Genomic DNA, 71,263 nt, shown 5'->3' with positions numbered 1-71,263 from the left:
GGGTCGTGCTAAACTACTTGGAATGCATAGCAGAGTCCCACATGATGAATAACTGTTAATAAAAACAGCATTATTATTATTAATATTGATATTAATATAATTATTACTATTACTTAAATACTTAAAATTATTATTCTCATTCTTACCATAGTTGCCAATAGCACCTGTGTGGTTTGCCTCCCTTACCTCTTTTCAGCCTTCCTGAATCTGGAATTTCCCCACAGCCTCTCTCTATCTTTAATAGCATTGACTTTTTCTTTTCTTTCTTTCTTTTTTTTTTTTTTAAGAATATACCTCCCCCTTTACGAAATACATTTCTCATTCTATATTTGTCTGACATTTCCTTGTGATTAGGATGAGATTAGGCATTCTCAGCCAGAATTTGCGTGTGTGATGTTGTGTCCTTCTTGGGGCGTTGCTTTTGGTTGGGGGGGGGGGTCCATGTCCATCTATCCACCACTGGTGATACAATTTTGCCCAATTACTCCTCTGTATAATTACTGTTTTTGTCCTTCCTCCCTTGTAATAAATGAGCATTTTTTAAAAAAGATTTTATTTAGTTATTTGACAGAGATCACAAGTAGGCAGAGAGACAAGCAGAGAGAAGGGGGGGGGGAAGCAGGCTCCCCACTGAGCAGAGAGCCCGATGTGGGCCTCGATCCCAGGACCCTGAGATCATGACCTGAGCCAAAGGCAGAGGCTTAACCCACTGAGCCACCCAGGCGCCCCATAAATAAGCATTCTTTGGGAAGACACTTTAAGGCCATGTCCTACTCCTCACCAAAACCCCCTCTGAGGTTTAGCATCCATTGATGGTTCTTACCCCGGAGGTCTTTACAAAAGAGGGTTGCCCGTGATGATTTTCTGAGTCCAACACTCTCAGCTTTGACCAGTCAGCCCTTGGGCTTCTTCCGTAACCAGGATTTCTCCCCCAGCTCTCTTTCCTCTCATCTCATTTATTTTCTCCCTCCATCCCTCCCTATCTATCATCTATTGTCTGTCTATCATCAGTATGCACTCATGAATTTCTTTTTTAATGGTTTATAACTCATCACTGTACCTAATATTTTGGTGCTTAAATTATTCCAAATTTGGCTAGTGAGAGTTTCTTTAATTTTCCTGGGACACACCCATTTTTTAAAAGCACTTCCTTCCTTGCTGGCATAGGATATTTCAGACTCATGTTGTATATATCCTGCTCCACTTCTGGGTCTTTATGCAAAGAAAACAAAAACACTAACTTGAAAAGATATCTGCACCCCTCGCCATGTTCATTGCTGCATTAAGTATACTACCAAAGATATGGAAACAACCCAAGTGTCCACTGATGGTTGAATGAGTAAAGAAAATGTGTAAATTAATTTGCATTTAAAATGTTTCCATGTTTTTTTATTGTTAGCATATAGGAATGCCGTTGAATTTGTGTTGTCGATCTTTTATCTTGAGACCTTACTGAACTCTCTTGTCGGTTGTAGGAGTACTTTATTTTTGTTTTGTTTTGTTTTTTAAGATTTGTTTAGTTATTTATTTGACAGACAGGGATCACAAGTAGGCAGAGAGGCAGGCGGGGGCGGGGGGAGCAGGCTCCCTGCTGAGCAGAGAGCCCGATGCAGGGCTCCATCTCAGGACCCTGGGATCATGCCTGAGCAGAAGGCAGAGGCTTAACCCACTGAGCCACCCAGGTACCCCTGGAGTTTAAAACTACAAAATCATTTTCCTTAATTGTTATAGGGCTCTTTGAATAATCTGTTTCATATTGGGTTAGCGATGGTAGGTTGTGATCGTTGAGGAACTGGTTCATTTCCCCTAAATGGCTAAATTTATGTTTTTGGAACTGTCTGTCATAGTCCCTTATTATCCCTCTGTTGTCAGTGGGGCCTGATGACCTTATAAGTGTGCTGTTCAGTTTCCAGCTGCCTAGAGAGTTTGTGGCTATCTTTGTTAGTTATTTCCAGTTTGAGTGCACTGTGGTCAGAGAACATACTACACTGTATGATTTCCACTTTGCGAAATTTGTTTGTTTTATGGCCCAGGATATGGTTAATCTTGATATGTGTTCCAGGAATGTTTGAAAAGAGAGTGCATGTTGCTGTTGTCGGGTGGAGTGTTCCGTAAGCATCAGTTAGGTGTTGCTGGTCCGTGGAGGTGGCGCGTCCTGCTCTGTCCTTGCTGATTTTCTGTCTGGTTGTTCTTCTAGCTGTTGAGAGTAGTGACGAACCCTCAAACCACAATTGTGGGTGTATCAATTGCTCAATTCAGTTCTCTCAGTTTTTCTCCACTAGTTTTCAGCTTTGTTGTTTGGTGTGTACACATTTAAGTTTGCTGCGTCTTCTCGCTCTTTTATCAGTATAAAAGGTCCCTCTCTGTCCCTGGTAAATTTATCTAAAGTCCATTTTATCTGATGGTAATACAGCCATTGTGGCTTTCTTTTGAATAACGTGCGTGGTGGATCTTTTCCCATTCTTTTATTTTCAAGAGGACATTTTATTGTATTTGAAATGAGTTTCTTGTTGGTATGATATAGTTGGCTCGTTTAAAAAATACAGTCTTGAAACCAGAGAGGGAGACACACCATAAGAGACTCTTGATCTCAGGAAACAAACTGAGGGTTGCTGGAGGGGAAGGGGGTGAGAGGGATGGGATGGCTGGGGGATGGACATGGGGGAGGGTATGTGCTATGAATTGTGTAAGGCTGATGACTCACAGACCTATACCCTTGAAACAAATAATACATTACATGTTAATAAAAAATAAAAAATATATTCTTGGGGCACCTGGATGGCTCAGTGGGTAGAGCTTCTGACTCTTGATTGTGACTCAGGTCATGAGATCAAGCTTTGTGTCCCTGCTCAGCGGGGAGTCTGCTTCTCCCTCTCCTTTTGCCCCCCCCCAAAATAAACAAAATCTTTTAAAAATACATAGTCTTCATTGTAAATTAAGACTCTCCCCAGTTTGCCCTTTTAGAAACAGTGTTGACCCAGATATCTGTATAGCTAATTCTTTGAGCATGGTTATGATAATTTCATTAGGAATAATAATAAAATTAATAAATAATAAAAGTAGAACCACAAGGTCAAAGATATACATATTTTAAAGCATTTGATCTGTACTGCCAAACTATCTTTAAAGAAGATTTTTACTAATTCATAACCTAGGGGAAAGGGTCTTCACCTGGGCTGTCCAGCTGGTCCTCAGAGTAGCCCCTCTTCTGGGGAGAGGATCTGGGATCCAGTCTTCAGTGGAGTGGGTGAGTCCTTGTTGTGTATGTGAGTGTGTGACTCTGTGTGCGTGGTGTGTATGTGTGTGTGTGTGTGTGTGTTCCCATCAGACTTGGGGCTGGTGCCAGGTGTGCTCACTTTGGAACCCACAAAGCCATCAGTGGGTGTTTCCCAGGTCCCAGAGCAGCATTTCCTGCCACTGATATTTCCTGGGGGTCCAGGTCCCCTCTTGCCCTGTCACCCTCCGTTTCTCTTTTCTCCTCCCCAGAGAAGCAACACCAGCCCCAGGTGGCAGCCCAGAACCTGGCCCCAGTGGAGCACACGGACTCCTTGACTTTGAAATGTATCTCCCCAAGGGTATGATGATCCGGTGGTTTTGAATGTTGAGCTGATTCTGGAGGGGGATGGACCAACGATCTCTGTGGATGGCAGGGCCCTCAACATTCCCACAGTCACGTCCAAGAACCTCTAGCACCTACCACTGGGAGACCAGGACCCTCCTGGGGTCCCGGCTCAGTGGAGTCTTTGTGGTGGGTGTGGCCTGCAAGTATGGCTTCCCCCGCCCCATTACAGACCCACCTCTGAGATCACCGGTATCTCCCTCCCAACCATCCACTGGCTCAGCTGGTATTTATAGCTAAGAACGGGGGCTGTGTAGAGCAGGGCCTCTACAGACTGACTGGATTCAAATCTGGGGTCTTCTCTTTTTTTGTGACCTTGGGCAAATTACTCACGTTACTGTGCCTCAGTTTCCTCATCTGAAAAGTGGGAATCACAATAGTATTACCTCCGTGGGTCTTTGTGAGGATTAGAGTTAGTTCACTTAAGAACTCAGAGCACTGCCTGACATGTATGTACTGTGCTCTCGCAAGTTCATTCACCATGGTTTTTTATTTTTATTTTTATTTTTGAAGGCTTGGGGAGGCAGGGAAAGGGAGAGAGAGAACCTCAAGTCAGCTCTGCGCTCAGCTCAGAGCCTGACATGGAGCTCAATCTCATGACCCAGAGATCATGACCTGAGCCAAAGTCAAGAGTCCAACACTCAACCGACTGAGCTACCCAGGCGCTCCCACCATGTATTTATTTAATAGGCACTTACTGAACCTGTATTATGTACCCAATTAAGGACTTGCAGACTCATCCTACCTGAGGTCCAAGGTCAGATGGAGACCACAGGACTTCAATCTCCCAGCAATTCCAGACCTTAGAACACTAATATTTGAAGAACTGAGAGGACTTTAAGATATTCATTCTACAAAAAATAAAACCGAGGTTAAGAAAGAGGAAGGGCTCAACCAAGAGCTCATAGTGGTGGGAGTAAAGACAGGAACTCGAACCCAGCTTTTTCCCCCTCTCTGTCCCTCCTCTTGAAAAACATGAGCTCCACTGGATGCTGAAGGTTACTCTATAGACAGTACAGCGGACGTAGCAGACAAGCATCCCTGTCCTCTTGGAGCTGAAGTTCCACAGGGGCAGTGAGGGACACAGATGCAACAGTGGTGGTGGGGCTGCTGCAAGAGCTGGTTCATTCATGCATTCATGCATTCATTCATTCATTGGAGAAACCCTCAGGTTGTGCAATGTGAGTCCCCTTCAACATGTGGAGCTTCCAGCCCTGAACCAAATGCACAATCTCTTGGTGGGGGATGGTGGTCCTTACTCTTCATAGTCTTCCCAATCAGGATGTTTTTCTTGTGGTCCAGATGGCCCTGACACTCCCACTATGGCCTCACCAGACCCAGATTTTGTGATTGGTTCCAACTTCACCCTAGTCTGCTTGGCTGACTCCCAGCCCCCTTAGTCAGTACATGTGGAACATCAGTGGGGTCTCCAGGCCTGATGGCTAGACCCTCTTTATCCCCAGTCTCTCCAGGGCACACTCATAGGTCTATACCTGCAAGGCCTCAAACTCCATTTCCAGCTTACACAGCAGTGCGGATGCCAACATCACTGTCTTAAGTATTGCTATGGTCTGAGTGTTTGTGTCCCCTGCAAATTCCGATGTTGAAATCCTAACCCCCATAGTGATGGTGTTGGGAGGGGGGGGCCTTTGGGAGGTGATGAGGTCATCAGGATGGAGCCTCATGAATGCGATAAGTGCTTTTTATGAAAGAGGCTCCAGAGAGATCCCTAACCCCTTCCACCATGTGAGGACACAGTGAGAACCAGGAAGAAGGCCCTCTCTAGAACCGGGCCATGCTGGCACCCTCCGGTACCATGAGATACCAATTTCTGTTGCTTGGAAGCTACCTAGTCTGTGTTTTCTTATAGCAGCTCAAATGGACTAAGACAAGTATGATGCTAGGTTTGACGGTTGCTGGTTAAAAGTGAAATCCCCAAAATTAAAAATAGAGAAAGAAATCAAGAGAAAAATCATTCCCTGCCCCAGGACTTTATTGGTGAATTTGTTGCATTTTCTTTTTAGGATTCTTTTTTTTTTTTAAAGATTTTATTTACTTGACAGAGAGAGAGAGAGAGAGAGATCACAAGTAGGCAGAGAGGCAGGCAGAGGGAGAGGGGGAAGCATGTTCCCCGCTGAGCAGAGAGCCTGATGCGGGGCTCGACCCCAGGACCCTGATATCATGACTTGAGCCGAAGGCAGAGGCCCAACCCACTAAGCCACCCAGGCGTCCCTCTTTTTAGGATTCTTTTCTTGGCTGTACCACTTCTCTATACATTCAACAAGATTTTTCTAACCCATGTTATGCAAAATAAGTTTTTATATTGTTAAACGGGCAAACAGACTCTTACTTGTAGGGGTTGCCTTTAAAAAGTATTGTATGCTACCTCTTCATATTTTAAATAAGTTTCACAATAATTATAGAAAACGTAAAGTATACAGATGAGCAGGAAGGAGGAAAAAAAACTTGTCTACAGTTTAGCTTCCCAGAGACAATGATGTGGCTTCTCTAATTCCCTCATTTAGTAACTACTTTAAATATATATATCTTAAAACACAAATAGTACCATTCTTTTACCTGTTTTTAAACTTTAATCTTCTAATCTTTTATATCCTTCTATGTTAATATAGAACCACATTAAATCCTACAGTTAGACTCTTTCTTTATTGAACACACACTGTATGTTCAGTGTCAAAAAACTAGACCATGAAGATATTTTTTAAAAGGAAAAGAAAAGAAAGCCCCTATAATTCCAGAGATGACCACTACTAATATTTTGGTATATCCTCTTACAGATGCATTCTATAACGTGCCTATTTATTATAAATTAATAAAGACCATGTGTGCATTTTCTCTTACACAAGGGGAATGTACTATGCATACTGTTGTGCAACCAGCTTTTTTAGTTTAACCGAATTTCATGAATACTGATTTAGAACAGCACACATCGATCTACAGTGTAGCTTTTAATGACCACATGTATTTGCCTTAGGGATGTGGGGTAGCCAACTTGGCCGGTGTCCTGTGACAGAGCGTATAGGCCCCTCCTATGGGCTTTGTCTGGTCTTTCTCTATTCATGTGACAAAATGTACTAAATACCCAGTTTTGAAAGGGCCATTCTGGTCCTAAGACTCAAGGCTATTCTGCTTTACCTCCAATTTTATGTTTATTCAGTGTTTTCAAATTTCCAGAAATACTCACCTCTAAGTGTCATACCACTTTGATCTCTTAAAGATATGTTTACATTTTGTATCAACTATACTTCAGTAAAAAATGTAAAAAAAAAAGTCCATAATTACATAAAATCTAGAAGAAATCATGTCAGGTTCTAGGCCTCTGTCTTCTTAGTGGCGTGCGGTTGACAGACATATACCGGGGAGGATTAGAACTTACCAGAAAGAGGGGCACCTGGGTGGCTCAGTGGGTTAAAGCCTCTGCCTTCGGCTCAGGTCATGATCCCAGAGTCCTGGGATGGAGCCCGACATCAGCTCTCTGCTCGGTCGGGAGCCTGCTTCTCCCTCTCCCTCTGCCTGTTTCTCTGCCTACTTGTGATCTCTGTCTGTCAAATAAATAAATAAAATCTTTTAAAAAAATAAAAGATAAAAAGAACTTACTAGAAAGAGGTTTCTCTTATTTCTAGATCAGGAGTTTCCTGTTCACCCTGTGGGTTTATTGGGAAAGAGTTGGGGCATCTCAGACTTCTTTCAGGGTCAGCTGGTCTTGGAGTCTCTCTCTTTAGAAGGGAGGGGCCCTTATTCCTAGCTAGGATTGGGGAAGGTAGCCAAGATTGTGATGGGCAGATTGGAGATGCAGAGTCCAGAGACTAGAGGCTGGCACAGTTTCTCAGGTGAGTTTCACAGGCCATGTCGTCAAGGTGAGGCAGTGGGATAGAGAGAAAGAGCCAAAGAATAGAGTTAATTAAAACATGGAACCCACAGGATTTGGTGACTGATGGGGTGTTAGAGGTGAGTTATGGTAGGGAGGGCATCCAGGAGGTTGTCCAGATGTTTGCATTTTGGAGAGAAGGAAAGAAATTGGAGGGAGAGGGGGCTGCTGACCCTGACTGAGGAATCGGCTGTCTCTCCCACACCTGGAGGAGGCTGAAGCATTTCTGAATTGTGGGAGTCAGACAGAAAGCTCCTTCTGTGTGTAGGGCTGACCAGGTTTCATTTTGTTTCTCTTTTTCTTTTTCTTTTTCCTTTTCCTTTTCCTTTCCTTCTTTCCCTCTCTTTCTGCAGTGAGAGCAAGGATTTTATTAATAAATGATACTGATTAATTAGTCCCTATATGAAAAAAACGATTTGCATCTCTACCTCACTGCACACAAAATTTTCAATTCCAGATATACGTCTAAGTGTGAAAGATCAAACAGGTAGCAACTTCTTTCTAGACATGTCTCCTGAAGCAAGGGAAGCAAAAGCAAAAATAAACTTTTGGGACTTCATCAAAGTGTTGTGTAACGTTTCTTACTTCTGGCCAATAATTTCCTTTAAGGCTTCTTATTTTTCGGGGAGGTGGAGATGTCGTCCACATTGTAACAGGCTTCAAGACCCTGCCCGGAGGTGCCAAATCCTTCCCAAGCCCAGAAGAGAAACTGAATTGCAGTGATTAGCTATTTCAGCAGATTTGGGGTTATTTGCATAGTTAAATAGAGGATTGCAATCATTCTCCGATCACTTTGGTTTTAAAAAAAAGCATTAGAGGTTTTCATGATGTGGAGGACTTACCATGTGGGCTAATAGACTACCTCCATAACCTTTATTCCACCAATTAAGACTTTTTGGATGAAGATACCGCCTTCCATACCGTGGGTTGCCCCATAGAAACCATGGCTTGTGTGGCTCAGTTCTGAAGTAGAATTACATTTAAAAATTCATGGTCCAAATAGGAATTCCAGGCTTCAGTCCCCTTTCTCAAAGGACATAAAGGAGTATGAACATGGTCCTTGGCACCTTTGGCCAATGTCCTCACGTCATCCGTTTGTCTCTAACATCCCACCATTCCTGGGAGACTCTTGATTTCCCACGACAGAGCTCTCCCTCTCCCTCACCCATGCTTCCCTGTGCCCACCACCTCCCCCAGATGGACTTTTCATGGCTGGCTTAATTATGGAAGACTGGGAACTCTTTTCTTCTCTGTTGTTGGATAGGAGCCAGGTAACTTACAAAATTGTTGATGCATGATCTTAAGGTGAACTTAAAGCATCCTGTAGGCAACAGGCTATAAGGAAGATCTGAAGCATTTTGCTATCTAATTGGTGGTGCCCCAGGTTCTAGAGGTCACAACTCAGACTCAGTGTGGTGGGGTGCAGATTGTTATGGTGAAGAAGGGGGTAAGACTGGGAGGGTGCTGCTGAGTTATCCTGGTGGCCAGGGGAGAATATATCTCAGCTAGAGACGCTTCTGGGAAAGTATGGTGTAGTGGTCCTACTGGTGCAGGTTGATGTGTGCGTGTGTGAGTGTGTATATGTGTGTGTGTGTGTGTGTGTGTGTATGTGTGTAGAGGTTCTCAGTTATGGATTTTCTCCATCTTGTCTTTGAGATGTTGGGATTGTATCACCTGGGCCCTTGTATAAGAGATCCTTTCCCTTCTCATTTATACTTCTCCTGCGTTTCCTGCACCATGGGTCCAATAAGTCAATGATACAAAATTGAGTTTCCCAGGGGCTCCAAGAGGACTCAGCTCTATGACCCTGGAGAAAAACTTCACTTTCCGCTCTGAGACTCAGTTTATCTACACAGAAGGGAACTAGACAGAAATCTCTTTTTAAGTGGAGTAATAATGTGAAGTAGATTCCTTCTCAAAGTGAGTTTTACAAGTTTTACTATCCTTTAAGACAAAGGACAAAAGCCCTATAAAGTCTTAAGTTTCTAAAAGATCAGGGTTCTAATCCCAAGGTAAGCAATTCAAATATTTCCAGTGGTGACAGAACAGGGTACCATATAGGAAGCATTCAGCTGCAAAAACCATAATTGTTACTTTACAAGGTGCCCCAGGCTTATTTCATGGTTCAATGAAATCCTTCTGTCCATTCCCACCCTGAGTTTATTGAATATCGTCCCCAGAATTCTACCTCATAGCCTCAAGATGGCTGCCTCAGCTCTAGATGTCCGGCCCTCGCACCACATCACAGTGATAAGCAGACTAGAAGTGCACACCCCGATCTGTGAATATGTTACAAATCTGTGGATATGTTGCTTTACATGGCAAGAGGAACTTTGCAGATGTAATTAGGGTTACATACAAGATAGGCAGGAAGCCTGGATTATCCAGCCGGGCCCCGTCAAACAACACTGTCCTTCAAAGCAGAGAACTTGTTCCAGCTGGGAGCGGTAGAGAGACAGGGCAGGAAGAGAAGCCAGAGAGATTCCAGGCATGAGAGAGATTTGTCCTGTGCGGCCCTCCAATGCAGAGCCTTCGTGCTAGGACTGGTGGGAGACCTCAGGAGCCAAGGGTGGCCCGTAGCTGGGTCACCAGCAAGGGAACGGGGACCTCAGTTTTAGCTCCAAGAAACTGGGTTCTGCTAATACCCTGAGTGACCTCGTGAGTGGATTCTTCCCACTCACAAGGGGCCCAGCCAGGAACACCTTGATGTCAGCGGTAAAACTTGCAGAACCAGCCTGGACTTCTGACCCGCAGAACTGTGACATAATGAATTTATGTTGTTTTAAACAGCCGAGTTTGTGGTGACTTGTTATGATCTGTTATGGCAGCAATAGGGAACTCATGCAGTTACTTATTTATTTATCTGATAGTGAGCACAAGCAGGGGAGGGGCAGAGGAAGAAGCAGACTCCCCGCTGAGCAAGGTGCACATGGGGCTCCATCTCAGGACCCTGAGATCATGACCTGAGCCCAGGCAGACGCTTCACTGACTGAGCCCCCCACCCCCGCCCCGCCCCGACTGGTGGCCCACACAGTATTTAGATACAGGAAGCAGGGAATGGCTCTTTGGGACCCTGCCTCCGTTTTTTCCGAAGTGAATAAATTCCCAGGAGCCTCTAGACACAGGCTTGATTCACCTCGTTACTTCCTTCTAGCTGTTGCTTGAGGCCCGGTGAGTCTCCCAGGGTTGTCCTCCGTCCGGCACGTCTGTCCAGCACGCTGACCCCTTGCCCTGAGCCCTCATATCAGCAGCACTTTCTAACGTCGTACGTGATTTGGTTAATCACATGTCCTGCCCATTGTCTGTTCCCTCTGCCTCTGCCCATCCTTGCATAAAAGGTGATTTGTTTCGTCTAAGCACTTAAAACAGTACCTGGCATATAGTAGGGCCAGATAAATCTTTGCTGAGTGAACTGGGCGGGGCGGGGGCAGCGATAGGGAGGCAGTGTGGGTTGGGAGGGCGGTCCCTCGAGGCCATGCCTGGAAGACATAGCCTTGAGCCTTGAGCAGGAGGCTGGCAGGTGACGGTGTGGGGGCGGGAGGGCCCTGGGTTTATTTTCACCTGTCAGAAACAAAGTGAGTGTTGTACAATAGGGAGGAGCCCAGGAAGTTCCTCTTTCTTGTCGAGGCAGGAGAACACAGACCCTGCCCTGGGGAGGGTGGGGAGGGGAATTTGGAAGAGAAAACCCCCCTCCTGTGTGAAGGGGCAGATTTGGGCAGTCCACCCCAGTGGCGGCTCTCTCCTCTTGGGTGGAGCGGAGGTGAGGGAGAGGTGAGAACCTTGGGATGGGAGCGGGACTGAGCAGAGGAATCAGGTGGGAAGCCTCAGCTGAGTGGGTGGATAGTCAGAAGACCCAGAAATCCCGGGAAGGGCAGGATGGATAGACGGAGGCCTTGGATGCAAGGTGCGCCCGGCACAGGGAGCCACGGACTATGGGAGTGTGGTGGGCTGATGTGGCCACAGGTGTTGATCCATCTGGGTGTACAGAGGAAATGAGGCTGGGGTTAGCCAGAAGCCACATTAGGACCTTGGAAGGCAGGACAGATGGAGGTTAAGAGCCAGGGAGACCAGAATCTATGGCCCGACAGGCCCTGTGACCGCAGGCGAGCCATCTCCCTTCCCTGAGCTTTGGTGTTCTTAACTACAAGATGGAGTTGATACCCCCTAACCTACTTGACTTTTCATTTGTCTTTTTTAAATAAAGATTTTATTTATGAGAGAGAGAGAGAGCGTGCATATGAGTAGGGGGAGGAGGGGCAGAGGCCAAGGGAGAAGCAGGCTCCCTGCTGAGCAGGGAGCCCCACCCAGGGCTGGATCCCCGGACCCTGGGATTGTGACCTGGGCGGAAGGCAGACGCTTCACCTCCTGAGTCACCCAGGCGCCTGACTTCATTTTTTCCGTAGCCTGTATCACTTCTTGATGTTCCACATAACTTACCTGTTTATCATGCTCATTGTTTATTGTCTCTCTCCGCCCTGGAACTGGGTTTTCTGTCCATTTCATCCGGAGCACCTAGAGCAGACACAGGAGGTGCTCAGGACATGTGTGTTGAGTGACTGAGTGAGCGCACACTTCCTCCCCAGAGCTGCTATCACCACAGTCACAACACCTAGTGGAGAGTCACACGTACTGTACTGAACGTACTGAATGCTTACTCTGTGCTGGGCACTTTCCCAGCATCAAATCAGCTCATTCTCACCGACGTCTTGTTTGTCCGGTTCTGCAGATGGGACCAGGAAGCTCACGGGCTTTCACGTTCCCGCCCAGTCTCAGCTGGGGCGTGAACTCCGCCACCGCCTCCCAGTCACAGCCCCAGACCTTCGGAAGGGCCAAAGCCATCCTCACCCTGTGTTAGAGCCGAGGAGAGCAGTCACGAGGGGGCGGAGTGACATGCCCAGGGCCACGCGGCTGGCGGGTGGAGGGACCAGGATCCGCTTCCCTGCGGTTCGGCTCCAGAGCCAGTTTGCTCGGCTGCATGCGTCCCTGGAGTGGACACTTGGTGACTGCTTGTGGCATGAAGGAGACCCAGGCAGGCAGCAAGCTGAGGTAGCTGGGGGACCGAACTCTCCTCCTCCTGATGCCAAGGTGCCTCTCTTGGCCCTCGGTAATCATTTTAGAGTCTTCTCAGCTTTACCTGGAACCACCCACCTCTCACTTCCTCTATTCTGGCGCCTGAACTTCCTTCTGGGCCTCAGACTCTGCAGTCTCCTGCATGCTGCCCACTCTGCCCACTGGGCTCTCACCTGACTCACTCCTGCATCTTCCAGGTCTCCGGCTCCATGTCCTCTCCTCCAGGAAGTCCTCCCTGACCTCCAGCTGGGCCAGGTGCTTCCTCTGGGCTCCTCCAGCCCAGCCCTGTGCCTGCTGGCTTGGCACTGACTGGGGACAGTTCTGTGAGCTCGTGCTGGCAGGGCTAGGGATGTCTTGGTCGTTACTGTGTCCCCAACTACTCAGCACAGGGATCAGCACAGAAGAGGAGCCCAGGGAATATTTGTTAATGAGTGATAGAGTGAATGGATACATGGTTTGATGGTTGTTAATAATTGTTCTCTAACTGGTTGATTCCATTCGATCTTCTTGGTCTAGGTGCTCCTAGACCAAGACCAAGGACCAAGACCAAGACCAAAGACCAACAGCTTGTCTTGCCCATAGAGAATTAAAAAAAAAAAAGCAACTCTCCTATATTGAATCTTTATTGCGTCCGCAGGTCTCAGCTCAGATATCTACTCCTCCAGGAAGCCCTCCGTGCCCCTTCTCCCCAGGTGGGGTCAGGCACCCCCTGGGGTTCTCCCAACCCAGCTCCGTCTGCACTTCTTGCTTTTTCTTTATGACCAGTATCATTTCAGCTTGCTTAATATTTCCAGGCTGCTCATGGTGACCTTGGCACCGAGCCTGATTTTATTAAGCTGTCAACAGGAGCCACCATTATTAGTTTGTTATTATTACTATTGATTATCATTATCTCGGTTCCTGGTCTCCTTAACTCTAATGTTCTCCAATTGTCCCTCCCTGGCACCCCCTCTCCCTGGATTGCTCCTGCATCCCGGCAAAGAGATGGGGACGGGGGCTTAGGAGAAGGGTGACATTGTTCTCAAGGGGACTCAGGGCCAAAAGTCAGGGATTTCTTTCTCCTTTTCCACCTTGGTGGAAACCCAGGATTTCTGGGGTTCATGTTCTCTGTGTGGACAGAGGAAGGAAAGAGAGCCCTGGGGTGGGGGGGGTGGGTCCAAAGTTCCTCCCCGCGGCCACCACCCCTGTCTGTCCCGGGAGCCACTGTCATCGCAGTGAGGTTGCCGCAGGGCAGAGGGGAAGCAGAGGATGCTGGAGGTGTGCAGGTGGAGTGAAGACAGCGCCTGCGTGTGCAAGCCGGGGCACACGGGGCAGGTGCCGGGACCCATGGGGCTCGCTGACTTATGGGGCCACCACTGGGTGGGAATCCTGCTTGCAGGTGAGTGCACTGCTCCCTTCAGAGGGGCCTGGGGACGGTGTGTTTGTGTGTGTGTGTGTGTGTGTGTGTGTGTGTGTGTGCGCGCGCGCGCGCTTGCACCTGCACAAAAGAGACACAGAACTAGAAATACACACACGCGCACACACACACACACACAGAAATATAGATAAATACAAAAGAGATTGGCAAAGGTAGAAAGAGACCAGAGATAATGACATACAGACAGGAAGAGTTGGAGTCAGAACCGCAGAACCAGAGACCTAGAGAGAACTAGGGGGACAGAGAGGCAGAATGTGAATATGACAGCAGAAATTGTAGCAGAGGGAAGAACAGGGAGGGACATATAGGAGAGAAGGAGACAGAGGACAGACAGAGACAGCAAGACCAGTGTACAAATACACAGAGAAATAGATTCAGGGGAGTTGTAGAGACAGACCCAGAGAGAGAGGTAGGGAAAGAGCTGGAACATGACCCTCAGGAGAAGACAGGCAGAGGGAGGATACGCTGGCCCCGAGTGGCCAGGTCACACCTCAGTCAGGACGGGAGTGGACGTGACACTGATGCTTAGACTCTTGGAGGCAAAAGGAAGAAACTATAGACTATTTTGATAAGGGATAAGTAAAGCATGTTGGAGGCAAAGAAATGATTTTGCAGTATGTGGTGTGCAGAACTCAGCCCTGCTTTGCTGTGTGGCCCTGAGATGGGCCCTTCCCCCTGGCTGACCTGGCGGGCTGCGGGGGCTCCGGAGTCTCCTGAGGGGCTGGGAGTTCGGTTCCTCCTGTGCACAGAAGGCAGAAGGCAGGACCCTGTGGGGAGGAGGCTGTGGGGGAAGGGGCTGGCTGTCTGCAGAGGGAGGTGTATCTCAGATGGGTGAGAAGACCCACTGTTCATGCTTTCTCTCATAATATTTCTTTTATCCTTACAATAGTTATACTGTTGTAATAGTGGAAACTATTATTACTCCATTTTACAGATGGGGAAACAGACTCACAGAGGGGACATGACTTGCAAAAAAAAAAAAAAGACAAAGCTGGGATTCACAGGCAGGCAGGCAGGCTTTGAGCCTGTGGACTTAACCTCTAGCAATATTACAGGCAGAAAATACAAACATGGAAATGATTATAATAATAGTGACTGAGCACTTACTCTGAACTGTTTCAAGCATGTCCATCTGATAGCTCATCAAACCTCCCAACAACCTGATGCACTAAGTTCTATTCTCCCCATTTTGCTGTTGAAGAAATTGGGGCTCACAAAGAGAGAGCCTCTTGCCCATGATCATAGACCTAGTAGTTTTTTCCATATATCTTAAGGGCCCATGCCCTTAACCACTGACTGAGGAGGGAATGGGGCAGGCCTCAGGCCAGCCTGGGGTCCAGGGAGGGCTGGAGAGAGAAACCTGGCTGCTGGCCTCCGTGAATTGGGCTGAGGGGAGGGGTGGGGGTCAAGGTCAAGGTCAGCCGCACAGGAGCACGGCAGTCCGGAGGGGGTGGTGTGGGGGGGTCCCCACTCAGGTCACGGTCTCTTCAAGCGTGAATGTAGATTGGCCAACTGGAAAACCAACTCTTGCTATCTGGTTCCCTTTTCCTCCCGGAGGGAGGGAAATCTCTCCCTGAGGGCAAGTCTGCAGAAGTACAGAAGGTTAATCCCTGCCCCCCCCCCGCCCCCACCTGATAATAGAAGTTCCTGTTTATCCTGGATAAGCTCTGTGCCCGTCCCTGGACTGACGGGAAGAATGATGCAGTGGTAGAACAGCCTTTAGGTGCTGGCAGGCCAGGTTCAAGTTTGCCACTTAACTGTAATGGTCTCGGAAAGTGACTCCACCTCTCTGAGCATCTCTTTCACTCTTGCGGAATGAAGAGACGGGTCACGGATTTCCTGCACAGTGAGCGTCATTGGAGCACAGGGACCCTCAGGGGGCCCCATTACAGTGTGCTGGTGTTCATTACCACAACACACAACCCCGGGCTGCAGGTGACATTATGTCCATTCTGCAGCTAGACAAGTTGAGACTCAAGAAGATTAAAAACACGCCACAAGTCACATGGTCAGTCAGTAGTGGCTAGGAGTCAGGCCTCTAGGGGTGAAATGCCATGTCCATGGTCTTCCTCTACAAAGACCATAACTGGACACTCTCAATACACCTTCTCTGAATGTCTCTTCTCTTTTCCCCACCAGCCTCGCTTTTGACCATGTGGAGTCTGCCAGCTGCAGCCCAGTTCACCACCAATGCCAACCCACTGACCATCACCCAAGGTGAGAAGGACGTTGTTCCATCTATGTCCTGGACACCCTGGGCACCCCAGACTCAATGGCAGATTCAGAGATGTGGGCAGAGAAAACAAGGCTATCATTCTGATCCCTGTCTTCATACCTAAAGCAACCATCAGTATTCCGTGCCCCAAATCCCAACAGGACAAATCTGATTGGCCCAGCCAACCAGATGGTCTGGCAATACCCGGTCAGATCCGTTGTACTCGGGGCAGGGGTGGAGGGGTGGACTGTGCCTGGCATGGTTGTGGGTGGGAAAGGTTGGCTAAGGAGTGGGCAGTGGGATCTGGCTGGCATCCCAGTTACAAGCGTGGTTCTCCTTACAGCTGCTATTAATGGACCCATTGTCATATCCCAGATCCTTCTGCTTTATTCGTACAATCCCCTTTAATGAGGTTCAGAGAGGGGAAGTAAGTTGCCCGTGATCACACTTAAAATGAGCAGTAGATCTAGAATCTGAGTCTAGGCCTTGACCTCATTCGTCTTTTGGCAATTCCAGTCCAGTCTCTCTGGGTTCCTCTGTGGCTACGTTTTGTCTGGTCCTCCTCTGTCTGTGCCTCTGCCTCTGCCTCCTCTCTCTTTCTCCCTGTGCAGAACTGCTGTCCAGGCCCACCATTTTGATCAGCCAGGCCGTTGCCATAGAAGAGAGAGAAGAGGTGACCCTCTCCTGCGACACCAAGGACGCCAACGTTACCATCCGCTGGTTCTCCAATGATCTCCCCATCGTGTTCCATGAGCGCATGCTGCTGTCCACAGATGGCAAGACCCTCACCATCCTGCCCGTGCAGCGGGAGGACTCCGCGCCTTACAAATGCCAAACTCGGGGTTTCCACCAGGCCCAGAGCAGTGATCCTGTCCTCCTGACTGTGAACTGTGAGTCCCTTTCCATTCTCCCCAGCCCTCACGGACACCCCCTATCTTGGTGATTTCATTCAGTCTCACAGCTCCAGATACTATCACATGTGGACTTGTCTACCCTTGAACTCCAGACGTGTAACTAACTGATGTCTCTGCTTGGACTCTACTGTGAATATGCAGGTTAAGAGATCTAAAACTAAGTTCCTTACCCTTCAGATGTTTGCTACAAAGTCTTGCCTGGGTAGGGACAAGGAAAGAGCATTTGCCGGCACGCTACAATCCTGCTTCACCCAGGGATCAGGCTGACATTTCATTTCCATTAGACTCTGGCACCTCCTTTGTAACTGACCCAGAGCTTGGGTGGAGAGAAGAGAAATAGTAATATTTATTGATTCCTGAGGTCTAAGAGAGCCATTGCTGATGAGATCACTCCTGCTACGATCGTTCTTGTCCTTCCAGATGGTCCTGACCCATTCGAGATCAAGGTGGATTCTGGCGTATCCAGCAGGGGAGTGGTTGAGGTGACAGAGGGCTCCACTGTGACCTTCTCTGTGGAAACACAGTCTCACCCACCTCCTGACTATTCCTGGTTTTTCCACAATAATTCCACCCCATCTTCCACCGAGAGAACGGTCACCATCCAGGCTGTGTCCATGGAACATGAAGGCATGTACAGGTGCCTGGTGTCCAACAGTGCCACCCACCTGCTCCGCCTGGGTGCTCTTCAAGTCCGAGTGCTTGGTGAGTCTCTTTTTCCTGTTCCTCTCCTTTGCTCCTCTGAGAAGCAGAGCTACACCAATATCCCAGAGGTTGGGGTGGAGCCAGAAGAGTGGGGATTTCCTGCGCGGCTGGTGGCAGAACGGGGCTCTAACCACGGGGAAGGACCTGGCTCTGGGCTCGGCCCATCTTCCACAAGACCCTGTTGGCTGTCTGTGGGTTGTGTCCATTCTTCAATTCTCTGAAAGTCACTGTGGGGGCTGATTCTCTATACATAACAAACATGCAGTAGTCACACATCTCAGCACACAAATAATGACCACATATGCACAGCACACTCACATACATGCACAAAACACTCAAGACACATGTAATTCACACACAGTGAGTACACACAACACTACCAATATACAACATACATGCAAAGCACACACAGCATGCACGCAACAGGGGCGCCCGGGTGGCTCAGTGGGTTAAGCCACTGCCTTCGGCTCAGGTCATGATCCCAGGATCCTGGGATCGAGTTCCACATTGGGCTTTCTGCTCAGCAGGGAGCCTGCTTCTCCAACCCCCGCCCCCCGCGCTTCTGCCTGCCTCTCTGCCTACTTGTGATCGCTGTCAAATAAATAAAATCTTTAAAAACAAACAAAAAAAAACCCAACATGCATGCAACAGATACATGTAACACACAGTACATATCACAGCATAGACCGTCACATGCTCACACTGTACATACCAACCCCCAACACATACAAGCAATAAACTCGCACATACACACAACCCATCTGCTACGCACAGGATATACTTACATAAAACACAGACGTCCATACGTCACACGGAACACATACACAACCAACAATACCGCAAACACAACACGCTCTCATGTGAATCATGTGTACGCACAATATAGAACATACACACAGACATTACACTCAGTGTCTTCACATACAACGCAGGAAATACACCACATACTGTACATTCAGTGCCCTCAGCACATGTACACAACTGACACACATTACACACACTCCATCTATACATAAGACACACACAACATAGTTATACACAAAGCATATAGAACACCATACAATTCACATGCATTAACACACACAATACCACACACAACATACACTCCCATGCAGAAAATATATACACACACAACACACTCACAGAGTGAATATACAATACCTCATAGTCACAAAACATACATACACAACACACACATACAACAGACACAAACTTACACACAACATGTCCATATACCACACACCATACACACAAAACCCATAACATACTTACATCGTTGTCACATAGCACACACTCGTACCTCCCGTATAATGCAGTCATAGGCAAAGAACACACACATACACACACACCCCACCCACAACACATACACACACATCCCTGGAAAGCCCTATGGCGTGTGCCTGGAAGGGTCCCTGGCCCCCACCCTGTGTCTCTCTGTGTTTCCAGAAATGCTGCCCAAGCCTCACATTGTGTCCTCAAGCCTGACTCCCGTGGAAAATGCCAGCTCCGTGACGCTGACCTGCCAGACCTCCCGCAAGGTGACTGCAGTCCTGTGGTTCCTGAGGGGCCAGGCCCTCCGGCCGAGCGAGCACCTGATGCTGTCGGCTGGCAACTGGAGCCTGGTCATCCACAGCCTCCAGCGAGACGACACGGGCCCCTATGAGTGCGAGGTGTGGAGCCGGGGCAGCCAGGCGCGAAGCGAGCCCCTCACGCTCACCATCGGCTGTGAGTCACCCAGACTGGACCTCGTCCTCCTCGCTCCCTCCCTCCCTCCCTTTTGGTTGTTCCTTCTAGCCATTCCTTCCACAATTATTGAATCCCTGCTCTGTGCCAGCTATGTCTGGGCACAGGCGGGGCACCTGTCCTTGTGGGCTTACATCCTAGTGGGAAGACACGCCCTGAACAGCTAAGCGAGGGAGAGGCAGGTGAGCAGAACCACGAGGCAGCAAGAGAGCCAGGGGAAGCTGGGAGGGGAGGGTGTTGCAGTCTTAGTCAGGTGGGGCAGTCAGGGGAGGCATCCCTGAGGAGGTGGTGCTCAAACAGAACCCTGCCGGCAGCTAAGGGAAGACAGCGCAGGGGGAGGGAGCAGCATGCGAGATGGGCAGTGTGCAGTGGGGGAAGGAACCCAAGGAGGCCAAGGCAACCGGACAGGAGAATTAGGGGGAGGACAGAACCCTGCAGGGCCCCGTGAGCCATGGCGAGGCCTTGGAAGCAACAAGAGGCTGTGAGCGGAGGGAGGAGAGGTTCAGACTTAGGTTTTCACAGGGTATCCTGGGCCCTTGTCTATGGGGTGGAAGCAGTGGAGAGGGAGGAGGTTGAGAAGATGTTGTGTTTGTTTGGGTCCTTGGAGAGACAGACCCCAAGGTAGGATTAAAGGGGTGACCCATGCAAGGATTTTAGTAGGAGGAATGCTCCCATACAGAAACATAGGGAGGGGGTCTTGGTCCACCCTGAGCAGGCAGGGGAGGGGGAGGGAGAGAAGGTTGGATGGAAGCATGGAGAACACCATGCAGTCTGAGGTCATTAAGTCTTGACATCATCCAGGCTGTCAGGGAGCCCCGTATCTCCCAGGAAGGGGCTTGCCTCAGTTTCCCCAACACGCTCGTACAGGTCAGGTGCAGCCGTGGGAGGGCCGGCAGTGGATTTCAGGGGCTGGGCACTTGGCTATTGAAACTCAGGCTGTCAGAAGTCTGCAAGGCGCCTTCTCAGGGTGGCCACAGTCGTCCGTCAGGGGAATGAGAAGGGGTCGGACCATGGGACCATGGATGCCTTTTGAATCTAGAACTCAGGATTTGCTGCTGTTGACACAAGTGAAAGAGAAAGGCACTGACTGCAAGGTTTTTTGCCTGAGCTACTCAAACGGTATAGTGGCCACGAGCTGAAGCGGAGAAGAGGCACCTGAAGGGAGAGAAAGTAGGGTCTGCATGTATATGTGTTACATGTATACACTCCGCATGTATACGTGTTAGGTACCGGGGCACGTGGAGGTGGGGCTTACATACACTGCTGCTCCCTTCCCCCTTCCCACTTCAGTCATGAAGCCCAAAACTGCTCTTCTGTTTTCCCTCTCTGCTGAGCAAATGTGGGGTGCTTGCTGAGTAACAGCCGAGACTGTTGGAGCTCCCAGCCTACCTGGGGTGGGGAGGTCGATAATCAGGCCAAGAAAAATAGTGTCAAGAGGACTGCCATGGGACGACAGGATTTGGGGAACCCAAGGAGGCCCCACTGGTCTGGGGCATGTGGGTAGGCTCATGGTGAGAGGTGGTGTCCACCATGAGATCCAGAGGACGAGTAAGTCGCTACGTGGAGCAGACTCCTGGAAGAGCATTCCAGAGAAGGAAGAGAATGTGTGAAGGCTCTGAAGTTAAGAGGAAATATGATAAAGATGGAACATCCGAGAAGGATCTTATTTCTGAATTGAGAGGGGAGAGGTGTGGAGAGGGGAGAGGTAGGGCCAGAGGGGTCTGGATTGTGAATGAGCCAGTCAGCCATGGCCTTTGTCCTGAGGGCACTGGGGAGCCATGGAGGGTTCTAAGCAGGGAAGGGATAGTGTCAAGTTTGTACTTAGGGAGCCCTCTGGCTGCTGTGTGGAGGATTTGTCACCAGGATGGGAAGACCCTGAGGGATCCTGGTGGCCATGGGGTTCGGATGAGGAGAATATCCCAAGTATACCTAGGAGGGGATGAGGACAGGATTATCCTCCTTTTCCGGAGTGTCCCAGCTAGAAACTCTTCACATCCTTCTTTCCAGTACTTCACATTAACTTAAGTAAGACAAAGACTCAACTCTTAGTTTGCATGAGAAACTCAACGGCCATTTCATTTGTTTCCTTCACGTGCATGGGAGGAGAGCCAAGTGCCAATGATCTCCTTCCGGCTTCAGGAAGGAACTCCGCAGGAATCTCTACTTTGGAGAATAGAAGGATGGAAATTTAAATATTGCAACAGGGCCATTTGCTCGTCAGTAAGAAAGTCCACCAGAATGATAAAGTTTTTGCAAGTGTGGGGCTATGCTCACGGGACACAGCAACAATCCGGGAAGCCTGGATGCATTGCGAGGCTCCTTGGTGAGAGCTCGCTTTTGCAAGAGCAGGGGGTTTGTTTTTTATTTTGATGTTTTGCATTGGGTTTCTCCCTTCCATGTTGTAGACCACAGGCTGCCTGCTTGGCGGCTAAGGAGGGAAAGGGAACGTCTTGCTGAGACTCCTTTCAACGGCAGTTAGAAGAGACTTCGTTCTCCAGGCTACAGCCTAGAATTCTGTTAGAATCGAGAAGCGGGGGTGAGGGGAGGGGTCCAGCTTCCAGCGCGGAAGCAGAGTGGGCAGAACGGGAAAACTCCCCAGCGGTGATGTTTGGCTTTGCACACAGATGGCCCAGATCGAGTGGACATCACCAGCAGGGCGGCGTCTGGGGTGGTCGGCACTATCCAGGCAGAGCTCAACTCCAGCCTGACCCTGCAGTGTCAGGCAGAGTCCCAGCCGGGCGCTAAGTTTCACTGGACCCTTGAGCACTCCACCGCTGTGTATGTGGGGGAGCAGCTAATCATCGAGGCCCTGACCTGGGAATACGAGGGCATCTACAACTGCACGGCCTCCAACCCGGTGACCCACCTGGCCCGCTCTGCCTCTGTCCTGGTCAGAGTGGCAGGTGAGTGCGTCCATGCTCCCCTCCCCCCCATGCCATCTTCTAGTGTAACAACAGGTGTACTGCATGGGCCAGGTTCCCAATCTGGAGCTGCCAAATCCCAGCCTTTAATGCTCGGGAGCCAGAACCTCTCCTTCCCAGCTGTGGGCCCTGGAAAACCCTCCAGGCTGCGCTGAGCCTCGGTTTTCTTACCTGGAAATGGGGGTTGTGAGGCGTTATCTTCCAGAGTTGTTAGAAGGACAAGTCAGGGAGATAGCCAATGAGTGAAAGAGTGAACTGGTAGGAATTATGTATATTTTATTTTTTAAAAAGACTTTATTTATTTGACAGAGAGAGAGATCACAAGTAGGCATAGAGCAGGCAGAGAGAGGAGAAGCAGGCTCCCCACCAAGCAGAGAGCCCAATGTGGGGCTCGATCCCAGGACCCTGAGATCATGACCTGAGCCGAAGGCAGAGGCTCAACCCACTGAGCCACTCAGGCACCCCCAAAATTATATATATTTTAAAGATTCTATTTGTTGGAGAGAGAGAGAGAGAGAGAGAGAGAGAGAGAGAGAAAATGAGCAAGCAGGGGGTGGGGCAAAGGGAGAGGGAGAAGCTGACTTCCCGCTGAGCAGGGAGCCTGACGTGGGGCTCAATCCCAGCCGAAGGCAGATGCTTAACCAACTGAGGCCCCCCCCATGCCCCTAATCATAGGAATTGTATTAATTAATTGTATTAGTCACAGCTGGGTGTGACTAGCAGCGAGTACCTGTATTTTTATCTTGAGTTCTTGAGAGGGCAACACAGTGTCAAAGTTTTGTATCCCAGCTCTAATGCTTATTGGCTGTGTGACCTTGGGCATGCTGCTTAACCTCTCTGAACCTCTGATTCCTTGTGGGTAAAATAAACATAACAACTATGCTTATACCAGAGGGTCATTCAAAATTAACCAACATTGGTAAGGTTTTTATGGCAGTGCCTGGCATATTGTGTTTGTTAAAGAAGTAAAATTATTCTTTATTGAGCCTAAGCCACATGCCTGAAACAAGCCTTTCCATATACAGTATCAGCAAGCCTTTCGTGGGTGCCCCCTGCCAGCCAGCTCTGAGGTAGGCCTGCTGGCACCTCCATTGTGTAGGAGAGCCTGAGACCCATCCTAGGGTTTGAAGCCAGGCTGGCTGCCTCAGGAGTCAGGTTCTCAGTTGTCACCGAGAGGAGGACCCTATGCACCTTCCCCAAACTACCTTACTGAACCTTCAAAATAACCCTCTGGTCTTGTGAAGACCCTTTGATGAACGGAGAAACTGAGGCTCAGAGGAGGAAGCAGTGAGTATGGTTGATGGTCACGGGGCTGTTGCAGGATTTGAACGAGGTCACGTAGGAAGGGCTCTTGGAGCCTAGAGCCTGGTGGATGACAGCATCTCTCACCATCGTCATATCATGTACAGCCTCTTACCGAGTACGGACTGTGTCAGGCGCGGCGCTCTTACTCCTACGTGGGAGCTCCCTTAATCCCCTCGAAGCCTAGAGGGTTATGAATGGCTATGCTTGTTTGACACAGAAAGAAAGGCTTAGAGAGTGAAACTAAGACCCCCCGATTCCCCCTGGAGGCCCCCTCCTGCCCCGCCAAAGCAGAGAGCCCCTTCCTCTCCCCCTGATCCTCATGGCTGCCTTCCTAATCCCTGTGGCTGGACGTCACCCCTTGGGGAAGGCTTTTGGGCAGAAGCTGGATGGGCAAACACAGGCCCACATTAATGATTACAGCTGCCATTTATTAATCAATCACCTGTGGTGTGCCCAGCATCCACAGTCATGACCTCATTTCATCTTTGCATCATTACTGTGCCTCATCACTTTGCAGATGAGGAAACGGGACTCAGAAGGGGATGTCACTTGCCCATGGTCCCAGGGCCCCAGAGAGTCAAAGGTGACTCAGGTATGAAAAAGGAGGGGGAAAAGGGGGGAAAGCCAGCTTTCTGGTTTTCAAAACCCTTTCCTGTGAAAGCTGTATTTGACCCATTATCCCAAGCAGTATTGTCATCCCACCAACATTTACTGATCACTTTTCATGGGTCTAAATATTGTCCTATCTGGGGCATGTTGAACATTCCATATTTTGAACATGAATACTCTTCTATTGAGTCTTTTTACCAAACACTGACGCTATTATCCCTGTTCTGCAGAGGAGACAGCTGAAGCACAGAGAGGTTAAGTAGCATGGTCAAGGTCACACAGCTGAGATGTGAATAGGCCATTTGACTCCAGAAATGATGCTATTAATACCACAAAATGCTGCCTCCCAGTGACTGGAAAACACCTATTTATCAAGTGACAGTAGAGACAAAGCCACAGCTTGGGAATGAGGACAAGGGCAGGCAAGAGGGTGTGTCAGACCAGGGTCCTGATTCTTTCTCCTTGCCCAGGTCCCAGGTCTTCCCTGTCTGCAAGAGTCATTGCTGGCATTGCCCTTGGGATCCTGACTCTCATTACCCTATCCGCAGGGCTGGGCTATTTCCTCTGCAACAGAAACGCCAGACGGTAATGCTGGGAATGAATGGGTTAGGGAACTCAGCCTGCCGGCCCCAGTGTTGCTGACCATGGTGCTGAGCTGTGTCTGTAGCAACTGGGGAACTCAGGGGGGTTGGGACATTGCCCAAGGATGGATGTGGGGTATGGGTAGGGCCTGTGAAGATGGCAAGGACTGGAGGCAAAAGAATGAGGGATTTGGGGTTTTAGGTTCTCAAGCAAAAAAGTGGAGGACCCCATCCAGGAGGGAGCAACACCCACCTCTGCAGAGGGGCCCTGTGCAGTGTCCTGTTCCAGTAAGTGACTTCATCGTTGATGCCCAGGGCAGCAGCGGGGTCTGGGGAAGGGGCTGGTACCAGGAGTCTGGGCCTCTGCTCCCAGCTTTGCCACTAGTGATCACGGATGAGATTGGAGCCAAGAACCCTTAGGAGTTCTCCCCTGTTCCAACAGCCACAGCAAAAAAATAGGATATTCTCTCCTTCCTCACTTTCAGAAAACTTTCCCAGTTGATTGCTGTAGGCAGAGAGAATCAGTCACAACATTCATCCCTGCTGAACCCAGAGTCAGCCTTATAACCCACCTCAGCACGGTGCTTCACGCGCCCTCTACTGATGCTTGGGGGCTGACTAAAAGCAAAATGAAACATCTTTGACATCTCTGGGCTGGGATTTCGGAAAGATGCCCTCCCCCCTGAAATGGAAGAGACTGTCCAATCCAGCTCAGTTTCACAGAGAGGAGATCCACGCCCAGGAAGGAGAAAGGATAAACCCATGCTCCAGAGGCCCACTAGGGCTAGGTCTTAGATTTCCATCCTTGGCCACCTCATCAAAGAGCCTTATCTAACCCAGAATTAGATTTCCTGGTCAAGTTCACTGGAGCTGTGCTGGGGAGTCCTGGGGAAGATGGAAGGAAGGTTTCTGCCACTACCTTTCTGGGGATAGGAGTGACCTGGAGAAACAACCCCTTCCCTCACATCTCTTCCCATCTCCAGCCCCAGGCTGGCATTCCCTTTCTCTAGACTGGCCGAGGCCCATGTATGCCAATTTACCTGAACCTGAAGGACAGGTTGGAGTAAAAAAGGTGAGCAGTGCTCCAGAGGGACCCTCCCTGGTCCTTCCCCAGGCCAGCAGGGCTGTTCCAGTCCCACCTCTTGGGTTGGGGAGTGAGGTGTGTTCTCCTGATACCTAGGGCTGGCTTAAGTCTTTCTGCATCTCCTCCCCTGCCTTCTCTGGGGATCCCAAGGTCTTCCCTGGCTTCCCATCTCTTCTTGTCTTCTTGCCCTTCACTATGGCAATGCCTAGCCTGAGCTCCTTTGAGAATCAGGAGGGATGTACCTGCCTCTGAGGCCAAAGCTGTTTCTGAGAATTTCTGGGACTGATCCCCATCCCAAGCCCTTGACCTCTTCACTACTTTCTTTTCCCCCAGGTACTACCCCCAGAACCCCCAGAGCAGTTTTATGAGGTAATGTGGGCTCTGCTGAGTTTGATTTTAAAAAGCTGCCGCAGAAATACGATCTGAGAATTTGTGTTTGACAAGTCTGAGAAACCACCCTGTAGAATCTTCATTGTGCATCGCAAGGCCAGGGATGGAGAGAAAATGGCCCGAAGCCTCGGACGCAGCTGGGCCAGATTCTAGGTCTCTGGCTCCTACTGGGTTCCTTTTCCCTCCAGGGCTCTGAATTGGATTGCAGACAAGGTGGCACTAGCTAGCAGGCGCTGGGGTGCGAAGAAGTTTGGGAGTAGAGGTTGCAAAGGGAGCCAGGTGAAAAGACAGAGTTCTAGATCTAGATCAGGGGCAGGGCCCTGGGTCCTAAACTTACATCCACTTCTGATTCTTTGTAAGGACTTGGTGAAAACTATTCCTCTCTGGGGTCACTGAAGAATGCAGGCTGGCACTTTCTAACCACTGTGATTTTTAAGGCAGTCTGTGCCCGTGGTCCCTAACTGATCTCTCCATTCCCCTGCAGAAGGATCTACCATCAGCACCCTCCAGGAACTATTCTCACAGCCCCAGAAAACCCCTGCCTAAAGTTGCTGTGGATCCATCGGTCCCCACTCTACCAAAAGGAAACATAGAGTCAAACTATGAGGTAATTTTATGCCACCCTGAATCTTCGGACAGGTGGACAGCGGTCACCATCCTGCCTCTTCCTCCTTGCTGAAAAGAAACTAGGTCATTTCTACCAGTTACCTAAACAGCTTTGGGGAAGACCAGAACACACCCTCCCATACTCGGTGGGGGCGCACCTTAACCGGCAGGTGGCAGGTCGCCCCAAGCAAGGTCATCTCACAGACGTGAACAAGATGGGGTCAGTACTGTGGGCACTCCTACACCACTCATTTCCTTTCTATCCATTTTACCTTTACTCCCTTTTTTTCTTTTCTTTTTTTGGGGATGGGGGAGAGAGCGAAAGGAGGAGGGGGAGATGCTGGGGGAGAGACTCTCCAGCAGACACCCCTGCCCCCTCCCAACTGCCTAGCACAGGGCATGATGGGGGCTCCATCTCATAACCCTGAGATCATGACCTGAGCCGAAACCAAGAGTTGGGTGCTCAACTGACTGAGCCACTCAGGCGGCCAACTTAACTCCATTTCCTTCCCCCATTATGCCAACCATTTGCTTGTCTTGCTGTTTACATCCGTTCCCCTCCATCCCTCTGCGCTCTATTTCTTTTGTTCCTTTCCATAAAATTCCTTCTTTTCCTCTTATGTCATCCCATTCCATTCCTTTCCATCTCTTCCTTGTGTCCCTTCCATTCTTTCCCATGGATTTCTGTTGCATTTTCTTCATTTTTATTTTTTCCCTCAAACTCCACTTGGTTCATCCCTTCCAAAGTCCGTGACCTTCTCTCCCATTCGTGTCCACTCTGCTTCTATCGCAGCCCTCTGTCTCATGTCTACTCTTTTCCTTCTCCCCCCTGTTCTTCCCCACTCATATATTTAGTCCGTCCTGTGCATTCTGGCTCCCACCATCCTACCCCTTTCTGCTCAGTATCCCTATTTACACAGCCCCACGTAGCCGGCTTTCATTTCATTCCAGATTGTTCCCTTTCTTCTCCCTGCACACAGTACCTCCCCACTCTCCTCCTTTCCCCTCCACTTCTTTCCTTCTTCTCCCTCCATGCCCTTTCCCCCGGGCCTCCGTCTTCTGCTCGTCCTATCCACCGTTTCCCGTTCCCATCCACTCTTTCCTCTTCTGTCCCTTCTCTGCTCCCCTGCATCATCCATCATTCCACGCTCCTGTCCTTCTATCCCGTCCCGCTCCCTTCTAGCAGCCCATGCTACTTTCCATCCCCTTTAGCTTCCAGTTTCAGGCCATCTCCTTCCCTTCCACCTCCTTGCAGGAGCTGCATTCGACTCCGTCTCCTCATGCTTGATCCTGCAGCACTCCAGCTTCGTTCCTGGTCGGCCATTCTGAACTCCCAGTTGCCCTTTGTCGTATTACTTTTTTGTCACTTGCCTTTGCACCCTTTCCCTCTCCTCAGATGCCTTCTCTTGCTACTCTTGTCCATTCGGTTCTAATCCTATGTTCCATGTCATTCCTCTCCTTTCCACACCTGCTTATTTCACTCCATTCTTTTCCTTTTCATTCCTTTCCACTATGATTTTTCCATTTATTATTTTTTAAAATATTTATTTGAGAGAGAGAGAGAGAAAAGAGAGAGAGCATGAGAGGAAGAGGGGGAGCATCAGGCAAAGGGAGAGGGAGAAGCAGACTCCCCGCTGAGCAGGGAGCCTGACATGGGGCTCGATCCCAGGACCCCGGGATCATGACCTGAGCTGAAGGCAGACACTTCACTGACTGAGCCACCCAGGAGCCCCCGATTTTTCTATTTATTCCATTTCCTTCGTTTACATTTTTGGACCCATGCTATTAATTCCATTCCACTCCCTGACTTTTAAGTTTCCATCCGTTTCATTTCTATCCATTCCCATCCCTTTCAGTGCCTTGACAACCATCTATCCCTTTTGATGTATTTCCTTTTATAATGTTTTATTTTTTCATATTTATGTCCCTACATTTCTCCCATGGGGGATTTGAGGCAATTCACAGCAAGCTTCTACACTACACTATATAATGGTGCTAAATTACAAATAGGAACCGCAATTAGGAAAATATTTTTAATAATAGCAGGAAGTCAAGGCATGGATAAGAAAATAAATATGCTGGGCCTACATAGTATCTGGTCCCTGTATTTCTCATTTGTCTTTGACTTTCCTGGTAGCCAAATTAAAAAAAAAAAAGCATCATCAGTTTTATCACCCAAAGGGAAGAAAGCTATTCGCTCATTCAGGCAAATGGGAAGAAGAGCTTCCCCCTGGAAGCTACCATAAGTCAGGAGATGGCTTCCTGGTTTTCAGGATTAGTAGTTATTTCAGAGGGACTCAAGTGAAACATCCATGTGCAGGACTAGCCAGATTACTCCATGTCCAGGGATGGGCTTTAGACAGTATCCTCTGAAGGAGTCAGTGACCAGTCAGACTTTTAGGAGGCAAAAGAGGGAGGCGAGGACAGATTTGGAAAAGGGAAACTTTAGGGACACAGAACTCCAACAATTTAGTGTCTGAAGTCCTGCCTTGTAGTAGAGTGACTAATGTGTTCCTTCTCCATCCAGAGGGCAGACCAGTTACTGTGGAGGGTATATTGGAGAGGGCCTGGCTTTAGTCTAACTGACAGATCCACCATCCTCAAAAGATGTGAATGTCTTATAGTCAGGGGTGTTAAACATTCTTTTCTTTTTTTTTTTTTTTAAGTAGGCTGCACACCCAATGTGAGGCTTGAACTCGACCCCAAGATCCAGACTTGCATGCTCTACCAGCTAAGCCCGCCAGGCGTTCCCATATTTAGGGACTTTAGTAAAAAGACAAACCCTCTGAAAGTAATTGAGAGAACATTGGGGAACCTCAGACAACTCAGTATCAGAAGTTACGTGTGGCATCCAAGGACAGGAATGTTATCAGGAAGCTTTGCGTTCTTATGTGATTGCTATTTGCTGAGCAATGAGTTTGCTCAGTTGTTCTCAGTCCCGAGTGAATTCCTATGCACGCTTCCTGGTCACTCTTCCTCTATGACTTCAGATTTCATATAAGAACATCCTCTATTACTATTTAAAATTCCCAGGTTCTCCAGAGGGGACTCAGACTGGTTCAGGCCACTGTCGGGATTGTCTTTAGGCTTGTCAGCTCCTCGGCCTGCTAGGAACTGGTACCATTAGCCTTTTAGGTCCCTCTCTTCATCAGGGTCTGGGGAGGAGAGCTACATTTGTTCCCTTCCCTCAGTGAAGCCAAAGCTCTTCCTAGAAGTCTCACTCGGGGAAATTCCTCTTCTGTTTCCTTGGCTAGAATTCTATCACACCGTATTCCTTGTGGCCAAGAAGACTGAGAGGGTGAGGCGTTAGGCTTCCTAGTCTTGTCAGTAAGAGTAGACATGGGATAAGATACGGGGAGGAGTGCTGGGTCAGCAAACTCGATGTCCGCAACATTCTGCAGGGACGAGAGGGAGCAAACCATGAAAGGGTCTGGAGTGGAATATTTCAAGTCGAGGGGCATTAAGTGAAAAGGCTCTGAGGTGGGTTTATAACAATCCGTGGCTGCAAAACAAATGATCACAAATGGAGCAGCTAATGCTGCATATGTTATTGTCTCAGAGTGTCCGTCCGGAGTCCAAGCACTGCTTAGATGGGCCTTCTGCAAGGCTGTAATGGAGATGCTGGCCCAGGCTCCGGTCTCATCTGAGGCTTGACTGGGGAAGCATCCACTTCCCAGTTCACGTGGTTCTTGGGAGCCTTCAATTCCTTGCAGGCTCCGTAGCAAGGGCATCAGTTTCTTGCCGGCTATCAGCTGGAGGCTGCCCTCAGTCCTTTGCCATGTGGCCCTCTCCATAGGCAGCTCACACCATTGCATCTTGCTTTTTCAAAGCCAAGACAGAAGCTGCAATCTTATGTAACAGAATCAGTACCTGCCATCAGGCACGTCCTGCCATCTTGCCATATTCTGCTGGTTAGGTGCGAGTCACGGGTCTTGCCCTCAACGGAAGGGGATGACCTTAGGGCATGAATACCAGGAGGTGAGGATTATGGGGGACACCTCAGAGTGTGTCCTCAGTGGTAAGGACGCATGAGGGCCGTTGTAGGAACAGAGAGGTGCACACATGACTGAAGTGCAGTGAGACGGGGACGATCTTTGGAATGTTCAAGGATGGAGGACGGTGCCAGAGCACCTGGGCCTTGGACTAAATAGAGCAAGGAGACCAGGAGGGCCTACCCAGAAAACGGAACTCACCTTTTCTCTTTGTGTAACAGGTGCTTGTGAGTCCAGAACACAGCATTTACTGCCAGATCATCCCCTGAGTCTCACGGAAGCAGATATCCTTTCTCCAGAAATCCTTGAGGAATCACGCTCAATCACGTGTTCAATGAAATTTACCGGGTGTCTCTTCTATCCCAGCCATTCTCTTTGCAGACCTCATGACGTTCTGTTTTAATGTGTTTTTCAAGTGCTGGACCCAGCTCCCACCCAATCTTGGGCTTTTGGTTCGTGTTTCTTTAAAAGCAATAAAAACAGGGAGAAAGTGATCCTGAATTATCGGGCTGAGGTTCGAGACCCAGCAGCTGGGGAAGCCGCAAGGATGGGCAAACACTGGTGGTGGACACAGCAGCCAGGTGCGGGGGTTGTGAGCCAGCCAGAGAAGAGCAGGGATGTACACAGGGAGCAGACTTTTCAAATCATGGCAGCAGATGAGAAACAAGGAGAGACTAAGAGATGATGACAAGAAAAAACGAGAATGACACAAAAGACTGACTCACCCAAGGGAGGAGCAGATGCGAGATGCTTAGAATCCCAAGGGATCTGGGGGCAGAGGTGGTGAGAGTCCGATTTGGTGAAAACAGTGAGGAGTCAAGGACAACTCCCCAGGAGCACCTGAATGACTGGCAGGCCACTTTCTGAGGCAACACTGAGGGAGGAGCACATTTGGGATAGACAAGGAAAGTCAAGAATTTGCTTTAGGCATGTCAAAAATAGATTAGCTGGAGGATAAAACAGGCAGTTGTTCCTAAGAAGTCTAGAGAGAGCACGGTGGGAGAGATACACATCTGGGACTTGTCAGTGGGGTTTAAATTGATGGGGCTGTAGGAGATCTTGTGTCAGGGCTCTCCAAGACCAGCCTCAGGCTCAAGGATTTGCTAGATGGATTCACAATACCCAGAAGTTGTTATACTCATGGTTATGGTTTATTACAGCAAAAAGAGAGAGAGAGTAGAATCAGCAAAGGGAAAGGTACATGGGATGGAGTCTGGAGGACACCACAACCAAGCTTCCTTTCTCAGTGGAATCCCCAGGGAAGGCCCCCAGCCATGATGTGTGAAAACACCTGGGATGGGTTGCCAACCCCGGGCAGCTCACACTGAACCTGAGTGTCCGGGGTTTTTATAGGTCAGTCACATGGGCATGTACCATAGGACTGACCTGTCACTGAAACTCCAGGCCCTACAGAAGGAACGCTAGTGTTCACCATAGATGATGTTGTTCGTATAAACTATGGACAAGCCTGTACGGTGTGGCTCAAGGCCTCAGGCCTGCAAAAACCCTTTATCAGACAGAACATTGTAAGGGTTCAGTTCCTAGATGCCGACCAAGAGCTAGTCATGGAAATAGGCCCTTCTTGGGTTTGATACCCCAGGCCTGTTGAGTTAACCCTTTCCCCTACAGATTGCAAAAAAGTGGATAAAGACAGAGAACAGTAGGGGCAGATAACTAAGCCCTGGGTCCCTCCAATGTTTATAGTTTGAGAAGAGGATTGAGCAAAGGAAAGGGACTGTCTTTTTTTTCCCTCCTACTGCCAAGAACCTGCCACCCCCTGTATCCCAGGGACAGGTTATACTCTCCCTCTAGTGACTCTTGCTTTTATCTTCCAGCATTTAGAGCAGATAGATTCATGATCTCCCTGTTTCTCAAGAAGTGTTGAGCCCTCACCCAAATCCTGGCCAACAGAACCACAATATGAAACTCGGGTCTTACCCAATCCCCAAACAGCTGATACAGAGACCTCTGGGTTCGATGGGCATCTCCCTAGAATGAGTTCCTGTTCCTCAGTAGTAGCTGTTCTGAAGTCCCCCTAACATTCAGGTTAGGTCAGGATTTGAGTGCTCCTGGAAGTAAAACTTAAACCATCTTGTTCATTTTGAAACAAGAAGAAAAAAAGAGCAAACAAATGACAAAGTTAGTTTTAAATTATATATTACTAATGCCTTAATGTCTGAAGATCTTAAATTTTAAAAAGTGGGAAAAATATAGAGAAAAAAGAAGATGAGTTCATGGTCAAAGCATCCCATCATGATTTTGTCATATTTACATACTGAATCTGTAGATCATTCTGCAAGATTTGACATCTTTACAACACAGCTTGTAATATGATGATTGTCTTTTATGTCTGTCATTGGAGTTTTGAAGGTTTCTTATGTTTCCTTTTTTTTTTTTTTTGCTTCTACTATGAATAAATACAAACTTTCCTGTCTTGTTTGCAAACTTAGTATTGCTTATGTAGAAGAAGGATATTGATAGGTGAGCAAGGGGCAATATAATGTAGGAACTGAGAGCATGAACTCTAGCGTCAGACTTCTCGGACTCAGTCCCCACTCTGCCCTCACAATACAATCCCAGCTAAGTTACTTAACACTTCTGGGCCTCAATGTCATCTCTTGTAAAATTGAAGTAACAGTCCAACCTTGTATGAATTGCTGGGAGGACTAAGTGAGAAATATTTTTAAGGACCTTACAGTGGTACCTGGCCCAGAGTGGTACATAAATGTTTACCATTATCTGTTTCATATTCGATGCCTTTCTAGCCTCTCCTTGATGTTCATTTCTTTTAGTTCATTCTCTTGGGTCTTGAGGTTTATAGTCATATCTGCCAATCACATTAATTTTGCATTCTCTGTACCCAGTGGTTATGACATCTGTTTTGTTTTGTTTTGTTTTGTTTTTGAGAGACAGAGAGCATGCTAGTGGGTGGGGAGGGGCAGAAGGAGCGAGAGAATCTCCACGACGTGAGGCTGGATCCCATGACCCTGAGATCAAGACCTGAGCCAAAATCAGAAGTCATATGCTCAACCGAATGAGCCACCCGGGTGCCCCATGATGGGTATCTATTTTGTATTGAAGTTTTGTTTTCAAAACCAGTCCCTGTCTTTCAAACATATACTGAAACCCTTACAGATAAAATGAAACAATGTGTAGGATTTGCTTCAAAATCACTGGGGGAGGAGGACAGTGGAAAGCATAGGTGGGACTAGAGATGAGAAAAGATCCAGTGGAAAATTAATTTGCATGACAGGCCAAAGGGGGTGGCCTTTAACTAGTCTCCCTACTTTTCTGCTGGAAATTTATGTAACAAAAAGTTAAAAAAAAAAACAATAAGTTACCTACTTCCATTTAAAAAACAACCTATTTAACCCTCAAACGTTAGAGGCATGCCCATTAAAAAGAGAACACAATCAAGAATGTTACTTGTATTGATATTGTTGTGAAAACGATAGCCAACATAATCCAAATGCAAAGAAATATCTGGTTAAAAATACTGGCAAGGAAGAGATCAAATAATTATCTGTAGATGACGTCTCACTAGAAAAGTCAAGAGTATCAAAGGAAATACTATAAGAATTCTTAATATTTCAGGGACGCCTGGGTGGCTCAGTCTGTTAAGCATCTGCCTTCAGCTCAGGTCATGATCTTGGGGTCGAACCCACAAACCCGAGATCAAGAGTCGCATGCTGTACCAACTGAGCCAGCAAGGCACCCCCAAATAATTTTTTTTTTTTTAAATCAACCACAGGGGTGCCTCGGTGGCTCACTCAGTTAAGCTTCTGCTTTTGGTTCAGGTCGTGATCCTTAAGTCCCAGGATCGAGCCCTGCTTCAGGCTCCCTGCTCAGCAGGGAATCTGTTTCTCCCTCTGCCCCTCAACCCTGCTTATGTTCTCTCTGTCTGTCTCCCTGTCTCTCAAATAAATGAAATCTTAAAAAAAAAATTATCCACAATAACCAGTCATAAGGAATTTGGGGGGGTGGAGATTACATTTCAAATAGCAATAATTTGTTAAAAGTTAGAAGTTATGTGAAGAAAACTAGAGGAGTACTTTGATAGCAATAAAAAAAAATTAAATGCCATATTTTCATACAGTGGCACCAATGGCCAGCTCCTCCCTGGTGGGTTGGAAATAAACACCACTGTTTTCTCATAGGGTGATTGTGCCAGTTAATGAGATGTTAATGTGTTTAACAAAGGGCCAGGAACCTTTATTTATTTAAAACAAAACTAACATTTATTGAGCATCTATTATGTGCCCCCTACCTTAGGATGCTGGGGATACAGCACTGATCAAAGTAGATACAAATCCTTTCCCTTATGGTGGCATCTGGGGGTGAAAGCAGATAAACAACAAACCAAATAAATACCTACAACATATGTTAGTGAAAAGTTCTCTAGAGAATAAAGATGAGGAGGGAGGCAGGGAGTAGTGGGGAGTGAAAGGTTTGTTAGTGAGTTTACAGCAGTTGATGGGGGAATGCTTCATGAGAAAGTGACATCTGCCTAAAGACCAGATGGCAGAATCCAGGCGAATCCTAAAAGAAAGAGCCTGTCAGCCAGCATGAATAGCACATGCAAAGGTCCTGAGGTGGGAGCTTCATGGAGTTCCTGGGGAAGGTGGAAAGGCCAACGTGGCTGGAACCGTGAGAGGAAAAAATAGTCAGGAGATAAGGCAAAAAGCAAAGGAGAGGGATGGTGAACATATCCCTAAAGTCTTAGAGGCAGAGAAAGAACTCAGTTTAAAAAACAAAAGGAGGGATGCCTGGGTGGCTCAGTGGGTTAAAGCCTCTGCCTTCAACTCAGGTCATGTTCCCAGGGTCCTGGAATCCAGCGCCGCATTGGGCTCTCTGCTCAGCAGGGAGCCTGCTTCCTCCTCTCTCTCTCTGCCTGGCTCTCTGCCTACTTGTGATCTCCGTCAAATAAATAAATAAATAAAATCTTTAAAAAAAAATAAAAAACAAAAGGATTCTTGCTATTTCAGTGTTATGAACTACAAAAACATACCAGCATGTCAGATTCTTGAAGGACTTGTCAGGAGCTCCCTGGACTGTGTAACGGGCTGTAGCCACGGTCTTTGGGCTTGAGGACCAAAAAGGAGACTGCGCGCAAGCGTGTGACAAAGCAGCGGGAGCCGGGAGAGGACCCCGCCGTTTCATCGGATCCCGTTTTCACGGCTGCTCCTGCCTGGGCGTCCAGCCGGTGCCAGGCTAGCTCTTTCCAAGTCAGCCACCGCCCCGACATCGGAGCCTAGGCCTGGGCCTCCCGGTCCAGCTCCTCCTCTGGGAGCCCGGCAGAAACTGTCTCTGCCCAGGCAGCAACCCCAACCCGGCGCGTCGGGCCGTAATTCCCACGCTCACCTCCGGGAGGAGCTGGACTCCCGCGTAATCGCCGCGGGCGCCGCTGAGGCTTCTGGGAATTGTAGTCCTGGCTCGCCGAGCCCAAACGCACTTCCGGGTTCGGCCAGAAACGCAGCCATTGTCCCGAGTGCGGGCGGCGGCAGTCGCCGCGCACCTGGGCTCGGGCGTCAGCCGAGCGGTCCTGCGGATGCCGACTAGGGGAGGGGGCCGAACTAACTTAAGCCGAGGCTGTCGTGTGCAGAATCGGCGCAGGGGGTTGCTTAACCCGACCTCGTTCTGCCGCAGAGCCGTGCGGGGCACTGAAGCTGGGGCAGGCCCGGCTTGGGCTGCGAGCCGGTGGACGCCCAGGTCGGTGAGGGGCGGGGCGGCGCTGGGTGTCCCGTGCGCGCATGCGCAGGGTGTGGGCGGGAACATGGGTTGGGAGTGTGGGTGCACGACAGGGGACCGTCGCGGCTGGCGCTTTAGCCTCGGGTCCCCGAAGTAGGTGGAGATACTTGGGTGCAGCTACAGATTCGGGACGGAGGGCATGCGCGAGTTCTTGATCGGGTAGTGCCCTTGCCCCAGGCCTGAGAATGCCTAGGTTGGTGAAGACAGGCCATGTGTTGGGATGTGGGGAGATCCTGAGAACCCCGCCTTCCCTTCCTCCAGTGCCAGGCCGGTTTAGTGCAGGATCTGAGGACTGAAGCCCGGGAGGATGGAGTACTCAATAGCAGATTTGGAGGAGAGGGGCTCTGCCGCTCTCCCTGTATTTTGAGCAGACGCTTGAGTAGGAAGCATGAGATGGGAGTTGAGATTCTGGGTGATTGGTTTGGGGACCCAGCGGGCCCCCTGGGTAGTGAAGAGACCAGGTTTGAGTTGCAGATTCTTGTTCCAGAAGAGGCAGAGCTACTTGAGCGAACCTTCTGAGAATCGCTGAAGGGCTTCAGACTCCTAGTTTGAAGGAGGGACCAGGGCCGAGGGGGCGCGTTCTAGTCAGAGCGCTCCCTGCACGTGCTGGGGGATATTCGAATGGGAAGCAGAGATGTGGACTGGTAATCCTGGGACCCAGGTAGGGTAACGCAGGGCCGTAGGGCATTCAAGTTTGGTGGAGACTTTGGGTTGGAGGTGCAGAATTGGCGCCCGGGAAGGACGGAGCTGCAGCAGCTACCTGACATGGACAGCTGTTTGGTAAGAAAGCAGGGTGCTGGGAGCACGATCATGAAGTAGGCATTCCCAGGGCCTTTGCTCAGGGGCTACTCTGCTTACAGGCATGAGAATGCCTGGGTTGGTAGAGGAACAGAGTCTGGGCTGCAGATTTGGACCTGGAGGGGGCAGAATGGGGAGACATGAGTGGTCCTAGGACCCTAGTACTGCCTGAGATGCTCAGGCGAGTGGAGAGAGCACCTCCACTCCCAGAGATGTGGGGCTGCAGAGGATTAGGGCTGCTTCCTGTCTCCTGTGCGCAAGCGCGCGGGCGCACACACATGGGTTTTTGGACGGGGAACAGGAGGCTGTATGTGGGAATTAGAGGGTGCTGGGGTCTTTGTGCAGAAAGTGCTCTAATCACATGCTGGTGGTACCCAAGGTGCTGGGAAGACAGGATCTCCCTAAGCCGCAGGTGCCCAGAAGGACATTTGGGCAGGAATCTGGGCAGGTAGGGGTCTTTGGGTGTTGGTGGAGGAAATGGTGTGTATGCAAGTTCAGGACACAGCCGCATTGTGAACCCATGCTATACTGTTGGAGTGAGAATCTGGTGGGAATAAGGGGATGTGGATAAGAGGGAGAGATGGAGTGGGGTTGGTAATGTGGTGTGTGGGCTGGGATTTGCCAGGGGCTGTTCTAGTCTCAGACCCAGAAATCTCGAGCTGGCACAAAGACAGATGAGGTCCACTTTCTGGGCCGAGGAAGGGGTGGCACGTGCTGGGGTGTGTCAGGAAGCTTCCAGGCCCATGTCGGCTCTGTTGCTGATTCATGCCTGAAGGTACCCAGGTTGGTGGAGGGACTAGATCTGAGCTACATGTTGGAGGCTCAGGTGGGTTTGGGACTGGAGATCCTGCTGGTGCTGTTCTGGTAGGGGCCAGTGGAGCCCAGAACGATGGAGGCACCAGGCCCTCCCTATGTGTGACCCAGCTCCGTGCATATGCTTGGTTGTTTCAGCTGGAAGTGGGAGGCCATTCATGACAGGTTGCAAGAAGGTCAGGCAAGGTGAATGGAGGGGTCGGATCCTGGGATGTGTGGGGCTGTGTAACCAGCTTCATGTATTCAATCAGGGAGGGTGATTCTGCATGGTCCATCCCAGAAGCCCTGCTCCTTGCCCGAGGAAGGGGAGCTGGTTTAGGGTTGCAGATTCAGGTCATGGTAGGGGGGAGGAGCGCATGCTAGGTGGTCCTCGGTGTGCTGGGCCTTTGTGAGGATCTCAGAACCCGGTGGTGCAGGGAGGGACTGACGTGTGCTGCAGACCTCGGTGGTGGGCAGAGGCTGTGTTTGGGCGTAACTTACAGTTAGGGGGTCCAGAGCCCTGTGATGGTAGTGGGGGTACTAGGTTGCAGGTGCAGAGTCTTGGCCTAGGACAGGGACTGAGGGACTCTAGGTGCACGCAGAGCTTTTCAGGCAGAAAGCTCTAGATGCACGCTTGCCATGGGGAATGCATCCTGGAAGCAGAGACTAATCCTGGGTGGGGGGGGGTGCTGGGGGGGGGGCACCACGGTGGACCGGCGCCAGGATGCTCTTCTCAGGGCTTCTGCCCTTACAGCTCAGGACCCTCAGGCCTCTGCCTGTGCCTGGAAGAGCATGGAAGAGCGGGATGAGAAGCCCCCAGAGACCCTGAAGACCTGTGTGCAGGTGAGTGTAACTTCCCTTCCTTGAGGACACCCAGAGCTTAGAGCTGGCAACTCTGGGCTTGGGAGCGGACCTGGCTCTCTTTGCAGTGTTTTGGGGGCTTTTGGTCTCCCCTGACTTGATACACTCTACATTTTCAGAGGCTTCCTGCATTTCCTCACCATTTTAACCCAGATAATTCTTCCGGGGAGGAATTTGGCACCCTGTATCAAAGGCCCTTCGAGTTCTGATTGCCCTGTGGCCAGCTGCTTCCAGTTTCGCTTGGGAATGAGCAACAGGAAAAAATGTTCAAGAATGGACCTTGCAGGAGGAGGGTCAAAGAGTCATGGGAAGACCATGAAATGGGCAATGCTGTGACCATTGATGGGTGCGATAATGCTTATTTCCTGATGTACGAAGATAGGTAGGATCTGTGTTCAGTAAATAATGTTTAAGAATAATCATCTTTTTTTTTTTTTGAAAGATTATTTAGAGAGAGGGAGAGAGAGAGCACATGTGAGCAGGGGGAGAAGCAGAGGGAGAGAGAGAATCCCAAGCAGACTCTGTGCTAAGTGTGGAGCCTGCTGCGGGGCTTGATCTTATGACCATGAAAGTGTGACTCAGGCTGAAACCAAGAGTTAGAGAGATGCTTAACTGACTGCACCACCCAGGTGCCGACAGGAATGATCATCTTTAAAAAAAAAATTTTTTTTAAGATTTTATTTATTTATTTGTCAGAATGAGAGACAGAGAGAGCACAAGCAGGGGGAGCGGTGGAGGGAGAGGGAGAAGCAGGCTCCCTGTTGAGCAAGGAGCCTGATGCGGGACTCGATCCTAGACCCTGGGATCAGTCATCTTTTTTTTTCTTTCTAAAAGGGATGTAGTTTGTGTGTGTATAGAAAATGTGTTAGGGGGCACCTGGGTGGCTCAGTGGGTTAAGCCTCTGCCTTCAGCTCAGGTCATGATCTTGGGGTCCTGGGATTGAGCCCCGCATCGGGCTCTCTGCTTGGCAGGGAGCCTGCTTCCTCCTCTCTCTCTGCCTGTTTCCCTGCCTACTTGTGATCTCTCTCTCTATGTCAAATAAATAAATAAAATCTTTTCAAAAAATGAAAGAAATGTGTTAGAAGAATATAAATAAGGAGGTTAACAAAGCTTGTGTGCAAGTTCCATCCCTAGTGACTTTATGTTTTCATTTACTTATCTAGCGTTTTCTGTTTCTGTACAGCACATTTTAAGGTTAAGAAATCAACAATTAAAGCACTTTCCTGCAACAAATATTCTTGAAGACATTTAACTTCTTAAAAATGTTCAGTTAGCATTTCACCTCTTCCTTCCTAAACAGTTCAACCCTGAAGCCGTTAGGTGGGGCTCGGCTGCGTGGGGGTCTGCAGGCGAGGGAGCGCTCCCTCCTGTAGGCTGAGGAGGGTGTCCCTGTGTGGGGGCATCAGTGACCAAACACGGTGAAGCAGGTGGCACCGGGCGTCAGAGCGCAGGTGAGGTGAGGTGAGAGACGTCTGGGGGAGGGGGATCAGCTCTGGGGTGACAAGGCCAGAGCAGGTGAGAAGGGCGTCCACAGGGGACAGCCCAAGTGCGGTGAGTCTGTGCAAAGGGCAGCCCATGGGGTGTGAGATGTGCACTGTGTCGGGGTCGGGGGCCTCTCCTGGTGTGCATCACAACCGAAGCACGTTGAGGTTATCAACGCAGGAGGGTAGCCCAGGATGGGCTATGACAGCCCCAGCCCAGGCCGGAGGTCCAGGGCGTCCACCTGGAGTCCAAGTCCCGACGGCATGAGAGCGAGTCTATGAGAAGAGACCACCTGCCTGGAGAGTCAGAGCCCGAGGAGGGTGAGGAGGGCCTCTTGGCCAAGCCCAGGGGGGCTGAGGAGCATCTGTGTGGGAGAGGGAGTGGCAGTGGGGATGAGAGGAGTGACCCACAGGGGCGATGGTCAGCTGAGTAAACGTCATGAGACTCCTGGGAGCCGGGGTTCTCGCAATCAGATGGGGCAGGAGGAACAGTGGAATGAACTTTAGTGGTCGGTGGGGATTGTAGGTATCGATGTGGCTCGTGGTTTTCAGTAGATGTAGGTGTAGAAATATGTAGAGTTGTGTGTGTGTGTGTGTGTGTAGACATACACACATAGGATCCTATTTCTGTCCACTGTCAGGGCCTGGGAGCAGTGACATTCTCATACCAGTATGTGTGCCTGGTGCCCATATTTCCACCTCTGGCCATGGAATCTGTGGACTTACATTCAGTAGATATTTAGGGTTCCATGTTTTGCTGTTACAAATAGCACTACTGTAAGTGTTTTTGTGTATGATTCCCTGTATAGTTGACTCTTGAACAAGGCAGGGGTTAGGGAAATCGACCCCCTGTATGGTTGAAAATCCACATGTAACTTTTTTTTAAAATTTTATTTATTTATTTATTTATTTATTTTTATTTTTTATAAACCTATAATGTATTTTTATCCCCAGGGGTACAGGTCTGTGAATCGCCAGGTTTACACACTTCACAGCACTCACCATAGCACACACCCTCCCCAATGTCCATAACCCCACCCCCCTTCTCCCAACCCCCCTCCTTCTACACGTGTAACTTTTGACTCCCCCAAAACTTAACTACTAAGAGCATATTGTTGACCGGAAGTATTACTGATAACATAAGCCATCAACAATGCCTATTTTGTATGTTTTTAAAATTTTTTCATTTATTTGAGAGAGAGGGAGAGAGCATGAGCAGGGGGAAGGGGAGAGGGGGAAGCAGACTCCCCCGCTGAGCAGAGAGCCCGCCATGGGGCTCAGTCCCAGGACCCCAGGATCACGACCTGAGCCAAAGGCAGATGCCCAACGGACTGAGCCACCCAGGCGCCCCACACATTTTGTATCTTACACGTGTTATCTGCTGTTTTCTTATGATAAAGTAAGCTAGAAAGCAAATGTTACTAGGAAAATCATAAAGAAGAAAAAATACATTTACAGTACTGTACTGTATTTATTGGGGAAAAATATCCATATATTAGTGGACCCGTGCAATTCAAATTGGTGGTTTTCAAGGGTCGGCTGGACACGTGTGCAAGAGTTTGAGAGGGAGTTATGCATTTAAATTTACATAAGTACATTCACACTTTGTCAAAACTGTAAGTAAAGCATGCTTTGATTGTGACCATTGGCATTCTGCTTTAAGGTAGTGACTTTGGGTATTTTCTGGGAACCTTCATGGTCCATTTGCCATTTTTTCTCTGTTATACAACTGAACTAGCGATCTGTTCATTATACTTTTGACTTTTGTCACATATTCATTGATGGCCTAGCCAGTGTAAGGCCCCGTGTGATGTGCTGGGGAGAAAGATGACCTAGTGCTCCCAGACAGAAATGTGCAGCTTTTTTTTTTTTTTTTATGTGATGTTAGTCACCGTATAGTTCATCATTAGTTTGTTTTTTTAAGATTTTATTTATTTACTTGGCAGAGAGAGACACAGCAAGAGAGGGAACTTAAGAAGGGGAAGTGGGAGAGGGAGAAGCAGGCTGAGCAGGGAGCCCCATGCGGGACTTGATCCCAGGACCCCAGGATCATGACCTGAGCCAAAGGCAGATGCTTAACACCTGAGCCACCCAGGCGCCCCATCATTAGTTTTTGATGTAGTGTTCCGTGATTCATTGTTTATGCACCACACCCAGTGCTCCCTGTAATCCGTGCCCTCCTTAATACCCACCACCAGCCTCACCCACCCCCCTCCCCCAAACCATCAGTTTGATTCCTGGAGTCCACAGTCTCTCATGGTTCATCTCCCCCCTCCGATCTCCGCCCCCCTTCACTTTTCCTTTCCTTCTCCTAATGTCCTCCATGCTATCCCTTATGCTCCACAAGTAAGTGAAACCATATGATAATTGACTTTCTCTGCTTGACTTATTTCACTCAGCACAATCCCCTCCAGTCCCATCCATGTCGATGCAAATGGTGGGTATCCATCCTTTCTGATGGCTGAGGAATATTCCATTGTGTATCTGGACCACATCTTCTTTATCCATTCACTTCTTGTATATTCCAAGGCTACGCAGGAAAAGCAGAAACATCTTCCTTCTTGTGTTCATCATCTTTGGCTCCATACCCCGAAACTCAGCAGCTTAGAACAACCAGCATTTATGGTCGCATGTGGTTTCTCGGGGTTGGGAGCCCGGGAGCGGCTTCTCTGGATGTTCCTGGTGATCAGCATCTCTGACGAGGTTGTGGTAAATTGTCGGCCCGAGCCGCTCTCTTCAGAAGGCTCATGGGTAGGAGGACCCCTTGCCCGCTCATTCCCGTGGCTGTTCACGAGAGGCCTCGGTTTCACACCACACAGACCTCTCCCCAGGGCTGCGCACAGCACGGCAGCTGCTTTCTCCCGGTGCGAAGGACCTGAGAGAGGAGGGAGAAGAGAGAGCGCTTCATGGCACACAGCCAAGATGGAGGCCACAGTGTCTTTTATCATCTGATCTCAGAAATGACACAGCATCACTTTTTCTTTTTCTTTTTTTTTAAGATTTATTTATATGAGGGAGAGCATGAGCGGGGGTGGGGATGGGGAGGAGCAGAGGGAGAAGCAAGCTCTCTGCTGAGCAGGGAGCCTGATGCGGGGCTCGATCTAAGGACCCTGAGATCATGACCTGAGCTGAAGGCAGACACTTAACAGACTGAGCACCCCAGGCGTCCCAGCATCACTTTTTCTGTAATCTGTTGGTCACACAGACCCACTGGTACTGTGTGGGCAAGGACTACATAGGGTGTGAATTCCTGGAGGGTGGGGGCCTTTGGGGGCCATCTTGGAGGCTGCCTAGTGCAGTTCTCCACTCTGAATGTCCTCTAGTAAATTTTAATCATTGTCAGAAGATGCACAAGTACTTTGGGTGTGATGGATATCAGTTAAAGCCCCGGCAGGAAGAGAAATCAGGGGAGCCCAAGTCTTGGTGCTAAATGAGGGCCATGAGCCCAGTGAGCAGCCTGATGGACATCAGCTGAGAGGTGTCAGTGACTTACACACGGGAAGTAGCTGGGCCGGGGAAGGCCCTGCCTGCCTTCGGGGGCTGAGACCAAAACCCATTTCATAGTGTCCACATAGTTAAAAAACATCACATCACTCACCCAGATAATTTTTGTCAAGCGTACCCCGGTAAAGTTGTAAAGTAAATAAATAGTAGTGAAAAAATAAAAACCTTTAAATTCCTCTCCTGTACCCCAAGCGCTGCACATATGTCTAACCCTGTCAATTTCAGATGATGCACATTATGCTCCTACTCAATACTGAGAATGCAAAGGTGAAAAATATACAGTTCTTTACAGCACCAGTCTCATGACCCAGAGGAGAGGTGTAGAAATGGAAGCAATAAAAGAAGGAGAGTGATTTTACTGTTCCAGTAAAGCTCCGATAAAAACAGCTACGGAATCCTAAGAGAAGACGAGATGAGACTCTGTGCTGTCCGGGAATGCTTCCTGGGAGAGGTGGCCTAAATGATGAGACTTTGAGCGGTGGAGCAGGAAGGAACAGAGTTTGGATCAGGCATTTAGCACTTGGACCATCTCTGGTGAACTTCGTGGACTTAAACAGGTTTAACTAAACATTGTTACCATTAATCTCTGCGTTGATGAAAGAGACCTATTATTCCTCTAAACAAAAATGTTTAGATAATTGGGACCTATGGTGGCTCAGTCTGTTAAGGGTCTGACTCTTGACTTTAGCTCAGGTCATGATCTAAGGGTGCTAGGGTTGAGCCCCACATTGGGCTCCACATCCAAGTGGTACCAGGGTGGGTCTGTGTGACCAGCAGGGTCCTCAGATCGAGCCCCGCATCAGGCTTCCTGCCCAGTGGGAACTAGCATGAGTGTACCATTGGGAGGGAGCAGAAGTCTTGTAGGTGGGATATGTTGAAACAGGTAGTTTTTCACATCCTGGCCTACTCACTGTGGGAGTTTTGAGCCACGACTTAGCTTCCTGGTTATTTTCCTCTTTCTCATCTGTTTTGCTTTCTCAGGACTCTCCTCTTGCTCAAGAGATTATCGTTAAGGTCGAGAGAGAAGATGCCGGATCACTGGCCCTTCCATCCCAGGTGAGTGAGCCTCCACTGAGAAATGTGCATGGCCAGTTGGAGGCAGGGACCCGGTTGAAGTGAGCTGGGGGGTGAGCAAGGGAGGAAACAGGGGTACAAGTGGACAACTTTTACAAAAAATTGGTCCATTCTCATGCTAAAGATTAAAGAGAGTGAGAGCTGCGAGGCAGTGGAGAAGGCTGAAAGCAGTACCATTGGATTATGAGAGCGAGGCAGCTCCAGGAGGTTAACAGCATTGCCAGTCAGTCTGAATGGACCATCCCGAGGTAGTTACTACCCATAGTACTCTGTCGCGCTGCTCTCAGGAGTCTTCTTTCCCAGCAGCATTCCGGAACCTACATTTTGTAGACTATAGACAGACGTTCAGATTCATTCTTGTAGCCAGGAACATTCCGTGAAAGCCCCGTAGGGCAAGGTACGGTTTGAAAGAGGATTTTTGAATAGATCAAATAGATGAAAACGAATGACCCAGTTACTCTAGTCGGTAAAGATAAAAGGGGCATTAAATGGGAAGGAAAAGCATGTAGACTAGTGGATGGTTAACTGTAGATACTTCAGTTGAGTGATGGCCCCACACTGTCAAAGAATGAGAAGAGGGAGGGACAGCGATCGGGTGTTGTAATGAGAGAGTTCTGTCTGCGTGACTTGGGAGGTGGAGTACTTCGTGGAGATTTCAAGGTCTGGGGTCTCACCCTGAGAGCGGGGTGCTGAGGAGCAATTCTAGGGGCTGGAAGTTGGGCAGCGCTAGGCGTCGGTGACTGAGAACACACGTTAGGGAAAGTTGACACTGCCTCCCAGCCCCTGACTTCGGACATACGTGTTAATTTCTCTGTTCTTCCAGCTTTTCATCTGAAAAAAATGGTGCTGCTATGAGGATTTTCTCTCAGGGACCTTGTGAGAATTCAATGAATGATAGTTCAGGCAACATGCTTAGCTCATAGCCTGAAAGCACACAGAAAGTGCTTTATTAAAGTCAGTTAGTTTTGGGGGCACTTGGTTGGGGCAGTCAGCTAAGAATCTGACTCTTGGTTTAGGCTTAGGTCCCGATCTCAGGGTCGTGAGATCAGCCACTGCGTTGGATTTTGCGCTCAGCAGAGTCCGCTTAAAATTTTGTCTCCCTCTCCCTCTGCCCCTCCGCTCTTAGATAAATAAATAAATCTTTAAAGAAATTAAATAGTTTTACGTTACCGTCAGAGAACTCTACAAATGGATGCTAGAGACTGTGCAAGAAGAGACAATACAAGTTCTTGAAATAGAAAACAAATCCGAGGTATTCTGTGTTTCCAGTGGAGGGGGGTTTTAGTGTTTAAGGGTTGGTAGGAAAAAGGTCAAGAAGTAAGGTAAGTAGCATGAGTTTCAGTGTCACTGGAAGGACACACACCCTCCCACTCTGATGCTTAGTGACTATGAGCCCATGGTGCTTGCAAAGGAGGGGGCCATTGGAGGAAATGTAGGTTTCCATTAACACGGGAATATACAGGGACTATTTGGTGATGATGTTGAAGCTGTAGGATATCGTTATTTAGAAGCAGAATGCCCAAGGACCCAATTGAAGGGGGAAGGAATTTTGAGGGGTGGGTAGTTTGGGGCAGATGAGAAGAAGGGTAAGAGTAAGTGGAGATAAAGGTCGAGAAAAAAACAGTATCCACTTAAGACTTTTCAGATGGGTATGTGATAAGCCAGTGAGATTCAGGTAAGAGAGAGGACTTACATCAGAATTTGGACCAAAAATCAGATTATTTGGATGTATTATGAAGCCTGTTGATAGTCCAGATTTACTCCTTGAAATCATTTGCCAAGTGTATATATTCCATAACTACTATACACCAACACTGTGCTAGGCACCTGAGTTACAGTTACAAACTGTCACTACCTTGTCCCTGCCCTCATGGATTGCAGCCTAGTGACAAAGATGACCATTATACAAATGAACAGAATGTGTGGTGAGTCTTAATGATAGAAATGCACAGCCGCATTTTGTGTGGAGTTCCGTGGGATTCAGGGACTTGGTCCTATTCATGAACCACAGTTCAGGATCACTAGGTATAAACAGGTCCAGCATCCAAAACCCACAGAGGCTTACATAAAAGGTACCTGTACACCTTGACTGGAATCCTTTGGACAGTCAGGACAATTTCCAGGCTGTCAACTTTTCCTTCTTCGTTTGTCAAACTTTTCCTTCTTTGTGAACATTGGAAGAAAATGATGCCCAGCTGAGCAGAAATGTGTGTCCTGTTTTAGGAAGGAGTGAACTTCAAAATTGTGACTGTGGATTTCACTCAGAAGGAAGAAAGCACTTTGAACCCTGCTCAGAGGATCCTGGACAGAGATATGATCCTAGAGAAACACAGGGACCTGGTCTCTTGGGGTAAGAATTAATGAGTTTTTATATTGAAATGATTCCAGTGGATTATGAGTTATGCAGTTCAGAGGTCAGAACGATTTTGACCACACGTAGATTACGTGTGTGCTTTTTATTCCCCAATGAAGATTTAATTTAATTTAATTTTTTAAAAAGATTTTATTTATTTATTTGAAAGAGAGACAGAGAGGGAGAAGTAGGCTCCCTGCTGAGCAGAGAGTCCAATGCGAGGTTTGATCCCAGGACCCTGAGATCATGACCTGAGCTGAAGGCAGAGGCTTAACCCAGTGAGCCACCCAGGTGCCCCAAAGATTTAATTTTAATTTGTGGGGTAGCAAAGGTACAGCTTCTTTGGTTTGAGCTTGTTCAGTCCTCATAGTTCCTAAAAACCAAAGACTGGGACCAAATTCTGCCATGATTTTCTTTTGTCCTCAGCCCAGACACCCCAAGTTCTATATTGGTCCCTATCAGCTTTTCAAACTAGATGCCATCTCCTTGTGGGAGCAAGGGGATGAGTATAAACATTTCCAAACATACATATCCAGGTGAGAAACAGACACTTAGGAATCATTACAGGTATTGAAGGTTAATTTCAAGAATCCCCATAGGGCATGCTACATATTTCTCCATCTCCCACTCCTATGGACTGCATACATTGCCACTTTTTCCATGTGTACTCTCTGTGCTTGACTTAGTAGCCACACAGGCTTCTGCTTCTGAGCTAATCTCTATTCTCTCTCACTTGGAACCATAGGAATCCATTGGGCCTTAATTGCTGCTAAGGCATTTAGGGAACCTGGGATACCAGTGCCCTCATTCTTTTTCTTGGTTCACAAAGTAGTTTGCCATTGTCTTACTGACCTATGCCTCCAGAAATTCCTAGAAGTGTAGATACTGTTTTCTATTTCACTGAGCACGTGTGTAGCACTAAAGAGGGTAGAAAAGAAGCTGGTTTCTTTGCTAAGACTTGCAAAATTGTTTTGTTATTCTGTAGATTCTGCACAGGTGATCTTATTTTGGAATATAGAGATATTTGGTATCTAAAATCTTTTATTCAGAAAAACTGCATTTTTATATCATTATACTGTTGGGCTCTGGTACTTCTCTGCCTCTTGCTTCATCCCAGCCTTCTGTTTTCTTCATCCAGGTTATAGGTCCATAGCTGAAAACAAATCCATATATAGTTCATATATTTGTCAGCTTTTTCCCCAGTATTCCAACTCTGACATTCTTGGCTAGGATGTTTTATTTTGCTTTCTTCTAGACTTGGCAATGGCACTTGGAAGAAGAGAATCAACCTCAAAGCAGAACATTTTTGATGAAGAACCATCCCATGGAGTAAAGTTGGAAAGGTTGACAAGAGATGATCCTTGGTTGTCTTCGTGCGAAGAAGTTCAGGATTATAAGGACCATTTGGAAAAGCAACAGGAAAGGCAAGAGAGACCTTTGAAGGAAATAGCCTTTACTCCCAGGAAAGCAGTTACTTATGAGAAGGTCTATAAAAGCGAACTTGAAGAGAAGAGTGGTCTGAATTCCAGTTTTCTTTCACCCCAGATGATACCCATAAGAAGCCATTTTCATAAACATGCCTCACATGTTAAAAAATTGCATTATAATTCTATTGTAAACACTCATGAGAAGATTAATGACAGTGAGAAACACTGTGACAATAATGAATGTGGAAACCCTGACCAGAACATTCACCTTACTCAGTTTACAAGAACTCAAACAGGAGATAAATCCTATGGATTTAGGGATAGTATTCAATCTTTTAGCCATGATGTACCTCTAAACATACATCAGAAAATACACGCAAGAGGAAGGTCCTTAGATTTTAAGGAATGTGGGCAAGTTTTGAACCACAGTATAACCCATAATGAACAACAGAGAATACCTGTTGAAGAGAGTCAGTATAACTGTGGTAAAACCTCCCAGAGTTCATCCCTTGCTCAAAACCTGAGAAACCATTCTGAAGAGAAACCCTTTGAATGTAATCAGTGTGGGAAATCCTTCAGCTGGAGCTCTCATCTTGTTGCACATCAGAGAACTCATACAGGGGAGAAACCTTATGAATGTAATGAGTGTGGGAAATCCTTCAGCCGGAGCTCTCACCTTGTTTCTCACCAGAGAACTCATACTGGAGAGAAACCTTACAGATGTAATCAGTGTGGGAAAGCTTTTAGCCAGAGCTATGTTCTTGTGGTGCACCAGAGAACTCATACTGGAGAGAAGCCCTATGAATGCAATCAGTGTGGGAAGTCATTCAGGCAGAGCTACAAACTTATTGCCCATCAAAGAACTCACACAGGAGAGAAGCCCTATGAATGCAGCCAGTGTGGGAAATCATTTATCCAGAGCTATAAGCTTATTGCACATCAAAGAATTCATACTGGAGAGAAACCCTATGAGTGCAATCAGTGTGGGAAGTCCTTTAGTCAAAGTTACAAACTGGTTGCCCATCAGAGAACTCACACAGGAGAAAAACCCTTTGAATGTAATCAGTGTGGAAAATCCTTCAGCTGGAGCTCTCAGCTTGTTGCCCATCAAAGAACTCATACTGGTGAGAAACCCTATGAATGTAATGAGTGTGGGAAATCTTTCAACCGCAGTTCTCACCTGGTTATGCATCAGAGAACTCATACTGGAGAAAAGCCCTATGAATGTAACCAGTGTGGGAAGTCCTTTAGCCAGAGTTATGTTCTTGTTGTACATCAGAGAACTCACACTGGAGAAAAGCCCTACGAGTGCAATCAGTGTGGGAAGTCCTTCAGGCAGAGTTCATGCCTTACTCAACATCAAAGAACTCATACTGGAGAGAAACCCTATGAATGTAATCAGTGTGGGAAAACATTCAGCTTGAGTGCTCGACTTATTGTACATCAAAGAACTCATACTGGAGAAAAGCCCTTTACATGTAATCAGTGTGGGAAAGCTTTCATTAATAGTTCTAAACTTATTAGGCATCAGGCAACTCATACTGAGGAGAAACCCTATGAATGTAACTAGTTTGGAAGCCTTTCAGCCAGCATATTCTTTTTTTTTTTTTCCTTTTTCTTAACTTCTTTCTCCTTCCTTCCTTCTTTCTTTCTTTCTTTTTCTTTTTTTTTTTTTTCTCTTTTCTTCCTTTCAAATATCAGCCTTCTGTTATTGTAGATCTGGAAGTTCGGTCTGGTGAAGAAAGAAAAACAATCATATTTTACTTAACATTTTATATTAAAAAGATCAAACTTGGCCTTTAAGACACATCGCCACATAAGTAATAAATATTGGCACTTTTCCTGGAAGAAAGCACTCTGACCTGAGGAAATTATCATTAAATGGGCAACATACTATGGAGTGATTATGAGTGAGGTAGAACTCTTTAACAATAAAGAGTAAATGAGAATGCAAACACTGGTGAGTTTGTTATTGAGAAGATTGGGAAATTGGTATAGGTATTGGAACCTAGGCTGGAAAATAGTATATCAGTACCATTTTATGACATGATTTCCCCAGTAGCTACTTTGTAATCTGTTTTATTCAGCACTTTCTATTATATGTGAAGATATCATAAATATTAGGAAAATGGCTATGATAATGAAGTGGGGAAAAAATGCAGGCCAAGAGTATAGAACAGTAACTTCCAGAACCATTGTGGTACTTGTGTATGGATCAGAATTGAAAGGGTTTCCAGGTGTATCTTTTTTATTTTTAGCTTTATGCCTGGTTTTTCTTCTCTTTTGGTGTGTGTGCTGTTTTACTGTAGTAAGTAATATGAGGAGTCAGAAACAAAAAGTAAACCAAAGATTTCCATCTTTGACCATTTAGGAAAGACTAGGTAGCTTGATAGAGATTTCTCGGGGTTCTGAGATTTCCATTTGGATTAGCTTGAGCAGGTCACTCCTTAGGACTTGGATACCCAGGGATTTTCCTCGTTGAAAATATTCCCCTGGCAAGGGGGAACTGGAAATTTAGATCAGAAGGGGTTCTATATGAGGGATTGAGAATATGCAGGTTGTGTAGAGGGCATATTTTTATATTTCCAAAGCGGTATAAAGGAGCTCTCTTTTTAAGGGTTTCCCCCATGTAGTCTTGTGGGTTTTTTTTCCTCTGGGATATATTTCCTGATGTCTGAGTCTTCTGAGTGAGAGAGCCCTGTCATGCTAAGTGCTCATCGCCTAAATTGAGCTTGCAAGAATGATTTTAGGTAAGATTTTGTAGCTCTTTGTTGGTTTCTAAGATGTGGTTTGCATCACCTAAATCATATATTTTAATCCTATGGATTATCATGGGCCTGAAACCTCTGATCCTAGAGAGTTAGTAAAAAGTAAGTTGAGAGTTGAAATGGGAGGCCAGAGAACCGAGATGAATTCTCTGGAGGAAGAATGAGAAATTGAAAGTGACCTCCAGTAGTGGTCGCCCTCCGTAAAATTCTGTCCCCATGAGATGACCCTAAGCAGAGCCACCTCTCTGAGATTTAAACCAGAGTACAACACACATGGCAGTGATTGAATTTCTCAGGAACAGTTGTTGAGGGCTGACAGCTGGCTCAACACACAGCCTGAGAGCTCTTTAGTGGGTTGATGAATGTTGAGGAACAGCAGGGGTTCTGCTTCTGGGGAAGATATAAAATGGTAAAAAGTCCAAATTTAGCAACCGGACCTGAAGAGGTTCCTTTCCCCCCAAATTAGAGATAAAACCAGTACAAGCTAGGATGATTCTCATCAGGCATGTTGAATCTTACTTTGAGCAAGAAGCCATGATTGTACAAATGAGTATAAAGCCAACTGGGTGAAGGATGAGGGCTCTGAATATTTCAAGTTTGGGAAGTGATTCATTGCAAAGTAATCTCTTCGGTAAACATTGAAAATATTTCATTGAAAGTGAATTTTTTTAAACTGCAAGATTTTTGAAATATGTGTGTAAGTGTGCATGTGTGTGTGTTTCTGGCCAGCTTGAATATGTGAGTCATTTGTGTGCACTAAGTCGTGAGTATTATATCAGTTTTCGAGTGGGGATTAAGGATTGCCAAGTATATTGATAAAAGATAGAGTCAACTGATAAACAAAAATGTGAATTTATATTATTTGCTCAGTAATTTCCCTTGTAGGAAAAATATTCTTTTAATTTAAAGATAATCCACCAAAAATTCCTGTATCAATAATAAGTTTAGGTCACATGCCAAAAATACGTAATTAAACTTCTGAACCTAAAATTTAAGGTTAAAAAGGAGAATCAGTAGTTTGATTTTAATGACATATATATGGCATATGTATGTGTATATATACAAATATATACGTGTCCCTTACATAAAACTTTTTGTCTAAAGCTGTACTTGGCCATAGAAGAATTTATAGAGGTTTTACAAGCCAAATTTATTTCACCATACCCCAGTAAAATTAGAAATAAATGAAAAGTGACCAAAATGTTTTTAATTACCTAGATGTTAGGAAATACTCTCCTAGAACCAATGTTTCATTTACCCCAGTGTTCCTGGGTTATAATTGACATACAGCACTGTGTAAGTTTTGGGTATACAGCATGATTTGATTTACATATATTGTGAAATGATTATCACAGTTAACATTCATCAACTCGTAGAGATACAGAATCATGGGTGTTTTTTTTAAAAAGATTATTTATTTGACAGATTACAAGGCAGAGAGGCAGGCAGAGAGCCCCATGCTGGGGCTCGATCCCAGGACCCTGGAATCATGACCTGAGCTGAAGGCAGAGGCTTTAACCCACTGAGCCACCCAGGTGCCCCAATCATAGGGTTTTTTGTTTTCCCTGCTGATGAGAACCCTTAAGATTTACTCTTTAGCAACCTTCAAACATACCGAATAGCAATGTTAACTCTAGTTGTTACCTGTCCTCTCACACTCCTGATCAGCCTTTACTGCTTTTGCACCCCTCCCACCTCATTTTGTGGTTTGATGTTTCAGCTTACTTCTACGCTTGGAAAGATAAATGTGTTTTATATTTAGAGAGATTTCAGCTAGGAGAGGGGAGATCCAGATTTTGAAATACTATTTTCAGATACACCTTTGTATTCTTAAATTTCATTTGGATTTTGTGCTCAAGGAATCAAAATTTCATTTGGATTTGTGCATCCGTTCTGTGTGTCTTATCACACTTCACAAGACCAGTTAAATTACCAATGCCTTTAGAACTTTAGCTTGGAAAATCGTATTTTTCCAGTTGGTTGACAAAACCTGCACCCAGACTGTTTCACTGCAGAACGGATCACATCCATAAATAGCACATTACTCTTTACAAATTGTAGCAACCTGGGTTCTTGGTTGGGAAGCCTGTGAGCCAATGCTAGCCAATTGAGTTGGAAAAAGGAGGTTATTGAAAGGACCTTAGGTGGGTCCAAGAATTGGCAAGAAGCAGTAAGATCGTGTTCAGGGATTTATAGACAGAAATGATTGCCAGAATTATGCTGCAGTGCCTATGAGAATTCCTTAACATTCCCAAAGTTTCTTAATTTCCTTAATCTATCTCCACATTGATTTCTTTTGATTCCAAGTCTGAGACAAGTGCCTAGGTCTGGTGACACCCGGGCTATGCGGACATTTGAGACATCAGAGGTACTAACCTTTGTATTTCCTGGAGTCTGTAGTGATAGGTGGGCTTGATCTTCCACTCATGCTAATTAGGTAGAGAATTCGTCATTCGTAGAATTTTATTCATTTGCAAAGCAGCAGCAAAGAAGGGTTCCAGTATAGCCCTCTCTTCTGCCTAACCCATAAGTCACCATTTTCTTCACCTCCTATACTTTGATTTAAATATGTATATAGAACCTCCTATGTAACATAATACAGCTATCGCTTTTAAAATAAAAAAACATGCTCGCTGACTTCCCCATGTAAGGATAACCCAGAGCTTCCGATCATTACATTCACTTCCAAGTCTGGGATCTCTGGGTGATGTCCATTTGTTTTCTAGTGAAAAATTTGTCATGTAAAAAGAGGGTTGAAAAAAAAAAAAAAAGAAGAGGGTTCAGATGCTGGGCATGAAAAAGGGGGAGAGAGCATAAAACCAGGTCAAGTTAGCAAGCTAATAAGTAACTTTGGTTGTTGCAAGTAGATATTCAAAAGCTCTCTAGAACTGTTTTTGTAAAACTAGGAACAAGTGGGTGACAATTTTTACTGCTTAGGATAATTTAATCCTTATTCAGATTAACTTGAGGTATAACTCAATGAATTTTATCGATTTTGCTGTAAAAAATAGTATTCCATTTAAAATGTCAATTTTGGGATCTGCCAAGTGGATGTTCATGTCAAAAACAGTAAAGTTGGGTTTTCTGTCTTATACCCAATGGAGCATTGACTTGTGGTCCACTGAGGATGGTATTTACGTGGAACTAGGTTAGTGATCGATAAACCTTTCTGAACTAATATTGCCTGTCTGGGCTCTTTAACTTCTAAACATCAAAAACTTTAAACTTTTAAACTCTTAAACATCAACAGCTTTTATGTTCTATTGAATGAATCTTCGTTCTGTGGTTATGACAGTCTTCATGATCACTTCCCCAGTTCTTTAGGGAGCATTCCTTGAATTTAGGTGTTGGATCAAGATCTTGAAATTTGGGTATTTGCTTGGCTACTGTTCCTTTTCCTTGCCCAGGTTCTATGAGTTCATTTTCTGACAGTGTTCAGTTCTGGATGGTGGATACCTCTGCCTTCAGTTCATTACAGATTAGACAGCTCCCTGAATCTTCTGACCGTAAACTCTTCCTCTTGTTTTCTCTTTGGCTTGTCCACATTTTCCTCCACCATGACTTGCTTTCTGAACCCACAAGGACCGTGCTACTCCTACAGGACATTTTGTGGCAAGCTGGAACTCTCTATGGGTGTAAGTACCTGATTTTTCTATACCTTGGAAAAACTTTCAGGACATGCCAGTAGCCTGACTTGGTTATTATAAAACTGAAGTATAGTTTGACATTCAATGTTACATTAGTTTCAGGTGTGCACTGTATTGATCAGACAATTCTATACAGTATTCATTTCAGTGCTCATCTTAAGTGTAATCCCCACCTGTCCCACTATACAATGTAAAATAGTAAAATGTAGATAGGATCATAAGTAGAATGTGCTGAAATTTTGGTAGCGGGGATTAGGTTAAAAAAGAACCAAACCTATAGAAAAGCCAAAGGATATTTTTTGATGAAATACCAAAGCCGTTTATTAGTATTCTCTGATGTTACTCTTCTCTACTAATTGTATCAGGATTCCATCACTGATACTAGGTGTGTACTCCCTGCTTTAGTATTTATGTTGCACTGGGGAAGAGGGAGTTGAAATCTCTTTTTGTAATCTGGTGGATAGATTTTTATGTGTTGCTGATAGCATTTGTCACCTAGACCTGTATACAATACAGCCAGTTCTAAGATGTGTTCCCAAGAAATGGGACACCCAGTCACCACAGCTTCCCCATGTGGCATGGCTTCTACCTGTGTCTCAGTGCTCAATTACTCTCAATACTCAGTGCTCAATTCTCTGCCTAAATGGGAAGAGGGGGGAATGACTGCTGTGTGGGGGTTACTGTTTGCTGTTATTCCTGTATCGAGTCCAGTTGTACTTTTTTTTTTTAATAAAAGGAAAACTGAAGTTTTTAGCTTTAAAGGAAATGAAAATTGTGGATTTGTGTTCATGAGATGTGCAAATTGGTCAGAAAACACTGAGTTAGAATAAAAATGTTTACATAGGAGAGGGAGACTAGGTTAAAACTAGTGTTAAATTAGGTGTTAAATTGGAATCAGCAGCATTAGCACCATGAAAGGCTACATATTCATCCTGGGGAACCAGCAATCACGCAGTGGTGATAGAGGCCATAGGGACCGCTAACCCAAGTGGAATTCCTACCAGCCAGGCAGGAACACCGTGATCCTTGAGAAACCATCAGACATGAACGCTAGACCAAGGTCTAGGTCTGTATGGATCCATCGTGAGAGGATGGATGTGTCAACAGTGTCCAAGAAAGGCACTATCTGAGTCTGTTCAAGCTGGTATAACAAAAATACTGTAGACCGAATGCTTTAAGTAATGAATAAAAGCAAAGCACCAGCAGATTATGTGACTGGTGAGGACTCGCTTCCTGGTTCATAGGCAGCCACTTCCTTGCTGTGTCCTCACACAGCCGAAGGACAAGACCATCTCTGGAATCTTGTATCGGGGCACTAATCCCATTCATGGTGAATTTCACCCTCATGAACTAATCAGAACCCAAAAGTCCCCATCTCCTAATACCATCACATGGGGCATTAGGATTTCAACATACGAATTTCGGTGGTGGGGGGCGGGTGGGGACATAAACATTCAATCCATGATAGGCAAAAACTTGACTTCACAAGAGATGTTTTATATTGATCAGTCTGAATTTCCTGCAGCCAAATGTTGGTCAACGTCAAAGTTTTGGATGAATGATAAGGCTTAATGTGGGTCTGTTTAGGAAACAGGAGCTTCACTAGACCAATGACCTGGCAACTGTTTCATCTCACCCCTAAAATTCCAGTTCAGGCCTCTCTCTCACACTCAGACGTTGGCCTTTTTATTACTTACTTCTGGCGGATAGGCCCACGGGCTGTGTAAGAACATACAAAGATACCATTAATAAATGGGCCCAGGGGTGCCTGGGTGGCTCAGTGGGTTAAGCTGCTGCCTTCGGCTTGGGTCATGATCTCAGGGTCCTGGGACCGAGCCCCGCATCGGGCTCTCTGCTCAGCGGGGAGCCTGCTTCTTCCTCTCTCTCTGCCTGCCTCTCTGCCTGCGTTGTGATCTCTGTCAAATAAATAAATAAAATCTTTAAAAAAAATAAAAAAATAATAAATGGGCCCAACTTCAGGTGTATTTGGTCATATTTATCATTCAAGGGACAAGGTTTTCAAAAAGTGATTGGGATTATTGGCAATTCACCTTCAGTGAGAGCCCATGTTTGCTCTTTGGTAAAGCTTAGGAAAACAAGAAAAAAAAAAGATTTTAGTTAATATGGCCCATCCCATCACTTGGGGTGGGGAGTGGGGAAGGCAAAGTGTAGATTAATTATCCAGGAGACGAGCTCTAAAGGGGAGAAATACGAATGCCTCCTCCAAAGCAAAATTAAATATATGGACTTAGGAACTAAATATCTAAATGGGATTCCAGTTGATATTTCTCTTTCCAGAATGGTTTCCTTAATCCCCCTGCTTCTAACAGTTGCTCACATTGCTCAAGTTTGGAGGACCTCATATCACCCAGCCAGATATACAAGAACCTGACTGAAATATGGGTTTACTTCCCCTTGTGGAAAAAGTACCCCTTTTTACCACCCATCTGGAATAAATTAGACGATAATTGGTTTTCTACTACCTCATCCTGGGCTGGAGCACATGTGTTAGCATCTCTTCCCAGTGCAGTCAGCTGACCCTCAGTGGGTGTAATTTTAGTGACTAAATCTACAGCCTTTGGATCCAGGTCACCACAGCATTTAAAAAACCATTTAATTTACCCTAAAAGGCCTAGGTTATCATTACTACGGAGGGGGAAAGACTGGGCATTTTTATAAAGAATTGTATATGTTCCCCTAAATAAATCAACAGTGCTATTTGCAACGCCTCCTAGAGCCACTGTAATTACGACACGGAAACTTACTAATGAAAGCCACTTAATAATGAATCTCCCATCTCAAGGTTTCCTTGCTCCATAATCTTTGTCCTTAAAATCTACTGGGTAGAGTAAATGAGGACATCCCCTAGCCAACACCCCAGGAGAGAAAAATTACCCTCCCTCCTGTTTTTAAAAGATTTTACTTATTTATTTAAAATTTTTTTAATTTAAATTCACTTTAGTTAACATATAGTGTAATATTCATTTCAGGGGCAGAATTTAGTGATTCATCCATGGCATATAAAATCTAGTGCTCATTACATCACGTGCCCTCCTCAATGCTCATTCCCCAGTGACCCATTCTGTCCCACCCACCTCCCCTCCAGCAGCCCTCAGTTTATTACCTAGAGTTAAGAGTCTCTCATGGTTTGCCTCTGTCTCTGTTTTCATCTTATTTACCTTAGAGCATAAATGCAGGCAAGCAGGGTGGGAAGAGGCACAGTGGGAAAGAGAGACAGAGAGAAACCTAAGCAGACTGCACTGAACGCAGAGCCTGATGTGAGGCTCACGATCCTGTGATCATGAGCTGAGCTGAAACCAAGAGTCAACCCCTGAGCCACCCTGGCACTCCATAATCAGCCCCTCTGAGGACCTTCAACAGGAGGGGCCAGAACCTGCCTTGTACGATCACCAAGACTGTCCAGCAAAGTTTTGCTTCAGAGATGAACCCAAAAGGCTTTTCTCAACCCCATACAATGAAAATATCACCAATCCACCTTCCTCACACACATATACACACACAAAACTGACTCAGTGATTAAGATGTATGAAAATAAGGTTTAATCTCATTTGTGATATCAGATTAAAAAGAAGAGGTTTTTTTAATTGTACAGTCCAATTCCAGAGATGGAGGTACAGAAGGCACAGTTTGGTAAGACCCACACTTCCATTCATGCTGCTAAGAGAACATATGTTGAGACAGCCTTCCTAGAAAGTAACAATATGTATCAAGAGCCACTCAAATACTTAGGTCCTTTGCTCCAGTCATTTCTCTTGACAAGGATAAATGCCCAAGGAGCATCACTCCAATATAATAATGAAAAATTGGTGAAGAAAAAAAGAAATGTCAACATTAGCAAAATGGATAGAAAAACTTGGCTTATCCATGATAGAAATATCATGCAGACATTAAAAATGGTTTACAAAGGAATGTCTGGGTGGCTCAGTCAGTTAAGCATCTGCCTTTGGGTCAGGTTATGATCCCGGGGTCCTGGGATCGAGTCCTGCATCGGGCTCCCTGCTCAGCCAGGAGCCTGCTTCTCCCTCCCCCTCTGCCTGCTGCTACCCCTGCTTGTGCATGCGCTCTCTCTCACAAATAAACAAAACCTTTAAAATAAAATAAAATAAAATAAAATGTTTTACAAAGAGTTTGGAATGGCATTGTCTGACCAACAACTGACATAGGATCCTACATGTCTGTAGGATAAAAATCTATGTTACTCAACAGAGAAACAAATTAACAAAAATATTCCCTGTGTGGAGCTGTTATTTCTTCCTTGGCCAACAATTACCTTCTGCTCCTGGTAGAACAGGACCCTAAAGGCCTCATGTCTACCACATTCAATTATAATTCCTGCCACATTCAATTATTTTTTTTTTAGAAATCTTTTTTAAAAATTTTATTTATTTGGCAGAGGGAGATCACAATAGGCAGAGAGGCAGGCAGAGAGAGAGAGAGAGAGAGAGAGAGAGGGAAGCAGGCTTCCTGCTGAGCAGAGAGCCCGATGTGGGACTCGATCCCAGGACCCCGAGATCAGGACCCAAGCCAAAGGCAGAGGCTTAACCCACTGAGCCACCCAGGCGCCCCTCACCACATTCAATTATAATTCCCAGGTGTTATCTCTATATCTGTTCTGCCCCGTTTTCTGTGGTCTAGTAGTTTTAATCAGAAGAGAATGTTCTCCTAGGAAGATGCATTAGGATGCCTGGAGGAATGTTCAAAATGCACAACTCAAGATTTGGAGCCCACATAAGACCTGACGTGATCAGGCAGAGATCACAACCACTATAAAGTAGAAGTCTGAGTAGAATGAGTAGATAGAGCGTTGTTAAATTAGGAAAATAATGGTCTGGCCAGGGGCAGGGGCAGGGGCAGGGCCAACTTTCCCCCATCACACAGCCTAGGGCTTTCTTTCATAAACTTGCTGTATAATCCATGATTTTACCCTTAAGTCCAAGTATTTAAATAATCCTCCTGCACCCCCACCCCCCCATTCACAGAAAAATATTCAAAATTAGGAAAAGATGATGATATTGTCATTATTTCTGGAAAACATAAGAGAGGGTCATGTCTGGAAAGGAACTTGAATCAATTTCAGCCATGGTTGTAGAGATGGAGCTGGGTTAAACAAAGTTTCAAGTCTGTCCATTTCAATTTGCCCTATCTTCAGGAAGACAAAGGGGATCAAGAGATACAGATGCCCAGGGGGGAAATTTTAACTGATCTCATACTTATTGTATGTAACATGTGAAAAAAGGTATTATGTGGCTGGATATTAGATTTCCTGGTGTAATGTGTTTAATGTTATATAAAAGTGATGGACATCTTTATAAATGCCTATTGATGTAATGTAAGATGAATCATTTACTAAGCTAAAAGAATGTTTCCAATATATTAACAAAATTTCATGGTTCATAAGTTGATTTAACATAATAAATAAAGATTAAAAATAGCTACTGTGATCTAGGGTTAAAAGAAATGGGAAAATTCATCAAATTTAAAATAATGGCAGCAGATCATGGACTGTCACCAACAATTTTCCTATATGTTAGTTTTCTTTCCTATATGTTAATGAAAAAGAGAAGCAGAAATTAAAGTCTTATAATTCATTTCAGGAAGCTTGGAAAAGAATTATAATGAAAGAATAAAGCAAATGTTGCTATTTCTTTAACAAGGTGCTGGATGGTGAAAGAGTGTCAGACATAACCTCCTTCTCCCCCTTAATGTCTCTGAAAGTCTTTGCAATTGAGACACCAACCCAAGAGACAGGAAGGGATTGACCCTGAATAAGCCCACAAACACATGAGGGTGGAAAATAAGATTTACATTCTGATGTTAACATTTACATAAAATCACTTAGCTGTCACAGGGTGCCTGCCTGGTTTAGCTGGTGAAGCCACCGACACTTGATTTTGGCTCAGGTCACAATTTCAGGGTCCTGGGATCAGCCCCCCTGCTCTCTCCCGCTCTCTCAAATAAATCTTTTTTTATTTTTTTTAAGATTTTATTTATTTGTTTGAGAGAGAGATCATAAATCTTTTTTTTTTTTTAAAGATTTTATTTATTCACTTGACAGAGATCACAAGCAGGCAGAGAGGCAGGCAGAGAGAGAAGAAGGGAAGCAGGCTCCCTGCCGAGCAGAAAGCCCGATGAGGGGCTCGATCCCAGGACCCCGAGACCGTGACCTGAGCCAAAGGCAGAGGCTTTAACCCACTGAGCCACCCAGGCGCTCCCATAAATCTTTTTTAAAAAATCACTTATGTGTCACACTTGAGCATTGCAATTCTCAGTAATTAGCATATCAAACAATTTAAACAATTCCATATAATTTAAACAATGAATTAGATGATCTGATTATTTGGAAACATTGGTTCAAATTCCTAACCTAATCACCAAAATGCAATCGATCTCCACCCACCTAGCTCCTATGTCCCCAGATAAGAAAAGAATTTTATTTCTACAATGTGTATTTTAACTTAAAAAAAAAAATCTCTTTTCCGTTACACAGGTGGTTCTCAAACTTTGCTGCACATCAGAATCAGGAGGGAGAGTTTCTTATAACAGATTTCTGAGTCCCCAGAAACCCGACCCCAGGGTTTCTTTTTTTTTTTTTTTAATATTTTATTTATTTATTTGACAGAGAGAGAAATCACAAGTAAGCAGAGAAGCAGGCAGAGAGAGAGGAGAGGCAGGCTCCCTGCTGAGCAGAGACCCTCCCCGCCCCCCCCTCAATGTGGGGCTCGATCCCAGGACCCTGAGACCATGACCCGAGTTGAAGGGAGAGGCTTAACCCCCTGAGCCACCCAGGCGCCCCCCGACCCCAGGGTTTCTGACTCAGGAGGTCTTGGCTGGGGTTTGAGGATTTGCACCCATTGATGTTGTGGTCCAGTCCCACCATCTCAGAATCACCGCGGTAGAAATGTTTAAACGGAGTTAATTTATATTTAGCTCACAAAAGTTCTAACTTCTTACCTTAAATTTTTCCATACTGTAAACATGAAATCAAAGCCAATCGAAGTTTGGCCCAAACTTGAAACTTGGCATCAAGTTTCTGCTGGGCGGAGTCTGGCTGCCGGAAGTGACGTATGGGAAGCAGGTGTAAAGCCCCGCCCATGCCCCGCCCTCTGGTATTAAAACTCGCCGGCCTTCTGCTCAGATCGTCTCAGGAAAGCAGCGCTGAGAGCGGTCTTCCTCAGCCCTGCGGTTGTTTCTCCCAGGATTCTACGTGCATGGAGTCGAACTCAGAGGACAGGATGGAACACTTGGTAAGTAAGTCTGTCTGTGTGTTTCGTTCGTTTACTCTTGTATTTGTTAAGAGGGCCTCCCACCCTCCACAACACACACACACCCCTCTACTCTCCATTTCTAGGGTCAGAGAAGGAGCAGGATGGGAGCTGGAGTCATGATTGCATCAGAGAAGAGTGGATCTGGCCCCTCTGAAGGGTCCCGCAGCCCAGACATTGCAAACTACAGCCAACCTCGGGCAGTTTCTCATTCCCCTCTCTCAGCAACACGTCCATAATGGAAAACTCCTTATCCGGGTGGCTGGTCTGTGTACTCCCAGAAGGTCACCAGATTCGCCTCCATCATTGCCCACATCCCACAACTTCACACTGCCCTCGCCAAACCATGCCGGACAATCACCAAAGCCACTGGGGTCTGCTGTGTCTTCTGGGGTTTCCTCAGGGTCACCATACCTATGGACAGTATACTGCGTCTTCTTACTTTCATCACCAAGCACTTCACCCACATCACTCAGAGAATCTCCCAAGTCACCTAGCTACTCTCCAGCCATCGCCAGATTTCTGTGAGACTCAGCATATTAACCACAGGAAACACTAATTCACAGACTTCATCAGGTTCCTCCCCCATGTCCCTTATCTCTTCACCCCTAGCACTCAGAGTGTCCCCTGTCTTGTCTAGCTCTTCTCGCACCCTCCCCAGGTCTCTGTGACAGTCAGCCCATCATCCACAGAAAACATTTATTAACTCACAGACCTCACTAGGTTCCCTCCCAATGTCTCCTTCTTTCTTTCTTTCTTTTTTAAATTTTATTCATTTGAGAGAGAGAGAGAGAGTGAGCATGACAGGAGTGAGGTCAGTGGGAGAAGCAGACTCCCCGCTGAGCAGGGAGCCCAATGGGGGACTCTAAGCCGAAGGCAGCCGCTCAACCAACTGAGCCACCCAGGCGTCCTCCAGTGTCTCCTTTCTTCACAGTGGTGACTCTCAGATAGCCTCCTGGGTCCCCACACTCAAATCAAGTCTCACTTGGACATAGGCATGACCTTCCAAGCATTCGGCATCATTGTCCTTTTATTCCAAGATGTGGCCAAACCACTGACCAGCATGATGTACTTACTGGCCATATCTCCCAAGTCATAGGAGAAGAGAGGAAAAAAAATAAAACAAGATGAAAGCAGTGAGGGAGACAAACCATGACAGACTTTTAACTCTAGGAAACAAACAGGGCTGCTGGAGAGTAGGGGATGGGGGTTTGGGGTAACTGGATGGTGGGCATTAAGGAGGGCATGTGATGTAAAGAGCACTGGGTGTTATATGCAGCTGATGAATCACTGACCGCTACCTCTGAAATGAATACACTATATGTTAATTAATTGAATTTAATAAGCTAAGATTAAAAAGTGCACAATTTGGTGTTTTTTGTGTATGCACATAGTTGTGTAACCATCACAACAATCAAGTTTAGAACATTTTTATCACCCTCAAAAGAAACCCTGTAAAGGGGGTGCCTGGGTGGCTCAGTCGTTGGGCGTCTGCCTTCAGCTCAGGTCATGATCCTTGGGTCCTGGGATTGAGCCCCACATTGGGCTCCCTGCTCAGTGGGAAGCCTGCTTCTCCCTCTCCCACTCCCCTGTTTGTGTTCCCTCTCTTGCTGTGTCTCGATCAAGTAAATAAATAAAATCTTAAAAAAAAAAGAAACCCTATAAACATTAGCAGTCACTTCTCACCTTATGTCCAACATTCCCGACCCTCAGCCCTAGGGAACCAGTAATCTCTCTGTCTCTGAGGCTCTGCCTGTTCTGGACATTACATATAAATAGAATCATATAATATGTGAACTTTTGTTACTGGCTTTTTTCACTTAGTATAATGTTTTCAAGGCTTATTCATATTGTGGAGTGTACCACAACACCATTCCTTTTTATTTTACTTTATTTTGTTTTTTTTTAATTGTGTTATGTTATCACCATAAAATACATCCTTAGTTTTTGATGCAGTGTTCCAACATTCGTCGTTTATGCACCACACTGAGTGCTCTATGCAATCCGTGCCCTCCTTCATACCCACCACCGGGCTCTCCCATCCACCCCCCAAAACCCTCAGTTGGTTTCTTGGAGTCCACAGTCTCTCATCGTTCATCTCCTCCTCTGATATCCCCCAATTCACTTTTCCTTTCCTTCTCCTAATGTCCTCCATGCTGTTCCTTATGCTCCACAAGTAAATGAAACCATATGATAATTGACTTTCTCTGCTTGGCTTATTTCACTCAGCACGATCTCCTCCAATCCCGTCCATGTTGATGCAAATGGTGGGTAGTCATCCTTTCTGATGGCTGCGTAATATTCCATTGTGTATATGGCCATATCTTCTTTATCCATTCGTCTGTTGAAGCACATCTTGGCTCCTTCCACAGTTTGGCTATTGTGGCCATTGCTGCTATGAGCATTGGGGTGCATATGGCTCTTCTTTGCACTACATCTGTATCTTTGGGGTAAAAACCCAGTAGTGCAATTGCTGGGTCATAGGGTAGCTCTATTTTTAATTTTTTGAGGAATCTTCACACTGTTTTCCAAAGTGGCTGCACCAACTTGCATTCCCACCAACAGTGTAAGAGGGTTCCCCTTTCTCCACAGCCTCTCCAACATTTGTTGTTTCCTGCCTTGTCAATCCTTGCCATTCTGACTGAACACCACTCGTTTTTATTATTGAATAATAATCCACTGAATTACTATATCACATTTTCTTTATCCATTCATCAGTTAATGGATGTGGGCTTATTTGTGACTTTTTGGCTATTATAAATAATGTTTCTGTACATTATTTTCATGTACAAGATTTTGTGTGAACACATGTTTTCTCTCTGGTACCCACCTGAGAGTGGGATTTCCCAGTGTATGGAAATTTTCTGTTTAAATGTTTGAGGAAGAGCCAGACTGTTTTCCAAAGTGACTGAAGCATTTTACACCTCCCGCAGCAGCGTGCAAGGGTTACAAGTTCTCTACATCCTTGACAATTGTTATTATCTGTATTTTTTGTTCTAGCCATCCTAGGGAGTGTGAGGTGGTATCTCATTGTGGCTTTTCATATTTCCCCAAGGGCTAATGACACTGACCATCCTTTAATGGGCTTCTTGTCCATTTGTATTTCTTCTTTGAAGAAATGTGTATTCAAATCATTTGCTTGTTTTAGAGTTGGGTTGTCTTTATTATGGAGTTGTAGGCACAATTTTTGTATTCAAAATATAAGCTTCTTATCAGATGCATGATTTACACAAGACATTTTTATTTGCTAGTATTTTCTTGAGAATGTTTGCATCTATATTCATGAAAGACATTGGCATATAGTTTTCATGAGATGTATCATTCCCTGATTTTGGCAGTATCGGCCTTATAAATGAATTGGGATATGCTTCCTTGTCTTACATTTTTTGGAAGAGTTTGTGAAGAATTACCACTAATGGGGCACCTGGGTGGCTCAGTGGGTTAAGCCTTTGCCTTCAGCTTGGGTAATGATCTCAGGGTTCTGGGATCAAGCCCCGCATCAGGCTCTCTGCTCGGTGGGGAACCTGCTTCCCCTTTCCTCTCTGCCTGCCTCTCTGCCTACTTGTGATCTCTCCATCTCTCTCTCTGTCAAATAAAATCTTAAAAAAAAGAATTGCCACTAATTCTGGAGTTTTCTTTGTGCTTTTAAAAATCATTAATTCTCTTATCATAGGTCTAGTCTGATTTTCTCTTTATTCTTGAGTCAATTTTGATTATTTGTGTCTTTCTAGAAACTTACTAATTATCTAATTTGTTGGCATGTAGTTGTTCTTAGTATTCACATATAATCCTCTTTGTATCAGAAAGGTCAGTAGTAATATCCCCTCTTTAATTTTTGATTTTAGTAATTTGAGTTTTTTCTTTCTTTTTTTTTTTTAACGTAGTCTAGCTAAAGATTTGTACATTTTGTTGATCTCTGCAAAGAACCTACTTTTGGTTTCACTGATTTTTCTCTAATGTTATTCTGTACTTCATTATTTGCTCAAATCCTATTTCTTCATGATTGCTTTAATTTGTTTTTATTTCAGTGTCTGAAAGGAAAAAGTTAGGTTATTAATTTGAGATTCTTGTTGTTTTAATATAGGCATTTGCAGCTATCAATTTCCCTAAAAGAACTGCTTCAGCTACATCCCATAAGTTTGGTAGGTTGTGTTTTCAGTTTTCTTTTCTTTTTTGTTGTTTCAAGTTTTTATTTAAATTCTAGTTAGTTAACATCTACTATAATATTAGTTTCAGGAGTAGAATTCAGTGATTGATCACCTACATATAACACCCAGTGCTCATCACAAGTGCCCTCCTTAGTACCCTTCACCCCTTTAGCCCATCCCCCACTCACCTTCCCTCCAGCGTTGTGTTCTCTATAGTTAAGAGTCTGTTTTACGGGTTGCCTCTCTCTTTTCCCCCCTATGGTTGTCTGTTTCATTTCTTAAATTCCACCTGTGAGTGAAATAATATGGTATTTGTCTTTCTCTGACTTATTTTTCGTAGCATAATACACTCTAGCTCTATCCACATCATTGCAGATGGCAAGATTTCATTCTTTCTGATGGCTGAGTAAATTCCATTGTGTAAACACACTACATCTTCTTTATCCATCCATTAGTCAATGGACACTTGGACTTCTTCCATAATTTGGTTATTGTTGATAATGTTGGTATAAATATTGGGGTGCATGTGTCCCTTGGAATCAGCATTTTTGTATCCTTTGGGTAAATACCCAGTAGTATATGGTAGTTTTGTTTTTAACTTTTTGGGGAACCTCCATACTGTTTTCCACAGTGGCTGCACCAGTTTGCATTCCCACCAGCAGTGTAGGAGGGTTCCCCTTTCTCCGCATCTTCGCCAACATCTGTTGTTTCCTGTGTTGTTCATTTTAGCCATTCTGACAGGTCTGAGGTGACATCCCATTGTAGTTTCGATTTGTATTTCCCTGATGATGAGTGATATTGAGCATCTTTTTGTGTCTGTCAGCCATAGTCTTCTTTGGAAAAAATGTCTATTCATGTCTTCTGCACATTTTTTAACTGGATTATTTGCTTTTGGGGTGTTGGGTTTGAGAGTCCAGAATTCAGAAGGACTGCAAACTGAGAAGTTCGGAGAGAAAAACAGCTAGACAGGCCCCCTTTCCTCTTCAGAGATGCAGGCAGGGACATGACCTCAGACTCTGTGGGCCAGGCCCGGGATATGGGAACAAATGGTGGTAGGTGAGGTTGTGAAACTCGCCTTGGTGGAAACCCAGGTTAAAGATCTAAGTTCTTGGAGGGATGGAGCTGTGCACGTGCCCACATGTGAGGGAATTTGGGAGGCAACGGTTCAGGGAAGCACCGTTCTTGACAGGCGCGTGGGTCCAGGAGCTAATTGACGTTGTCCAGGGGAAACGGCCTCAGTGCTATGTCCTTTGGGTAGTGGGAGCATCCCCAGGATGTTCAGATGGGTGGAAGTAAGGGGTGGAGGGAGTGGTCGTTTGTGGACACAAAAATAACATTCCTGGTAGGAATCTGTGAAGGCTTTTTCTAGTAAGTGGTCTGCAGTCCCAGATCAGTGGAGACACCAGCAATTGGGTGAAGCTTTTGTATGTTTGAGTTGGAATCCTGTAAACAGGAGGAATCTGGTGGTGACCACGCGGGGTGGGGGCGGCAGGGGGACCTACGAGGTGTGGCTCTAGGTTAGAACAAGCTTGAAGATAGTCAAGGTTGTCCTCCTGAGTCTAATCGTGGTATACTTATGTGTTTATTAGGCACGATGATTTGGGCTTGCTGGATTAAGGAACCTGGTTGGGGTGGAGGGGCGCTACGTGGGTGTTTAGACAAGGAATCCCCAGATCCACTGTGAGGCTGCGTGGTGCTTGAGTGGAAGACCCCGGGCTGGTGAACGTAGTTCTTTGTTGCTGCAGATTCTAGTACTCAACGGTAGTTCAGGCCTGGATGTTTCTGTGGGGGGCAGGATTGGTAGGGACAGGTGCTTAGAGGCCCAAGGCCGTGTAAAGGACCAGTTAAAGCTGCAGATAAGAGCATGGGAGAGGGACAGGGTTGTGGCATACCTCGTTGGGTGCATGCACATGTGTTGGGCGAAATCCCGGTGGGAACCCCCAGTAGCACAGTTCCTGCAGAAGCAGAAAACAGCGCCACCTGGCTGTGGGGGTGTGACCTCGTTTTTACCATCGCGCATGCGCGGCAATGGGTGGGAGGCTTGCAGCCGATATATACGTATCCTTGGAAGTGGGGCAGGGGAATGGGCCTCCCTAACCAAAGAGTCATCACCCGGGACCTCCCCCTGTAGCCCCATGGTTCGACCCTTCCAGTCAGGGTTTCCCCTCTCCCCGCAGAAGGTGTTTCCATGGCGGCTTTGTGGACACGGATAATTGCAAACATCCCTGGGAGATGCAGCTGTAGCAGGAAGGAGGAGGAGTGCACGGAAATGACACTGGGAACGCAGGTTTGCTGATGGGCAGGGGCGAGTCTGGCCTGTGTTAGGAGACAAAGCAGGTTACAGTTACCGTTTAGTGTAATTTATTAAGAGAATCCACGCCCACTGAGCTTATTGATATAGAGCTGCCACGTTTCAGCAAAGGTCTGGGAAAAAGTATCCTGGCATGGTTGGTGCGGCTATAGGATACAAGGGACCCAGCAGGGGGCAGAGAAAATGAGCATCACCAGGCCCCCTGCTCTTTGGCAGCACCTGTGTGGTGCCCAGGGATCAGGATACTCACTTCCAGAAAGGTTGGATTATTTTATCCTGCAGGGAGGCTTGATCCCATGAAGAATTGTCTCCCTGGGTATGTGGGACCTTGGAAATCTATGGAGGAGGTATAACAAAGTCTCAGGGATCTTGGGAATGAGACAGGTGATCTGAGCTCCTGATTTTGAAGGTCCTCATAGAACACATTCACTCCAGGGATAAAAGCCAAGATTCTCCAGTTTGCCCCCCCAACACTGGTGTCCATGCTGAGCCCTGTTATGAGATATTTACCATGTTGGGCAATCCATTGCTGGACTGGGGAAAACTGACAGGTCCCAGGAACAGACATGGGCGACTGGGAAGGCTAGAGATAGAGAGGAAGCCCAGAAGTCCAAAAGGCTATCCCAACTCCCTATACAGGGTCCGAATAACCTGGAGGTCAGAATAACCTGGAGGCAAATATGGTATGATCTCATTGCTGCAGGGACCCTGCCTAAACAGATAGATTGGGTTGGCCTATAGAAAGCCTTAAAACCAGAGCAACACTTTAGACCTGTCTCATCGGCTCCTATCATCCCTGGTAGGATGGCTGCCCCCCTCATCCTGGACATAAGATGCGGGTCAAGACTGCTTCCAGGAAGGGCTGTTGGAGGTGACCAGAGGTCCCTTGTTGAGCTCACTATCCACTGGTCCTCCAGAAATACATAAAATGCTGATAGCTCTGGTGGATCCTGAGGTCAAGTGTACTTTAATATTTAGTAACCCACAGAGGTTTCCTGCCCCCCTTCAGTGCCATGGATAGTTCTGCAGGACAGAGTCAGAATGGCTCTCTTAGACATCCCCCCCTGCCCCGCCCTGCCATCATATCTTTGTTTGACATGGATGAGATTATGAGGTTTTTATCTTTCCAATACCAGAGAACATATTGGGCACTGATATCCTACAAGATGAAACTGCAAATCTCTGATACGTTCAGGTTAGAGTAATCAAACCCATGCTGAAGGGAAGTGCCAACTGGCAACCAATAAGCCCGCCATCCCCGCCTAGAATGGTATATATCAAACAGTATAAATTGTTGGGTGCATTGGGAAACCATCTGAGAACTACACTGGGTAAGTATTTTACACCTTTCCCATGGGAGTTTCAGTAGCCCAGTATGACCAGTAGAAAAGCCCCAGATGGCACCAAATAAGGTAGCTTATTTTAGTGTCCTAAATAATGTAGTGTTCCCCATCCATGTGGCTGTGCCCAACATTGCCACCATCTTAGATGTTTTAGCCACAGTCCTAGGAATGTACCATGCTCTGCTGGACTTAGAAAATGCCTTTTTTGGGGCACCTGGGTGGCTCATTGGGTTAAAGCCTCTGCCTTCGGCTCAGGTCATGGTCTCAGGGTCCTGGGATTGAGCCCCGCATCGGGCTCTCTGCACAGCGGGGAGCCTGCTTCCCCCTCTCTCTCTGCCTGCCTCTCTGCCTACTTGTGATCTCTGTCTGTCAAATAAATAAATAAATCTTTAAAAAAAAAAGAAAATGCCTTTTTCAGTATACCTCTGGCCACTGAGTCACAAAATCCATGTGAAGGCATGGTAACAATGGAGCTTTCAAGTGCTCCCCCAAGGTTTCCTGCATAGCCCCACTGTATGTCATGGGATGGTAACCAAGACCTGTCCCTGTTCTCTTTCCCCACATCAATGAGATGGCAAGAACATACAATATGTGTGTGTGTGTGTGTGTGTGTGTGTGTGTGTATTTACACACATCAATAGTCTTTACGTCCTATTATTACAGGGGATTTT

General features: G+C 46.5%; 2 protein-coding genes across 4 annotated transcripts; both read left to right on the top strand.

Moving 5' to 3' along the window:
- The first annotated feature begins 13,901 nt into the window (after positions 1-13,901).
- Positions 13,902-25,333, top strand: CEACAM20 (CEA cell adhesion molecule 20). Its single transcript, XM_032839301.1, is given in 8 exon segments — positions 13,902-13,953; positions 16,132-16,281; positions 16,819-17,097; positions 17,542-17,823; positions 19,270-19,548; positions 22,191-22,469; positions 24,872-24,986; positions 25,185-25,333. Coding segments are annotated over 8 exon segments (1,530 nt in total). The 3' UTR covers positions 25,279-25,333.
- An 11,229-nt stretch (positions 25,334-36,562) lies between these two features.
- On the top strand, positions 36,563-50,730 carry ZNF180 (zinc finger protein 180). 3 transcript variants are annotated; one of them, XM_032839096.1, is made up of 5 exons: positions 36,563-36,763; positions 39,152-39,235; positions 45,220-45,294; positions 47,536-47,662; positions 48,921-50,730. In XM_032839096.1, the coding sequence occupies exons 2-5, from the start codon at positions 39,185-39,187 to the stop codon at positions 50,660-50,662; spliced, it is 1,995 nt and encodes a 664-aa protein (XP_032694987.1). In that variant the 5' UTR covers positions 36,563-36,763; positions 39,152-39,184; the 3' UTR covers positions 50,663-50,730. The 3 variants fall into 3 exon arrangements, with proteins under 3 accessions (XP_032694987.1, XP_032694985.1, XP_032694988.1); XM_032839094.1 differs by having other exon boundaries at positions 39,147-39,235; XM_032839097.1 differs by lacking the exons at positions 36,563-36,763; positions 39,152-39,235; positions 45,220-45,294 and adding an exon at positions 46,476-46,564.
- The last annotated feature ends 20,533 nt before the right edge of the window (positions 50,731-71,263 follow it).

Source organism: Lontra canadensis, unplaced genomic scaffold (genome assembly GCF_010015895.1).
Source record: "Lontra canadensis isolate GAN:19392208 unplaced genomic scaffold, GSC_riverotter_1.0 scaffold107, whole genome shotgun sequence".
Taxonomy (NCBI): Eukaryota; Metazoa; Chordata; class Mammalia; order Carnivora; family Mustelidae; genus Lontra; species Lontra canadensis.
The sequence above is the reverse complement of the archived record's forward strand: the minus strand, read 5'-3'. Positions and strand labels throughout refer to the sequence as shown.

Bases quoted from the DNA above. Each gene is read 5' to 3' on its own strand.
- ZNF180 (XM_032839096.1), top strand. From the start codon at position 39,185: ATGGAAGAGCGGGATGAGAAGCCCCCAGAGACCCTGAAGACCTGTGTG. The intron at 39,236-45,219 runs GTGAGTGTAACT...TTGCTTTCTCAG, and splicing joins CCCTGAAGACCTGTGTGCAG to GACTCTCCTCTTGCTCAAGA. The intron at 45,295-47,535 runs GTGAGTGAGCCT...GTCCTGTTTTAG, and splicing joins CACTGGCCCTTCCATCCCAG to GAAGGAGTGAACTTCAAAAT.